This window comes from Eschscholzia californica, unplaced genomic scaffold (genome assembly GCF_041429995.1).
Source record: "Eschscholzia californica isolate CP2 unplaced genomic scaffold, dmEscCali1.0.p SCAF_1, whole genome shotgun sequence".
In the NCBI taxonomy this organism is placed as follows: domain Eukaryota; kingdom Viridiplantae; phylum Streptophyta; class Magnoliopsida; order Ranunculales; family Papaveraceae; genus Eschscholzia; species Eschscholzia californica.
In genome coordinates this window covers 61,466,901-61,527,848 of record NW_028238198.1, presented here as the reverse complement: position 1 = coordinate 61,527,848, position 60,948 = coordinate 61,466,901, and the positions used below count along the sequence as shown (strand labels likewise).

At 35.6% G+C, this 60,948-nt stretch overlaps 3 protein-coding genes and 2 long non-coding RNA genes across 5 annotated transcripts; 3 read left to right on the top strand and 2 right to left on the bottom strand.

Annotated features, from left to right (window-relative positions):
- Positions 1 to 1,402: 1,402 nt before the first annotated feature.
- LOC147568021 (AP-2 complex subunit alpha-1-like) lies at positions 1,403 to 15,208 on the top strand. Its single transcript, XM_086654476.1, has 27 exons — positions 1,403 to 2,169; positions 3,745 to 3,876; positions 4,371 to 4,496; positions 5,099 to 5,161; positions 5,282 to 5,379; positions 5,466 to 5,673; positions 6,181 to 6,252; positions 6,354 to 6,446; positions 8,771 to 8,872; positions 9,022 to 9,119; positions 9,699 to 9,780; positions 9,911 to 9,999; positions 10,239 to 10,344; positions 10,434 to 10,499; positions 10,918 to 11,024; positions 11,116 to 11,220; positions 11,313 to 11,433; positions 11,585 to 11,764; positions 11,839 to 12,072; positions 12,730 to 12,810; positions 12,981 to 13,145; positions 13,235 to 13,321; positions 13,413 to 13,538; positions 13,973 to 14,053; positions 14,129 to 14,200; positions 14,402 to 14,481; positions 14,562 to 15,208. The coding sequence occupies exons 1-27, from the start codon at positions 2,038 to 2,040 to the stop codon at positions 14,713 to 14,715; spliced, it is 3,060 nt and encodes a 1,019-aa protein (XP_086510602.1). The 5' UTR covers positions 1,403 to 2,037; the 3' UTR covers positions 14,716 to 15,208.
- A 2,246-nt stretch (positions 15,209 to 17,454) lies between these two features.
- On the top strand, positions 17,455 to 21,035 carry LOC147568020 (AT-hook motif nuclear-localized protein 1-like). Its single transcript, XM_086654474.1, has 5 exons — positions 17,455 to 18,269; positions 19,462 to 19,529; positions 19,669 to 19,800; positions 20,064 to 20,225; positions 20,590 to 21,035. Exons 1-5 carry the CDS (start codon positions 17,978 to 17,980, stop codon positions 20,917 to 20,919), a joined length of 984 nt encoding a protein of 327 aa, XP_086510600.1. The 5' UTR covers positions 17,455 to 17,977; the 3' UTR covers positions 20,920 to 21,035.
- Positions 21,036 to 21,702: 667 nt separating this feature from the next.
- On the bottom strand, positions 21,703 to 23,773 carry LOC147568019 (uncharacterized). The gene is made up of 3 exons (XR_015238046.1): positions 23,600 to 23,773; positions 22,355 to 22,428; positions 21,703 to 22,117 (listed from the first exon to the last, which is right to left on the bottom strand). It is a non-coding gene; the product is annotated as an uncharacterized LOC147568019 (long non-coding RNA).
- A 451-nt stretch (positions 23,774 to 24,224) lies between these two features.
- LOC147568018 (uncharacterized) lies at positions 24,225 to 25,277 on the top strand. Its single transcript, XR_015238043.1, has 2 exons — positions 24,225 to 24,809; positions 24,890 to 25,277. It is a non-coding gene; the product is annotated as an uncharacterized LOC147568018 (long non-coding RNA).
- A 26,812-nt stretch (positions 25,278 to 52,089) lies between these two features.
- Positions 52,090 to 52,581, bottom strand: LOC147568017 (uncharacterized). Its single transcript, XM_086658880.1, has one exon. It carries the CDS (start codon positions 52,579 to 52,581, stop codon positions 52,090 to 52,092), a length of 492 nt encoding a protein of 163 aa, XP_086515006.1.
- Between the last annotated feature and the right edge of the window lie 8,367 nt (positions 52,582 to 60,948).

Genomic DNA, 60,948 nt, shown 5'->3' with positions numbered 1-60,948 from the left:
ATCTTAAACAAAATAGTTCGTGCCTTCGGCACGAGTTATGCCTAGTTCAATACAATAGAGGAACCTTAAAAACCAAAGAATATGATTCATTGAAAACTTACAACAAAAACCTATGATTTTGATTTTAGTTTAAATAGTTCAGCTATTAGTTTCAGGTTTGGGATTTTACAATCTAAGTTATTTACAATCTAAGTTATTTACAGGGACTTTGGTTTAATTTAAAACTTGTACTTCTAAATACAAAATAATCTGGTCTATAACTAAAAGATCTATATAATATAAAAAATATGTTATCAAAATAATCAACACTCTAAATTACTCTCAATTCATGTGTAATTTGTAGGGGTGGGAATCGGACGGGCATGGGCATCCACGAGCACTTGAAGCATCGGGTTGGACGGGTTGGGCACCATAATTTAATGCCTATTAGGGTAAGTGGGTTAACTAGGCGGGCAATTTTGAAATTCACCTTGCCCATTGCCCGCCCAAGCCCATTAAGTAGCTCGGGTAATTCGGGTATAGACGGGCGGGTAGCGGGTAATCACATGACTCGAAAAAGCTCACTTCTTCCTCTCCATCTATAAATTCTCCAATACTCTTGAAAACTAATAAAAAATTCTCATGGGATAGTGATAAAATAAACTTATCCCACTATTTGCTCCCTCTATGCCCGCTAACCCACTAAAATTCTCTTTGGCCATTGCAAAGCAATGCATTGGGTTCTTGTGATTGCCCTACATATTGTTTACCATCTTAACTAGGCCTAGCTACATGGACTGTTGAGCTTCATTAACCCAAAAAGTTAATTAATTTGGTTGGTTATCATTTGGTGAAGCTAAGTGGGTTCGGGCATGGGTGGGTGTGCAGGTAGAGGTTTTAACCCACGCCCGCCCACCCAAAACTTGGTGGTTGCTGGGCAGGTTGTGCCCGAGAAGGGCGCGCGCGTCTATGGTCCTCGCTGGCCTCAAGTTATCCCACGGGCGGGTTCCCGCCCATGGACACAATTCCCACCCCTAGTAATTTGTAAAAGGAACGGCTAAATGCGCCCATTAAAATTGTTATATGCCCATTTCTCTGTAGGTAATCCATATTTACTTTATTTTCTTCCACTGGCGTTCGAACATTCTCCAACTTTTTTTCCTCTTCTTCTTCTTCCATATTCATTTTGTTTTTTTTTCCAAATCTTCATCGAAACTCTTAGATTTTTCCGAGTTCTTTTGATGGGTATCATACTTAGTTCGATAATTGAAGAGACGAAGTATAGACTTCAAAAGATTTTCATTTCTTATTACGCACCAGTTTTAAGTCCTAATTTCTTTTTCTATGATTTTATCTTTTAATCAAGTGTTTAAAGTCTTGAAAGTGGGTAAATCCTTGAAAATTGCTTGTCCTCGATTGTAGGTTAACATCGAGTGATTTATAGTAGGAATCGATTCCCTCAATTAATTTTCTTTTCAAGAGTGGTCTCCGACTTGAACCAGTCCGACACCCTTAAACTGGATCGAGTCTGAGATTACGCTTACTTTTGCAGACCCACCAGTCCAAAAGAAAGAGCACCCGTGGGTCAGAGTCAATTCCTTTCCTAGGGCGCGAAGAGCAGTTTTAAGGGGCGCCTTTAACCACTCCCATTTGTAAATACGAACTGCACACAAAAAACCCAAAGGGTGGGTGTGGGACGTTTAATGATTTAATGGTGTGTAAATAGTAAAAGTCTTCCCTCCTGACCCCAAGTCTCCAAATTTCTCACTTCGTCGTCTATCCCCCTCTCCCTCTCTCTCTCTCTTTCTACACCTCGATCATTCTCTCTCTACTTTTCTTCATCTTCTCTCTCTCTCTATATACAATCGCTAGGCTGTTTCTCTCTCTCTCTCGCTCATCGCCATAGGTTGCTCGTTTCTGAAATTCGATTTTAGGGTTTGCAATCTTGAATTCAACAAGTCATTTTGAAAGATCTTGAATTATTTAACTGGATCTGAGAGGTCAAGTTTTCAGGTTAAAAGGTTTCAGGTTTAGATCTTTGCCTGGATCTGTGAGGAGATGGCCTTGTCTGGTATGAGAGGTCTCTCCGTTTTCATAAGCGATGTTCGTAACTGCCAGAATAAAGAACAAGAAAGGCTTAGGGTTGATAAGGAGCTTGGTAATATCAGACTTCGTTTCAAGAATGAAAAGGTTAGGGTTTATGATCTCAATTTTTTTCTATCTGTTGTTTATATTTCCCATTTATATTACTCTTCATCGTTTCCGTCTTTGTTCTAAGTTTCCATTTTTAGTTAGCATAGTTCGTAAATGAACATGTAAATTAGATAGTTGCACGGTGGTTTTGTGATACTCATGTCAGCAATTAGAGAAATGAAGATAGTTAGGGTGTCTACGAAAATTTGAGGAAACTCCTATGTATTAAGCACTGGTTATTTTGCCAGAAAACTTTCCTCAGCAAGATTTAACTCATGGGCAGGAAGTGATGTGGGAAATTGCTGAGTAAGAGTACTCAGGATGTGTATCAAACCATATTCGCAAAATACGTGTATTTGAGTGATGATGATATCTTATTGTAAGAACCCAACTTAAAACTCAGTGACCCATATATCATTACCACTGCTTGTTAAGCTTCCAATGGATGAGATGAAACTAAACGGAGACAAGGTAGATTTCTTGATAATGTCTGGTGAAGTTCATTGTGGTGATACTTTGCAACAGAAGACTTTTAACGCGTGACAAGATCTAAAGTCTACAGAAGTATAGGTGGTTTGTCGCAGTCCATAATAAGTCTCTTTACTTTAGTAATATCTTTCTATGTAGGCTGCCATAGGCCCGATACGAGTATTGTGTCTGACTTTTTCCTATCCGATTCTCCAGACACCGGGTACTTCATTTTGTTGGTGTTAGTCCCACATTTGTTGCGGGAAGGGGTGGTAGTCACTTTATAAGCGTGAAGGAAAACTTCACCTCTTGAGCTAGCTTTGGGGTAAGATAGGCCCAAAGCCACACTGGGGACAAGTAAGGCCCATGGACCACACTCACAAATGGTATTAGAGCACAGGTTTATCGAAGTATTTCAAGTTCATTGTAGGGGCAAAATAGTCTTCTAGGTCCATTATGTGAAGGGAAAGATTGTTGGTGTTAGTCCCACATTGGTTGTGGGAATGGGTGGTCCGTGCGGTGGTAGCTTTGTAAGTGTGAGGGAAAGCCTCATCTCTTGAACTAGTTGTTGGGAGTGAGATCAGACCAAGACCACCTACACGTTTGATGGCAAAAAAAAATATTTGGTTCCTTTATCTTAACCTTTTCTTTTGCTCCTTATGCTCCAACTATATACTTTATATATATATACCCTGCAAGCTCATGTCCTTAGAAAACACAAATTAGTGTTTGGTGCAGTGTGCATGTTACATAGATCTACCTACGTACCTGATGACTACATCGGTTTTATAATCTTTTTATTGTTTGCTCATCAATTCAAGATGCATCTTGTTGCACTGATACATTTGAAACTATTAATATTAAGTGAGTCCATAATTGTCTCAAACGATTAGCAGTTGTAAGCTCATGCTCCATGTTGTATTTATTTAATTTCTGGAAAAGAATAAAAGAAGTTATATTTATCAATATTGGCATGAAATATTAACTATGAATCCAGTTGAGACACCTATTAACGCTGCTTTCCATTTGTATTACAAACTTATCCACTAATTTTGCTTGGGGCGTGAAGCAGTTAGTTATTGTGTTGTTGGTTTCCTTTATCAGGGTTTGACACCTTATGAAAAGAAAAAGTACGTGTGGAAAATGCTTTACATCTATATGCTGGGTTATGATGTGGATTTTGGTCACATGGAGACTGTTTCCTTGATATCTGCACCAAAATATCCTGAAAAACAGGTAAAAATTATCGATCTCGCCGTATAATTTAATTGATTATCCAGCTTTTTCTCAAACAAGTGATGAACCATGGTCTTCGCGGCTCTTTGTGTACCTAATCACACGAGTGCCCCCTCTCGGACGTGATTTAGAAATTTAAGAGTTTTATTTATATGGTGGCCGTCCGATACTCTCCTTGTGTTGCTTCCTTCTCCTAGTGATACTTCGGTTCTTTCACTGCAATCAATAGGAGAGAAAATTAAAATTATGTTTTTTCTTCTTTAAGGAACAAAAAAGATAGGAGTTTCATAACAAGATCCACATTTGATTTTTCTTTTTGAAATTTAAACAGCCCAGCCTTGGTGATCTGTCTATATGTTATTACGAACTCATATCAGCGTTTTCCCCTTTCCATTCATTAAAATAATATATATTTTTCCCCATGCGATGACTAGTATTTGTACATTGTGGGTGCATGATTCTTTTACCATCTAATCAATTTAATTGAGCTGCAGGTTGGGTACATAGTGACATCGTGTTTGCTTAACGAGAACCACGATTTTTTGAGATTGGTCATAAATTCTGTACGTAGCGATATTATTGGTCGCAATGAAACGTTCCAATGCTTGGCATTAACAATGGTACGTATTATTACATGTTCTGTACTTCTCAGTTTAAGCCTTAATCAACTTAATGTTACCTGCATAAATACATATAATTTTCTTTATTGTTAAATATGCATATGTATGCTCTCTTATAAACAAGCACAAGAATATTTCCCCTTCTCCATGGTTTTCGATGGAGGGAGAAGATAATCTCTGAAAAGAAAATCTTCTTTACTAAGCTGTAGCAGAAAGGGCATTCACATGGCAAAGACATCACAGACATTTATAATTTTGGTGGTTGAGAGGAGACAGAGGACACAAATCTCAATGATAATTTCACACTTCAGTGGATCACTTCTGAGTGGAATTGGCATGATTACACTTCAGTGTTAGTTAATTTGAAAAAGATTAAGATATAATAAAAATTTAAAGTTCTATTAATTTGTTCACTCTGGGTTATTTTTTGGCAATATGGCTGATTGTTCTCTAATTTCATGTATTTTCTTGTGAACGGTAATTGATATTTATAAGATCATCATGTAATAATTCCAAACGAAGAATTAGTAGTTGTGATCTAAGTTTTCATTTTGATTCTTTTTAAAGACCTCATTCCTGTTTCTTTTATTTTGTCTTTGCAGGTCGGGAATATAGGAGGAAGAGAGTTTGCCGAATCCTTGGCACCTGACGTTCAAAAGTTACTTGTAAGAGATGCCCACAATATTTCTGTTGTAAATAATGTCCTATCTAATGGCGTTATAAATAAGATCTATATTGCAGTTTCAAAAGAAATAATAATAACAGGATCTATATTGTTTTTTCAGATTTCCAGTAGCTGTAGACCACTGGTTAGAAAGAAGGCTGCGCTTTGCCTTCTCCGGTTGTACAGAAAGAACCCTGATGTTGTCAATGTTGATGGGTGGTAAGCTTTTATCTTATTGTATACTACATGATGGGCCATTTAGGTCTCTATATTTAGCTTATATTCCTGTGGTATAAAATTTTCAGGTCTGATCGCATGACCCAGCTTCTAGATGAGCGGGATCTGGGGGTTCTGACATCTGTTATGAGCCTTCTCGTTTCATTAGTCTCAAATAACCATGAAGCATATTGGAGTTGCCTCCCGAAATGTGTTAAGATTTTGGAAAGGCTTGCAAGAAACCAAGATGTCCCCCAAGAGTACACCTACTATGGGATCCCATCTCCATGGCTCCAGGTTTGTGTATTTTTTTTCCTTCTCCTTGTTTGTCTTAAAATTGAGTACGTTAGCGACGAAATGGGAAGGGACTCCATAAGACTACCTTGTCATGAATAGTCGTACTGCAATTTGATATCGAAGATCATGTTGTATCCTTTACACTATATTGCGCTATACTCTGGCCTAGGTCTTTGTTTGTCGAAAGTCATGACGGATGACTTTGCATGATAACCTCCGCATTGGACTTGTATGTTCAACAAGAATGGCTTTTCTCTCTACCCTATGCAACTGGAACAGTGACATAACACTCTGCTACTTGAAAACAGTGATTTCAGTTGACATGACATGATGTCATAATACAGATCGCATGAAGTCATTGACTTGCAATTTAATGGTTGCTTTATTGAGGAGATTAGAAAGTCAGTCTCCAATTAAGCTCTCATATTGAGGATATTGAGGTGATTAGAAAGTCAGTCTCCAATTAAACTCTCATATTGAGGACTTTCAGGAATTTTTTTTGTGCAGGTTAAGACAATGAGGGCCCTTCAGTACTTTCCAACAGTTGAAGATCCCAATACGCGAAAATCATTGTTTGAGGTAGTCTACTATGGAGTACATTTCTTGAAAAAATAATTCAAATTGCAAAGTGCAGTTTTTAATAATCCTTGAGCCTAATGATGCTCACTTGAAAATTTTAGGTGCTACAACGTATTTTGATGGGGACTGATGTTGTGAAAAACGTCAACAAAAATAATGCATCACATGCTGTTCTTTTTGAAGCCCTTGCTTTGGTAAGTTGTTCTCTCGAAGTTATATGCCTAGTGGTTGCTGCAATTTAAGATATCTAGAAGTGAAACATAACTTATTTAATTTTGATTACGGAAAAATGAGTTCCTGTAAGGCTCTAAGCTATTTACTAAAGAATTAGCTCAGTGTATAGATAGTTTAGAGCAAGGAATGAAATTTCGGTTTCGGTGGACATTTCGGTCGGTCCAAAAGTGGAAACGTTTCGTAGAAATGTTTCGGTCAGTGTGGAAATCTTACAAATCTACAGAAATGATTAAAATAGAGTTAATTCCTATATGGCCCCCTACTTTGTGACCAGCTTCCTTTATGGCCCCCTTTTTTTCGTAAATTCAAATTTGGCCCCCTATTTTCATAGAAATGTCCTAACTACCCTTCCTTTAAATCTTTTTTCAAAATAAAATCAAAAAAACAAATATAATTCCACCTCACTTCCCTCTCCACCACTTATCTCTCTCCACCTCACCTCTCTTCCCTTCGCCGGAGTTTTTAGAGAGATGAGAGTAAAAAAAGATCTGGTCTGTTCTTCAACAGACCCGTACTCCGGCGAAGGGAACCCCCTTCGCCGGAGTTTTTAGAGAGAGGGAGATGAGAGTAAAAAAAAAAAAAAAAATTTTCTTTTTTTTTTTTTAGGTTGAAGGTTGCCGGCCGGAAAATTTTCCGGCCGGCGACCTTCATCGGAGAAGATAGAGTGAGGTGGAGAGAGAGAGAGGTGAGTTGGAGAGAGAGAAAGATGATTTGGGAAGAGAGGTGAGGTGGAGAGAGATAAGTGGTGGAGAGGGAAGTGAGGTGGAATTATGTTTGTTTTTTTTATTTTATTTTGAAAAAAGATTTAAAGGAAGGGTAGTTAGACATTTCCATGAAAATAGAGGGCTATATTTGAATTTACGAAAAAAAGGGGGCCATAAAAGAAGCTGGTCACAAAGTAGGGGGCCATATAGGAATTAACTCATTAAAATATGATGCAATTATGTATAACAAGATTATTAAACCATAATGATGCATAAAAATGATGTTTAACATTATCTATGAGTTGGAGGGAGTATTAACAATTACACAGTTACTTCCGGGGGTAAATTGAATAATTTTTTGGCTATAACACCCAAAAGATAACATTCTTACTGATAATAATTAACAAACTATGTTAGTTTGAGAAGGTATCGTCAATTACGCAGTTATATTAGAGGTGTTACTAAGATAAAATCAATTTAGGCAGAATTGAAGACGTTAAGGGAACTATTTTCTCATGGGTTAGGAGAATTGATAAGTTTAAGAATGTATCCTATCTAGATGTTGTAGTTCATTGGGAGGCTTGGATGTCGTGAGATATCCGCTTTAAGCCACCCCTCTCTCTGTATATAGCTTTTTCTCCTTTAATATATTCATTCTAAGTTTCAAAAAAAAAAAAATCAATTTAGGCAGTTAAGTCAAGGCGTAAATCATTCAAATAGATTTAAAAACCATGGAAAACATAACATAAAAATCAAGAGAGATCTAAGAGAAATGAAGATGAAAAAGACGAAGAAATGGATATGTTTCTAGTATTAGTTTCTCCCGTTTTTTTTGCTAGATTTCTACTATGTCCGTCGAAATTTCCATCATGTCGGTGGAAACTATGCAGGAAATAGTTGTAAGTGTTATTTCGTGCACCTAATCTCATTTTAGGAAACGTTTCGCGAAATTTCGGTGAAATTTCGGGAAGTTTCATTCCTTGGTTTAGAGGAGGCAGTCACAATTTATTTTGGTGTAATGAACACAAATAACGTAGTCTGGTTTAGTCAGTTACCATATTTCTTTATGTAGAGGAGTTCTTATCTTAGGTGATCCAATGCAACGGTTAACTTAGATCCACAGGCACATTCAGTACCGAAATTTGACAATTGGTTACAACTATTCAATTACCTACGGTGACTAAATGAATGAAATGGACAGCGGGCAGTGCTCAACTCTAATAAAGCACACTGCTCATATCCATGGTTTCTGTTTACTTCTTGCATTTGGAGTTTGTAATCATGTTCTGCCAGATCATCAATCTTAATGCAGTTTCTCAATTATTTCTATTTGTTTTTCCTGACTCAAGCATGCAGTGTCTCTCTCTCTCTCTCCTTCTATTTTTTTTTTTCCTTTTCCCTTTTAATTGCTTGGTCCATAACTTGATAACATAGGGCTAAAGAAAAATCTAGGTATTCGAGGAGATTTCCTGTACCAAAATCACCTCACATCATTTTTAACAAAATAGGAGTATGCTGGCCCGTTATTTTTAGTTTGTCAAACTTGGACCATCAGCTAACTGGTTAACTGGGCATCACAGGTCATGCATCTTGATGCTGAAAAGGAAATGATGTCTCAGTGTGTTGCATTGCTTGGCAAATTCATTGCTGTTCGGGAGCCAAATATTCGGTATCTGGGTCTGGTAAGTATTTGTGACTGAAATTTTAGTAGGAGCATCTGCGATCACTTTATTTGGAACATAAATGTAGTCGAATTGGAAAGTTTCTTTAAGGTCTGTAAGCTGAGTCTGATTCTGTATTGCCATGATGTGTATTTGCTGCTCATGTGCAGGAAAACATGACTAGGATGTTGATGGTAACAGATATGCAGGATATTATTAAGAGACACCAAGCCCAGGTTATCACCTCATTGAAGGATCCTGATATCAGGTAATACATGAAATCATAATGTGTTATAGTATCAAGTATTTTGATGTCTGTACTTTCTTTCGAAGTTTTTGGGTCTACGCAATCTTTGAGCTGTGGTTAAGTCACCGCAACCAACTTAACAAATCTTGTCATCTAATGAGGTTTGTTTGTCTAGATGTAATGATTAATGTGTTGCAGTATCAGGTATTTTGATGGTTTTATTCTCTTTCACAACTTTTGGGTCTACGAAACCCTTATGCAGTGCTTATGTCACTATCTCACGTTAAATCTCTGGCATCAACGCGGTTTGTATGTTTAGATAATTGTACACGGAAGGCTTTCAATTATCCTTTTCCAGAATCCATTAGTTTTGGGGTATTATTTTTCTCATCGCATTTCACAATGATATCTGAAACTTTCTTATAAAAACTTATTGACCATTATTGTTTGTTCCGCATGTACTGGAAAGAATTCAGCTTCCTTGTTTCTAAAAAATTGTCTCAGTTTGGCTGGAGTTCTTTTAGTTTTGGAAGTCTTACTTCAGTGTATTTTGTATAATAACATAATGATTCTAACATAGTTATAATTATTTAATCACAGTATCAGAAGACGCGCTCTTGATTTGCTCTATGGCATGTGCGATGTTTCAAATGCAAAGGACATAGTTGAAGAGTTATTGCAGGTCATCTGACAGATAACTCGAACCACAAGCTTGTTATCCCAACATTAAGAGGCATTACTGAAACTAGGGTATATAAACTTTAGTTTAATATATTGGGACATGCGACTTACACTCTCTGTTTTTTTCTCAGTATCTCAGCTCTGCAGACTTTGCAATGCGCGAGGAATTGGCATTGAAGGCCGCAATTCTTGCAGAGAAGTTTGCTCCAGATTTATCTTGGTAAGACTGGATTCTGTATATGCATTCGTCTTGGTTGGTGATATTATTTTTTCTTTATGTTCTAGCTCCTATGATAATCTCAAGTTCTTCTTAGAACACCTAGACTGTGCTTACCTATCCATTCATTTTCTTTTCTCGTAGTCATTATTGCATCTAAATGCACCATGTGTTTACATGGATATTTCGCTCATTCAATATAATTTTTTCTACAATGTGGTCTCTTGTTCATTTGTTCACAGGTATATAGATGTGATTCTTCAGTTAATCGACAAAGCAGGAGATTTTGTCAGTGATGATATATGGTATCGTGTTGTGCAGTTTGTTACAAATAATGAAGATTTACAGGTGTTCTTCCACGTGCTGAACCCGTTTCGTCTTTTTCCTTTTCATGGTTATTAATTTTTATATATGTGCCTGATATTATATCTTTTCAGCCTTATGCAGCAGCTAAGGCCAGAGAGTATCTCGATAAGCCTGCTATTCATGAGACAATGGTCAAGGTGTTTATCTGATTACGGACTTTTGATTTTGAGATTCCAATTATTTCAATCTTTTGTTGATGCTACAGTTCTTGTGTTGGATATCTTGACTGGTTGGAGATTTGGGTTTAATGGATTCTGAATTTGTGGAAGCTACTCGAACTTATGTGTCATTCAGTGATATGAACTGTCCTCTAAAGCTGTTGGCCATAGTCATTATTCCTATTCAAATATCACTATCTGCTGGTTTTAAATCAGGGATTAGCTATTCAAGATCCACTTCGACCATTCTCTAATAAGTTTATTTTCACTTAGAGATTTGGTGATATAATCTGTAAATGACTAGGGAACTCGACGGTTGACTGGAGCATGAAAACGTGGATGTATTGATAATTGACAACCACTTCGCATTATTTTAAAAACTGGCTGTTTGCAACAGGTCAGTGCTTATCTTCTTGGGGAGTATGGTCACCTTCTAGCAAGAAGGCCTGGTTGCAGTCCTAAGGAACTCTTCGGCATCATTCACGAGAAGTTGCCTACTGTATCGTAAGATGGACCTAACCTGTGCATTTATTACTTCTGCTCTTGCTCATTAATTGCTCCAATTCCCAGTAACCTAACAATGATTTGTTTTTAGGACGCCTACCATTTCTATTCTGCTTTCAACATATGCAAAGATCTTGATGCACACTCAGCCATGGGATCCGGAGTTAAAGGATCACATTTGGGCAGTATTCAATAAGTACGATTGATCCTATTTTGTCTATCTGATTGGTGTTTGTTTTAAGAATTAGTGTTCTAAATTGTGTTCCTCCCCTCTTCTTGTCTCCCTAGGTATGAGAGTTGCATCGACGTTGAAATACAACAGAGAGCTGTTGAATATTTTGCATTATGTAAAAAAGGTGTAGCTTTAGCTGATATATTAGCAGAAATGCCCAAGTTTCCTGAGCGGGAGGTATGTGAATCTCCTCAATATTACCTAAACGGGCACATCTTCTTTGATTTTTCTCAATGTACAAGGGTAGAAAAAAGTCATTATTATCATGGGTGTTTAGCAGTATGTAGGATGTTTTTGGACTAACTTTGTCTCTCTTATAAAAAACTAGTCTGCATTGCTCAAAAAGGCTGAAGATACAGAAATTGACACTGCGGAACAAAGCGCTATCAAGTTGCGCACTCAACAAAATAGTTCAAATGCATTGGTTGTGAGTGAACAACGCTATGCTGATGGATCTCCCCCTGTTGGTCAGCTCGGCCTTGTGAAGATGCCTAGCATGAACAACGCAGTAAGAGCTTTCTCTGGGCTGCAGATAATTTACTTTTTTGCTTCATTGGTTTCTAAAATTGAGGAAAACTGCAGGAACCTAACTTGGCAGACCAAGCATTAACCCACACAAATGGGACCTTGACCAGAGTAGATTCTCAACCAACTACATCTCCTGATCTCCTTGGTGATCTTTTGGGCCCACTGGCTATTGAAGGTCCTCCTGGTGCTCCAGCTGAGCAAAACGTGGCGTCGGGGTTGCAGGATGTTCCCGATGCAGTACATGCCCTAGCACTTGCTCCTGTAGGAGAAGAGTCGAGTTCAGTTCAGGTAGGCTGTTAGATATTATTCTTGCAGAATGTAAACTAAAATGTTCTTTCGTTTCCACCATGTTCATATCCTCCTTGAGCAAACACACGACAAGACACAGTTTAATCATAAATAGTTTGGACGGAAATATATATATATATATATATATATATATACCCACGGCGCTTGAAAACTTGTACCTTCAAGATTGAGAACTTGAAATGTATATAATTTAGTATTTAGATGCATTTAAACTCTTTTTAAAAAACTTCACACGTCCGTTATCATTTATCTTGAAATTGGATATTTTGGTTGACGAACCACTCAAAAATATCTTCTTTTCTAGTAAATATGTTTCTATTTTTTAGCTTACCATATCTTATTAGGTTCTGCTCTGTACTGCTGTGGCGATGGATTGGGCCCAAATAGTTTTTTAGGAGTACGACTTGCTGGAAAATATTTTATTAAATTGTAGGAGATGAATATTTGATTATTAGATACCTTTTTATGTGTATCCTCGTTGATTCTTTTCGATGAATTGCAAATTTAGCTCGACTTTGAACTGTATTAATTGATTCTCAGTTGCTAATGGGTTCTACCATGCTTTTCGAGAGTACGACTGAGGTTTCCATCTCGCCGAATCATGTAACCATTAACTAATCCATCACATGTTTGCAGCCAATTGGAAATATTGCTGAAAGGTTTAATGCTTTATGCCTCAAGGACAGTGGTGTACTGTACGAAGATCCTTATATTCAGGTCTGCTGTTTCTTTCGAATTTAATTACCAGTTTTACCTGATCTGAACTTGTTTTTTGGTTCTTGTGTTTTACTAGAAATCATTTGTACCTATGGAATCTTTTTGTACTCTTTCAATACTTAGAACTTGGACGAACATGTCGTGGCTTTATCTATATTAATTTTGAGCAGATTGGAGTAAAAGCTGAATGGAGAGCTCATCATGGACGTCTTGTCCTTTTCTTAGGAAACAAAAACACGACTCCTCTTGTTTCGGTTCAGGCTGTTATATTGCCCCCCACCCATTTACGGACAGAGCTCGCATTAGTACCTGAAACTATTCCACCAAGGGCACAGGTAAATACATTTTTGTGTCAGTACTTGGTATACTCCTTTTCTATCCGATTTGATGATGCATATGTACTCTTCTTTCCCCTGCTATGCAGGTGCAATGCCCGCTTGAAATTGTTAATCTTCGTCCAAGCAGGGATGTTGCCGTTCTAGATTTCTCTTACAAGTTTGGATCCACAATGGTATGTCTACGATCTGGTACATATGGATACCAAGGGACCCAAATATAGGCAGTCGTTTACCTCCTGATTTGCGTAATTTTCCTGTGAACAGGTCAAAGCTAGTCTTCGACTTCCAGCTGTTTTAAATAAATTTCTACAACATATACCAGTAACCGCTGAAGAATTCTTTCCTCAGTGGAGATCACTTTCAGGACCTCCTTTGAAACTTCAAGAAGTGGTATTTACTTTTTGCTTCTCGGTTTATTAAAGTAAATGGTATCTTTATGATCATGGTTTCAAGCTGATATGAGTAGCATCCCCATCAATAGAAAACTAATTTTGACAAATGGGTTAGATGGCAAACTCCCTTATTCAACCTTATTTAGTGGCCTTAGATATAAGCCTGATATCTCATATTTGGTTGGTGCTGGTACTGCTGAACTGTGAATAACCTACAAGTTTTATTAGATAGTTACAAAATTCACATTCTAATCTATTGGTGACTAGTATATTTTTATTCTAGAGAGAATTGAGCATGCCATGGAATAATGGTAATGACCATTTTTCGACTAGAATCTTCTCCCAAAATGGGGACTTATTTATTTTCAACGAATGTGAGCAGGTTAGAGGCTTAAAATTCCACCTAATCTAACTTTTGACAAATGCGAGCAGGTTAGAGGCGTAAAACCGTTATCTCTCCCTGAAATGGCAAACTTGTTCAACAGCTTTCAGTTGACGGTTTCTCCCGGACTTGTAAGTTAGCGTTTTCTTTTACTATTCTATGTTATTATCTCTTTCAGTTGTTAACGGTTTTATTCTATGTTTCAGGATCCAAATCCAAATAATCTGGTTGCAAGTACAACATTCTACTCAGAGAGCACCAAAGCCATGCTTTGTTTGGTATGAAAATTTTCATTCCCTTGTTATTTTTCCAATCTCTTGTGCGGCTAGTTCCCTGACCTTTCTTCTCCACAGTATCTCGTTTTCCCCGTCTGGGTTGTTTTAGAGTTCTAAGACTAACTTGTTGGAAAACTCGAGTCACCACTGCCTCACGTAAATAACAGTAGTTTTTTCACTTGCAATTTTGTTTATGTATTTCAGGTTAGAGTAGAAACGGATCCATCAGATAGAACACAGCTGAGAATGACTGTTGCTTCCGGTGATCCAACGTTGACACTCGAGTGAGTTTATTATCTCTTAAAACCTAAGTTCTATTTATATATATGTAGGTTATTCATTTTTGCTGACTATTTCCACACAGGTTGAAGGAGTTCATTAAGGAACAGTTGGTCAGCATTCCATCGGCTACCCCTGCTCATCCTCTGGCAGCACCAGCACAACCATCACAGTTGCAGCCAGTTAGTCCAGCTGCAGCACTGACGGATCCTGGTGCCCTGCTTGCTGGTTTGCTTTGAGGGGAAGTGCAGTGATGAAAATGAAAATGTGCAGATAATTTTACTAAGATTGTACCTGATTTACGAATCCTTTCCCCCCACTATTGGTGTACTTCAAATTAGCAAAGCTCTGGGGGAACGGAGAATATGGTACAATGCTAGGGCTGGCGGATTATTGGTGAGTTAATTTGTGACCGGCGTACTATTTGATTTTAACTTGATTCTTTGTTCTCGCCCTTCGTTCTCTTTCTCTTCTTCTTTTAGTTCGGGTTTATGTTCTTTGTAGCATTAAATATAATATTAAATTCTTGGGTGGTTTTGGGGGTAAAAATTGTGTCGAGTGATGTTTTTCTTTCTCTTTATGGGTGTTTTTCTCGGGTAGCTTCTTTGTATTTTCTAATTGGGAGTGACAGGAAGAAAAACAATAATGCTTGAATAGTGGTTACTTTTACGGCTTGCATTTGTGGTAGTCCGTTATATATGTTATTATTCAAATAAAGAGGATGGTTATTTTCGTTTTTCTTTTTACAAGATTAGAATGAAGAAGAGGGTTCCCGAAGGACATGCCTGTTGAATCAGTTATAGACAATAGTGAAGATTTGAAACAACAGAACAGATGGGGCTTCATGGTTTATTGTTGTAGTTAAGGTTCTCTCAGTTGATCTTTAGGGCTTTTATGATGTTTATTAACACAGTTAAATAATTCTATACGGGTGTGGATAACCTGGCGATATTTTATAGTGTTAGGATGTACAAAGAATAAAACTGGGATTAGGGTTTAAGTGGTTCCAAAAGAAAATTAGGGCAGTCAACTGTATTTTTTACCGACCGTTTTTAAACGTCATCTTACTTCTTCTTTAATTTTCTTTATATATGTATTTAAATAGGTATTCAGTCTAGACCCTAGTACTACATAAAAAGATTAAGGACTAATGGTAGGCACATGGTGGTCCCTTCTATTCTTTTAAGCTTTTTGTTTTCTCTAGGCACCATCCGGATTAACAACTCAAAGACTTCTTTCTCCTTTCACTTTCTATAAAGTCATAGTAAGAAGCCCTGATTTGAATATGCTGCACAATGGTGTTGTATTTACCATTATGGAATATATGAAAGGAGACACTTTTACGCCTAATTGTTCCAGTCTCCCCAACAATTTGGTAGTCCAGTTAGACTTTAAGACTGTGGTTAGTTTTTAAGAATATATGTGTATAGTCATTAAAGGATCAAATTGGGCGATTATATGTTTATACTATTCACGAATTTTGATGTATCTTTGTATTATATTTACAATTAAATGATTACTCTTGTAGTCCATTTCCAAAGAATAACATGAAATTGTTCCCATCTCTCAATATGACAATTTGAAATGTTTGGATTTAACGACATAGACATCTGGGGGTATCACAAGTATTGTGATTTTGGATGTTGATAAATGTTAAGTTCCTGCCCTACTAGGAATATCTTCCCTTAGTATACAATTAGTAACGTTAATTGCATTTCTAGAGGAATCATCATCTGTGACATATTTTGGTTGGTCCAAATTGGTCAATACTTTTGAATAAGATACCATCTTTATATTCGAATCTTCCCTATAACATCTCAATAGTGATCATCTTTGGATAAACGTATCTCAAGAATGAGTCAACAACTTAGAGTATAATATTAGAACAATCATGATAAGGATCAAAACCACATTATGGTTCTCATCATTTACACTAATTATTTACTATGTTTCCCCTGATTTAGTAATTTACGGAGTAGTATATTTTCTTTTTTTGAGAAATGAGATTTTGAGAATTGAGATTCAAATTATAATATTGGGTGGTCTTTAAGGATGACGGATGCCCCAGAAAAGTTGGTCTAAAAAATCAACTAATTTACTATGAATTTGAATCTCAATTAACTAAAACATTAGGAATATCGGTGGTACAAGTTATTTTTTTGAGAATACGATTACAATCTACGTAAAACATTAGGAATATCGGTGGTACAAGTTATTTTTTTTTTGAGAACACGACTACAATCTACGTAAGTCGTGATATTTGGCATTTGATACATCATAGATGTGATAAGTTCGATAACTGCCCACTCAAACACTAATAAGACCGGGTCTATAGTCCAACAAGTCAATGGCCTGAAGCCTAACATTATTTATACCGTAATAATCTCAATTCAAATAACCAAAGATTTCATCTTGGCTGAGATTCGAATGTGGGTCTCCATGCCTGCCTGGAGTTGATGTCAACACCTTGGAACTACTTGGGCTATCTCTATCAACGGTTGACTGTGGGACAAGTTATTATTCAAGAATACAGATCGTTAATTATAATTTGGGTTGATGGATTTATAAGTGGGCAATTTCATATTTTTCATATTGTTATATACTCTATACATATTCATGGTGGTTTGATATTTATTTAATTAGTACTGTATATTTCAGGTAATCTTATCTACTTGAATAATTAATGCATGATTATTTTAAGTATATTTCAATAAATATAAAATAAATGTAAATTGACTATGTTCTTGGATAAGAAGTTAGACTCACTCTATTCAAATTCTCACCAATGAGCTTGAGATGAAACATATTATGAGAAAGATCCAACTTTACCGTTATTTAAAGTGATGCCCTAATTTCAAAAAAAGAAAAGGCCATGCCTTGAGGTTAAAAATAAACAAAATCAAAATAAAAGGACTTCAAAAAACAAATCAAAATAGAAGATGATTTATAGCTTTTGCAGTAATGCTTGAGTTGATTGGAATGAGGGTTTTGGACTTCCTAAAACCGCTTTCAAAACCCACTTTAAGTAGTTTGGTTTTGGAAAGCCAAAAGCTCCAAGACAGATAATGAAAGATTTTCATAGTTTTATAATTACATTTATACCCCTTCTTAGTTCTGAAAACAAAGAATAAAGGAAAGACTTTGTAATGTGTCATTTTTGGATATAAATGGGTATTTCAGACATTTTTCATAAACGGTATCAATTTGTCCTTTCCTCATAGACCTGGATTCCCAAAAGACAAGCTAATTTTCTCCATTGAAGAGAGAGAAACTAGAGAGAGAGAGAGAGAGAGAGCTCTGTTCACAAGTGTCTGATTTAGTAGAAAATGTCTCACATCTGGTGCCATTAGAAGCAAAACTGAAACTTCCCCATTTTCAATCTTCTTCTTCTCTTTCTTCATTAGAAAGAGAAACAATCTAATCTGTTTGTTTCTCTCTCTAGAACTTCTGTCTTCTGAAACTTAACAAAGAGTCAGAGAGAACATTTTTATTTTTATATGCATGGAAGGGAGAGAGAGTACAGATTCTGATTCACCAAACAACATGAACTCTGATGAGTACCCAGAGAATGAAGTGATGATGAAAATGGAAAGTGAAAAAAACCCAGAAACTGAAAAGTTAGATACTTTGGATAAGAACAAGAAGAGAGAGAAACCTAGTGATGAATCAGAAGGTCCTTCAATGGAGATGACTCTCTCACCTGTTTTTAGTTCCTCTTCTCCTCATTTCTCTCATAAACGCAGTAGAGGTCGGCCTAAGGGTAGTGGCAATAGACAACTCCTTGCTTCTTTGGGTAAGTTCATTTCAATCTATAAACACAAGGAAATAAATCTAAAATCTTTTTGAAGTTTATCAGATGGATTCTTACTTGTTAGTGATTTAGGTTTGATTGATTTTGATTTTATGCTTTTTTGTCACTAATTCTAAGCTTGTACAAGTAAAGACTATTATTTTGTTTTTGTTGTGACCCAAAATCAACTTCTCTTTTTTTTTTTTTTTTTTTGAAAACCCAAAAATCAACCTGATTCAGTCACATCACATATTAAGATTGTAGTACACATTATATTAACTCGAGTCAATTCAGATCTCGAATCAGATGACACACATAAATAACTTAGAGAAACACAAATAATACCTTATATAGGACATGGGTATAACCAGACCAGTTCTATAATCTTAACCCTTGGAGATAAAGTTTAAGAATGTGTAATCTTAAGTTTGGGAGGTCCAATCTCAATCATTTGAGATAAGTTTGGGAGATATAATCTCAACCCTTCAAGATACGTTCGGGAGTGTAATTTTAGCCTTGAAGAGGAAGGTATACTCTAGATACACTCATCCCTTATTATGTAAGTAGACCACAATGATTTATATTTTGGAATTTAGGCTTTGTTAAAATTTGTAAATGTAGTTCTTTCCTAATGAAGTCATTTTTTTTGTCTCGTCAAACTATTCTCATTCGCCCCCTTCTGACATATTATTTGAGCCTAATGTCTTTTTGTTGTGTGGGTAGAGTACTTATCACCATTGAACTTATAACTTGTTTGGCTGGGTCTGTCATCGTTTTGAGTTTATGGGTAATTGGTATCCAACTGAAAAGGCAATGACAGATGGTCCTACGATATTATTTACTTAGTTATGAGATTTCTCTTTGTCCACGTGAAACTGAGAGAAACAAAGAAACCAATATGAGTAAACCCTATGGAGACAAAGAAAGTAAGAAGTGATTGTTTGGTCATTCTAGCCCAAAAGAATAACACATCTATGTTGCGTTGTAGTTTGCTTTTGAGAAAACAGCTAAACAGGACGATATTGGTTGAACGTCGAGAGAGTATCTTGAATGTGGCCAACCACAAAACCAATTTTGACCCAAAGAATTTGATCCATGATTGTCTAAATGTGTAAATTGGATATCATACTTTATTTTGGAATCACACTCACATTGTTTTATAGAGAAATAATAACTTTTATCTCACATTATGAAGGCGAGATGATTGCTAATACAGCGGGAGGGAAGTTCTTGCCTCACGTCGTGACTATAAATTCGGGCGAGGTGGTGCACTCAACATGAAAGTCAATATCATTTATCATTTGGCGGTGTTTTCTTATTTCGGATTTTTCATTGTTAACCTCACGTTCTTAAGAGAATTTTTCGAAATGATTTGATACCCTTCACTTTATGTTATCTGTAGGATGTTGCTACAAAGATAACATCATTCTCCAAAAAGGGTCCTCGAGCTGTTTGCATTCTTTCAGCTAACGGGGCTGTTTCTAATGTTACTATTCGACAACCGGGTTCTGATGGTGGTATTTTGACATATGAGGTATGTTTTCGATTTTCTTTAAGCACAAACATATTTTCTAAAAAAAATTCCAATGCGGTGAAGGTAAACGAGGTCCTTGGTGTTATCGAATTTCGTGTTTCTTCGTGAAATTTCTTAATCTACTTGTAATTTGAATACTGTACGTCGATTTGTCAGTAGTATATTGATGTACGATTAGAGCTCACCGTTTTGAAGTGGATATATTTTTCAATTGGCGGAAAAATCTCATGGAATTGGGTTGTGTTTAATCTTTGTTCACGCAGGGGAGCTTTGAGATATTGTCTTTAACGGGTTCTTTCACAATAACTAGTTCAGGCGGAGTGCGAAGCAGAACTGGTGGGTTAAGCGTCTCATTGGCTGGCCCTGATGGTCGTGTGGTTGGTGGAGCTGTTGCTGGGTTATTATTGGCTTCTAGCAAAATCCAGGTATGCTTTATGATGTTATCTATACCCTTATCATTTCTACGCTGGTTAAACACAGTTTTAACTATTATGGTTTTTTTCTTACCCTAATCCATACCTCTTCCGAAATCACTTGCCATGTAACATGTTTCTCCCTAGTCTCAATGTAGTAAAACTTGTGAACTGGTTGGGTTCTTACTTGCTATAAACGAAAGCTTAAAAATCGGGCATGATTGTGGATTCTGTCTCTCTGGTGGGACGGAACGATTGGTTTGGTAGGGAATAATGCACGATGCAAGTTTAGAGTTTGTATTGATTATCAAATTGATATGATCATATATTTTGGAGTCTTACATAATATTCATCTAAACTCTGATTGATTATCTAGGTCATAGTTGGGAGTTTCATGCCAAATGCGGCTCACAAGTTGCAGAAAAAGAAGCCTGATATGGATTTCTCGAACAATCACTCAGAAGATGTATTCAGGGCAGGATCACCTGTAGCCCAGGCAAAACCAGATGCTGAAACCACTCCAATGCCCACATTGCCTGAACAACCCCAAGGAGAACAACCGGAGGGTACGGCTTTTTCCAACCCGAGTGGAGAAGCCGAGAAAGCCGTCATGAACCAGAACGGAATCTCTAATTCTTCTTTTAGAGTCTTACCGCCTGAACATATACATTCATCTGGTGTTAATGGGTTTGTGCCTGGTGACTGAAACATGAAACTAGTCATGTATTTCTTTTAGCTCTAACACTAGTTTACTTTTTAAAAGCTTCTAATTATATGAATTTTCAATGATGAGACTAGACCCACATTCCTGATGTTCTAAAATTGTTTAAAACTTTTTTCTTTACCGATGTTCTTTGGAATCGATCAAATACGTCTGGTAGTTGTAACTCTGATGGTCTAGTATGGGTGGATAAGGTTGCAACTATCCTTGCAGGTGTTTGTTAAGACTTGCGTGAGACTTTAAGTAATCGTGGAATTTCTTGATAATTTGATTAACACGACTAACTAGCTCTTCTATGGGCAACACATTAGAATTGTTGTAAGGGCGTTTTACAATCGTTTACACAAAACGACCCTTTTGAGGGCCTAATCAATTGTATTTGGGAAAGGGGTAATTTCTAGAAAGGTCAAAATAATATTGAAAATGATTAAAAAAACACAAAACGTTTGAAAATTATTATTCAGGTCAAAAAGTGTGCAAATACTAACATACCCATTTTTTGTCATTTTGTGTAACTAAATTTTTTTATTTTTCTTTAAATTTTAAATCGATATAACTTTTGTTTGAGATGTCGGATTTCTATAAAAATTATATATTTAGAAATGATTTTTCATTAGCTTTCTAACAAGATCCACTTTCAATACCTTTTTTCCAAAAAAAAAACCCAGAAAAAAATGACGTTTTTTTCCTTTACGTTGTTTCGGCAAGTGTTTGCAACAATCTATTACACAAACGTGTTTTGATGATTCGACAAAATAACGAGAAATATACTGATAAAATAAATTCTTACAGACAAAAGTACCATTCTTCGAATCAGAACAATACAATAAAAACTAGATATGCTATTGCGAAATGTTTTCAAAACCTTAAAAAGAAGTAAGCGAGATACGAAACAAATGAAAAATGCATAAGATACTGAAGTTGCTTACTTGTGACATTTTTTCTTCCACAAGTCGCCGAACATTCGAATTCCAGAGCCTTTCTTTTTTCCACTGTCAAATCCATCTTCAAAATCATCGTGCGTTAATGGTAAAGGGTGGACACCAGAATATCCAACATCAAAGAGTTGTTTTTCCATTGACCCACATCTCTCAGCAACTCTCCATTTCATATCTACTCCGGATAGTACAGTTGATGCTGCATCAGCAGCTTTCCTCCATTGTTCAGTTTGCACTGTGATTTTCTGCATCAGCATACTCAAAGACTTTACATATTGCTGAATTAGAATAGACGCGACTAAGATAGACGCATAAACAATTACCTTTGTAGTCATATTGGACACTACTCATCAATAATAAAAGAATATTTTTTTTAGAAGTAGCTAGGATATTTAGTTAATCATTTCAATTTACAATTACTAGCGCATTCATGAACAATAACAAAAATCAACAATGGGACTGAATAATGATTCAATACTCACTTGATTGAAGCTCGTGTTTCATTTTGAGAAGGCTCGAAGGTTAGCTCATAGCTTTATATTTGTCGGCATACTTCCTGCAAAATAAACCTGAACCCTAAGAATGTATAAAAATAGAGATGGAATTACCGTGAAACGACCAACAGTAGTTACATAAATCTCATTCTAACCTAAAAATGGAGCTGCCACAGAACAAGAAAACTTGGGTTAAGATCACCTATAAATGATAACTATTTGCTGAGAAAACTGTATGAAATCCTCTCATTTTAACCTAAAACAGGGAATCAATTTAGAAGATTTTTGCTTTACTGAAATCCAAATGGGGTACTTTACTAGCATGTAATCTTTGATACCAACATAAAACCACTTCATTCAAATACATTTGTAAATTCATGCTGAATGTGAAACTGCGATAAACAAAATGCCAATAAAAAATAAACCCAAAATTTATCAAAATCTGATTGCAACAAACCCACATTCCCAATCAAACTATCTCTATATCCATTTCTAGCACTAGAATTCACTCCTTCGGTATCGACATTGTTGATGTTGACAAGAATCGACGAAAATGGTTTGATCCAAAGTAATGATGTAAATAGACCAATTATGAGATTAACGTAAAGGAGCAATCTTGCACACCACCCACAAGAAATTATCGATAAATTCCATCGAAGTTGATCAGTTCCCATCCAAAATGATCTAGCTATTTTTGTAGCAGGCATAAACAGAAATCCAACAAGAAAACCAGCTAAACTAGAAATAATAAACTTCCCAACCCCATCAATTGAATCAAAATTGAAATCAATAATTGAAGGAACAATAACATGAAGATCGAAAACCCTAAAAGAAACCCTAACCCACCAAAAGTCACACTAAGTTGTTTCTGTGTCCTCTTAGATGCAGATCTTTCAAATGATAACTTACCAATCACTACAAAAACCTTAAGAAGAGCAAACAACCCTGAAAAAACTGGAACCAGAGATCCATTAAATTAAACTCCAGAAGATTTCTCATGTACTACTGATAAGAATTGTTGAACAAGAATACATGAAATTCTAACAAAAGAATAAGTAAAAATATCTTGATAATCAGAATAATATACTCTTGATACTAAATGACTATCAACTAATTGTAGTCTAAAAATTTGTGCATTATTCTCATCAAATTCAAATTTCTCTTTTGATTTTTTGTTTCTAGGTTGTTCATTAATCGAAGAAGAAGAAGAAAAAGAAGAGAGATTTTGGTAACCTTGAGGAGTTGAATGAAGGTTCATTATAACTACTTTAATGGCGGAAGCTCTACGTTGACGAGGTTGTTTCCATTTACGACCAGAGACTTTACCGGGGATTACACCATCGATTGTAGGTTTTCCGACTGATCGTTTTCCGGAAATAGAAGTGCGGACGGAGAAGAACAACAAACCCTAGAATGGTTCTCTGACTTTTTTTTTAGGGAGGAAGAGTGATTTCAAGGGTATTTTGGAAAGTAAAAAAATAGAAAATGACCTGATTGATAATTACTCATATTATTTTAAACCTTATGTATCATTACCACTAATATTATGACAGTTTTTGGTTAATAGGAAAATATGATGGCTTTTTTGGTTATTATGATAATTTGTTGAACCCAACTGGTCATTTTCCATTTGGGAAAATGATTGTATAGGTCAAAAAATTATGGCCGCGGCTTTGGGGAATAAAAAAATTCTCCGAGGAATAAAGACTTTCTTTAAAACTGGTCAAATAAGATTGACTTTTTTGTTTCTGTTTGTTGCTAAGGGGCTTTTAATTTTAGGAGTTAAAAAAACAAATTTTGGAAGATAGCCATAAAAAGTTTAGAAGTCTCTCTCTCATGTCTCTCCCTCCCCCTCCCTCTCTCTCTCTCTCTACCTTTTTCTTCTCTCTCGAGATCTCTCTTGATCTAAAAATTTACCAGAGAGAATTATTCCTAAAGAAACAGTAGATTGTATTGTGATTGGGGCTGGAATAGTGGGAATATCAATTGGTAGAGAGTTTGCTTTGAGAGGTAGAGAGGTTTTGGTGATTGAATCTGCTTCAACTTTTGGTACCGGAACCAGTTCTAGAAACAGTGAAGTCATCCATGGAGGAATTTATTACCCACTCAATTCTCTCAAGGTTATGAAATTTTTAAGTTTTTTCAATGGTTATCCCCAAATTCATAAACCCTAACACTAACCCTAATCCTTACCGTCGTGTTCATCATCATTCATCTGTAATTAAATTTAGTGAATTATCCAAATTTGGGTAGTTGAGACTTGAGATTGATTAAGATTCATCTCCATTTCACAATTGAATCTTAGGTCTAGGCATGGATTTATCGTCATCTGTTCAAATTAACTTAATTTTATGAAAATCGAATGAATTTGTTTTACTTCTAGATAATACTTTGGTTTGCATGCTCAATTGAAGGAAAAGGCGAACTAATTGAGCGTTCTGGGGTTCGTTTCTAACTTTCTCATTTCTATTTCCTTCTTTTGATTAGGTTTGTTTTAACCTTTTGCCTATTCTTGGTTCGTAGTCTGAAGCAAGTCTAAATGCTCAAGCTTTAACCAAAATCGTTGAGGAGAATCAGAAATTGGCATCTGAATGTTCAAATCTTCTTAGTCAATTTTCAAGATGGGAAAGGGAATGTTTCATCATGACCGAGAAGCTTTAAGGAATTTGGAAATGAAGCAGATGAACGGGCTGAGGACGCTGAAATTCATGTGTATCAAGTTGAGAATGATTTGAGCAAAATTTCAGAAGAACGACAGAGAGATAGAGATCTAGAGTGAGAATGAGAGAAAGATAGTCAGTGAGAAAGAGAGAGATAGTGAGAGAGAGAGAGTAAAAGTGAGTGAGAGAGAGGTGAAGAGAGGATAGAAGAAGAAAGAAGGAAGGATTTAAAATAAATTTTATTAATTTCTAACGTATTCTTTGTTCCCCATAAGAATTTATTCCCCGGAGAACTTTCAAAAAAATCTGGATTCCCTCGAGAATTTATTCCCCGGAGAATTTTCTTTATTCCCCAAAGCCGCGTAATAACTAAAAAAGCGAGTATCTTTTTCTATTAATCAAAATGTGTCACAATATTATAAGTGATGAGACATAGAGTTCAAAATAACATGACTAATTATCAATCAGGTCATTTTCTATTTTTTTTCTTTCCCTAAATACCCTTTCCTACATAAAGTAATTGTCTCTCTCTTAAAAACGTGATATTTTTTAGGTTTTTTTGTTCTTCTTCATCTCCGTTCTTCTTCATCGTTCACATAAAAAAATCAATCAAAACCTAATATAGATCAACATCTTCGAAATCAACATCTTCATGATGAAGTTGTGATTATATAGAAAATCTTGCACTGTGCATCTCCAAGATTACCAAATTTTAACGAGTAAAAGATTACTCTGCCTGATTCGAATTTCGCTGAAGTCGAAGAAGATGCCATCACCGAAGCCATTACCGTAAACATGGGCTATGTTCATGCAAGGCCCATTCGCCAATTTTCATGAACAAGGCCCATTAGTATGTCCCATACAATAAGACCATGTATACACTTGTTGGTCTAAAGGTTTTTTTGGGCTCATAAAACTCATTCATGTATTGAATCTATGGATTCTAACTATGTGTTGACAACAAGGCCCATCTATAAGCATGAGGTGTATAGACTAATGAGGTGTGTTGTCTTGTCTTGTGTCTTGACACTTAACGGTCTAGTTGTTTGACACATAAGGGACACTTGTCTTGTGTATTGACACCTAATGGTCTTGTGGCTTGACACATAAGGGACACTTGTCTTGTTTCATGACACCTAATGACACCTGATGGACTTGTTGCTTGACACATAAGGGGACACATGACACCCATGTAGTAACTTGTACAAACTCTATGATGGATTAGAGACTTGTATAAATAGAGATGGAGAATAAGATGGAAAGCTATGCTCTTGTTCATTAATTCAAGCTAGTCTCTCCATCACTAGTGCTTGAAGAATAGAAGAGAAAAGAGTATACAAGTTCATCTTCTAGTAAGTAGAGAATTAAGGGGTTAAGTTTATTGAAGTAAAGAGCTTATATTGGTTATAAGGAGCTTATATTGGTTATAAGGAGCTTATATTGGTTCTAGTAAGACGTTTCTAATCTCTACAATGGAGAAAGGTATGTAATTATGTCATGTTAATAATTACCTAATGTTCATATTTCCATATTGATTTTGTGACAAACATGAGTCCCTAGATTCTTGTGTGTTCATGAGAATTAATGAATCATGAGAATTTTTGAATTGCTAACTTGTCTCATAAACACTACTTATAGAATGTATAACATGTGGTATCAGAGCTATGGGTGTGGACTTCATGTTTGTTCAAAATCGTTTTGGCAAATTATCGAATTTTAATCTATGTTTAGTTGCCACATTGGAAATAAGTTTTAAGAAGCTATATGAGTTGATTGTGAAATTTAAAATCCTTTTGTATTAAAGAACTCATTTAGCTTCATAAAAGCTTCTTTTGTGCTGGTTCAAAGTTATTAAAACCACTAATGAATTTTGGTTTTGATTTAAGAAGAACCTTCTTTATGTGTTTTTATCGCCTTTCGAGTTTTCGATAAAACGAGCCAAAGGTTAATTTTAGAACTTGTAAGAAGACAATATTAAAGTTCATTATGTTGGCTAATTAAAGTTCTGTTATAGTCAAATAATTGAAGTATATGAAAATTGTCTTTTATAAAAGTTTTAAATGAAAATTTGACATAAGAATAAAAGTTTAACCATGATATGTATAATTAGTGAAAAGGTTGCCAAAGTGACTTTTGAACTAATCTTACATATCTAAGAAGGTTAATTAACGTTCAAACTTATGTCGAGTAATTTGCATTAAACTACTCCGATAATGTGTAATTTTTCCAAAGAAGAATTATAAGTTGATTGAATATTATTGTTAATGCTTTGTACCATCTAATCAACTTGGTTCTATTGCCCAAAGGTGATGAACCCTTTTGTGGTTAGACGATACACTAATGGACTCATTTATGTATGGTATTTAAATGATGAATGGTATGGTATATATCTTAATTTAGACCCAAAGGATAAATTTTGATATAGTTAACTTGCTTATAGTATATTGTCTAAATGTTTGCAGTATCTGCGCCGATATCCCTACATTCGCAAGCTGCGTATGTTCCGTTGCTTACTGGCTCAAAATTTTCAGAATGGAGCGAACATGTCAAGTTCACTTTAAGTGTTCTTGATATGGATCGAGCCCTTATGTCTGATAGACCTGCTACTCTAAATGTATCAAGTAGCACTGATGAGAAAAATTTGTTTGACGCTTGGGAAAAATCAAACAGACTAAGCATGATGTTTATGTGAATGACTATTGCAAGCAATATAAAGTCATCCCTTCCTCAAACTGATAATGCTAAAGACTTCATTAATGCGGTTGAGGAGAGATTTCGTGCAACCGATAAGTCTCTAGCTGGCACGCTAATGGCTCAACTCACTACCATAAAGTATGACAATGTGAGAGGTATGCAAGAGCACTTAATTGAAATGACTGACATTGCGGCGAGACTTTATGGACTTGGTATGAATGTAGAGGAGTCTTTTCTTGTGCATTTTATTATGAATTCCTTGCCTCCTCAGTATGGACCATTCCAGATGAATTATAATTCACTTAAGGAACAATGGAATGTGAATGAACTATCTAGTATGTTAGTTCAAGAGGAGACAAGGTTAAGACAACAAGAAAATTTCTCTACTAATCTTGTTACTCAAGAAGTTAAAAGAAAGTTGGAAGCCCAAGAAAGGTAAGAAAGTTGTCACACCAAAGAATCATGAACCTGCTTTAGCTCCTCAGGTTCATATTAAGAAGAAGGAATTCAGATGCAATTTTTGTAGAAAGATTGGACACTTTCAGGCAGATTGTCCAAAGCGTAAGGCTTGGTTCGAAAAGAAAGGTGAGCAGTTAGTTCTTGTATGTTTCGAATCAAATCTTGTTGAAATTCCTTCTAATACTTGGTGGCTCGACACGGGCGCTAATGTTCATGTTTCTAAAACGATGCAGGGCTTTGTTTCAAGCCGAAACCCAAGTCAGACTGAACGTTTCATTTTTATGGCAAACCAGATTTCCTCTGAAGTTTTATCTGTTGGAACCTATCGTTTAAAACTTGATACTGGTTGTTTTTTGGATGTGTATAATACCCTTTTTGTTCCAACCGTATCCCGTAATCTAGTTTTTTTATGTTTCAACTAGGTCTTTTGGGTTATAAACTGTCTTTAGGAAATCAACGTTTTGACTTGTATAAAAATAAATGTGTTATAGGTTCTGGCGTTTTATATGATAAACTTTATAAAATCAGTCTTGATAATCAGTTTGCTGAATCTATTTTAAGCCTGCATCCTAATGTAAGTTTTGGAATTGAGCATAAAATAAATGAGAACTCTAGCAACTTGTGGCATAAAAGATTGGGGCATGTCTCCAAAGAAAGAATGATGAGATTAGTGAAGGATGGGATTTTTGAAGGAGTTGAAGGAGATGTCCTTCGACCAAGGTGACAATGCGAACAATTTGTCGGATAGGACAATTGATGTGGAAGATCATCAAGTCCGATTGATTTAGGGATCGTAGAGTTGTAGCTAGAGACCAACTACGATCGTCTAATTACGAAGTAATTCGCGGCTAACTTCGATCGGATCCTACAACAGGTTACACATAAGAGTGACAAATTGATCTAGGATATGACTAGTGGGAGTGAGATATAATCATGGGAGTGTCCCATAAACATATCTCATAGGCCTAAAAAAGGAATTAGGCAAAGATAGTACAAAAAGGCCAAAAACAGGGTTTTTGGGCCTAGACCGGTTCGGGTACTTCTAGGACTCGGATTGGGCTGAATTTTGGAGGGTTAGTTACTGATATAATAAACATTATATCTGCCAATTTTCGTGGTGTTTGGGCACCTCCTCCTTAGGGAATTGAGAAAATACCAATAGTTGCTATTTTCGACTATTTCCCTAAATCTTATTCTAAAGGGTGTTTTAGGAAACCTAAAATGAGGTGGATTCTTATTAGGATTCTATATAAACACTCTTAGGGCAGAGAATAAGGTGTGAAATTTCTCTCTAAGCTTTCTTACTCTACCACATCAAGTAGAGAGGAGAAATTGAGCTAATTCCCATTAACTATCTATCTAGTCAAAGAAGAAGGTGTTCTTCTTTTCCAACCACCATTGGTGTGCTAGCTATACAACAAGGTGGGAGATCAAATTGATTGCTCGTGTCCCAAGTAGAGGAGCTACACTTGAAGCTCTTGGTCTTCTTCAATCAATTCAACTAGTTCGAGGGAAAAGCGATTAAGGTAATCTACTATCTCCATTAGATTAATTACTAGTTTTGCATGTGATCCTGGGAATACTAGTGTAGACATTAGATGTCATATTTCCGCTATAAACACTAGTAGAAGGGTGTAAATCCCTACAGTGGCGTCAGAGGCTCTTGCTATTAACTAGTTTTTGCTAAGAATCGAACTAATTCATATGCTTGATAGTTTGAAAATTGAGTTTATAAAAGTATTTTAAAAGGTGTTTTAAAAGGTATTTTTAACTCATAATTTGATAGGATTCAATAAATTTTCAAATTGAGAATCACATTGATGATTAAAAGTGTTTTAAAAGTCTCAATTTGATTGAATTTCAAACTAATCCATGCTTGATTAAATTGATAGTTATGTTTAAAAGGATTTTAAAACATAAAATTTGATTAATTTTGAATTGGATTCAAAGATTTTTCAAAATTGATTTCAAAATTGTTCTTTGAAAAAATTTCAAAAACCTAGATTTTGATCCAAAATTGGTTTGATTAAGAGTTGTTTTTAAGTTTTGGAAACTTTTGAAAAACAAAATTTTGGAATTTTAGAAGTGTTCTAAAAAGAGTAGTTTTGACTTTAGGAAGCTCTCAAAACAAATTTGGAAAAATTTAAAAGTTTCTAAAAGTTTTAAAAAATTTTTTTAGAAGTGTTCTAAAAGGAATTTCAAAAATTTAAGAAAAGTTTTAAAATTGGAAAATAGCAACTTAGAGTTGCATAAGAAAAAAAAAAAAAAAAAAAAATTTTCTTTTTGGAAACTAGGGTTTTGAAAAACCCTAGTGTCCGGCCAGGAAGCTTCCTGGTCGGACCAGAAGCTCCTGGATGCGTCCAGAGCAGCTGCTGAGACGCGTCTTGAAGACGCGACCAGCAGCTGCGACAGAAGCTTCTGGACGCGTCTTTGAGACGCGTCCAGAGCAGCTACTAAGGACGCGTCTAAGACGCGACCAGCAGCTGCGAAGGAGCTTCCGGGACGCGTCCAGAGCACTCGACCAGACGCGTCTTGCAGACGCGTCTGGGAGGTTCTGGGTGTCTCGGACTAGTCCGAGACACCTAGTTCTGGTCCGGTCCAGTACCAGACACGTCTAGGACGCGTCTGGTACATGGACTAGCGTCCTGGCTCCGGCCAGGACGAGACCAGGCCTTGATAGGCCTCGGCCAGGACATGCCGGCCCTATGGGCCGTGCTATGTCCGGACCTTGTCCGAGCCCTTTTTGGGCTTGGGCCGGGACTTGTCTAGGACTTGTCCCGGGCTTTTTCGAGGCTTTTCGGACCACGAAAAGGGACCATCATTCGAGTGGGAGTTTTTGCCAAAATTTTTTCCGATTCCAACCAAATAATTCCAAAATCAATCCGGGCCATCCAATAGCCCAAAACGGATTTCTCTTTAAATTGATTTATGAAATCATTAAGAATCGAACCAATATTTTTTCCGAAATTGACCCGGGCTTTCTCGAGCCCAAAACGGAGTTTTTCTTAAAGATGATTTTAGAAATCATAAAAGATAAAATCGAAAAGCACCACTAGTAGAATTCTTCGAATTTAGACTTAAGGTCCGTAATGTGACATGTGATGTCAACAAAAGTATCTCCCAAGATAATCATGCATATATAATTCTTAGCCTTGATATATTATATGATTGCATGTGATGTGAATGCGGGAAACTAGTATGGCCATAGATTTATTTCTTTATTCTTGTTTTAAGCATGGATGGGTGCATGCTTTGTAATTAATTTTAATTTCAAGTTTATAAGATCTGCGAATCGTTAGAGTCTTGTAATTAGAGTTTAGGGTCTATGAGTCCATTGAAGAAACTCGAGGATGAAATCCAAAGGCGAGTGGGAGAAATCAATGGAGGTTCAAAGATGGCGATCTAAGACGAACCAAAAGGCGAAAGAAGAAGAAAACCAAGGGTGATTAGATCTTCTAGGTTAGGGGCCATACTAGGATCCATGTCTGCTTGATTTACTTTCTCGCGCGCATTTACTTACTTATTTACGCTTTATGTCGTGGATGTTAGTTAGGCTAAATAGTTCACTATAACAAACGCCAGACTAGCGTAAAAGTCCCCAAAAGTAATCTTGAGTAATCGCCTATCCAGATTAAGACACTCGTTGCGCCCTTGTTCGAGGAAGGTGGGTCGGCCTTCGCAGAGTACCTCCTCTACCTTGGGACAATGCGGGTAGGTCTACAGAAGAGGCCTACACGTCTAAATGGTTCTACTCAACGAGATCAGCAAGAGAGTCTTGGATACTCGAGGCAAAAGGATAGATTAGTCATTCATTAATGAAATCTATTAACCAAGAGTCATAAGGTATGATCAGTGAAGGAATTCACTCACCCGGAACGACGGAGTCAAAGGGTAGGGCCTTCGTCCGCTTTACTTCGAAGAACTGGGGTCTTGGAATCACTTATTCAATCGGGGACGATTTTTATTGAATAATGTGGGAAAACTAATGTTTTTCAAAAACGATAACGAGTTTTAAAACTTTGCCATTTCTTTATGTAGTTTTAAGATGACACAAACGATTTCAACATTGAATCACACCTAAGGGAGGTGCTGATCCACTTCCTAGAATGGAAGAATGAATCCGAGAATAATTCTCAGATTCAAAAAGGAAGGTCACTAGAATACCCAATCCCAATGTTGACTCATACAAGAGAAGGTCAAAAGCCATTTGCAAGCAATCGTATAACATTCTCTTTGGAAGAATAATGAATGCTAGCATAACCATTAAGACAAACTGAGGAAGAATTTCCCACAGAAGTCATAAATGGAGAGGTACGAGACCTCCAAGGCAATCTGAAAGTCATCCTAACGGAAGACAACAGAATACATCTATCACCCAATTCAATATTGATTGAACAAAGATAGATAAGACCTTAGATGAGTCACTCAGGTTGTTACAAACAAACTGAGCAGAACATACGGGAATATCCAGTCTAAGAAAGGTTCTTGAGATTTGGTACAAAGAATCTAAGAAATAGATTCAAAAGGGCAAAAGGATCAGTCAAGTGAGACAAACATTTGATCAAAGAAAAGCAGCTACCGAGTACATGATCAAGAGTATTTCTCATTACTGTGAATGTTTCTGAACAATGGCTAGACCATTTAAAAGGAAACTACCTTTAGCACCTGGAGGACAAAAGGAATGGAATTATGAATTCCGATTCCGTATCCTTGTTAACAAAGTTAAAAACAAGTATCGTAAAATTCCTTCATCAGGTATTTAAGACCAGATGAGCGGCTCAGTGGGAGCTCAAGGAAATCACATACTTGACTAAAAGAAGTAAAGATCCAAGAGGGAGCAGAAGCAGTAATGCTAGGGATGCTGAAAGGGATCGAAGTCTTCTTTTAGACACTGATCTAGCTTAGAACTTAATAGTGATTATTTTGTTCTTCTAGAAACGTCTGATGTTTTAAACCAGTGATAAAATTAACTGAAGGTTAACATTGATAATGGCTAAAATCAAGAGATTCAAACTCATTAAACTTCAGCATTGTCAATTGGGTCTTAAGGACTAATTGACAAAGTCACCCTTTTCAAAAGGCATAAAGACTAGTAATCTATTAGGACTCATACGGTGCTATGCAGACCTATAAGTTTACTTGCAGAAGCTAACGAGAGAAACTTCAAATACGTACTCTGACAACTTCATGAAGTATAGAAACGTACAAATCATAAAGTATAAGTCAGAATGTTTGAAAGGTTCAAACAAAGTACAAACCGAAGTAAAGAATCACTTTGACAAGATAGTGAAAACTTGAGTCAAACACTTGATAACCATCAAAGGAGTTGAGAAACAATTTCCCAACTCTGCTCCATGGAACACATCCGACGGATGGTGGATTCAGTGGGAGCAATCGAACATTGCTATGCATAATTCGATCAAAGATGGGTTTAAGCCAGTCTTCCGAATATTTTGGGACATATTCTATAAACGATTGTTTTCACACTTACCAAAATTCCGTCTAAAGCTAAATTTGTAAAAGCATTACAAAACTAGCTAATATCTGACGCAATTTCTTTTTTAAAAAGAAATTTGGGCTTCTTCCATAACCAATCAAGAGAACAAAGTGTTTGTTGCTCATGATAGTATTCTTCTAATAATTAGCACACCTAGTAGTCTGGGAGAAAACACTAATTATTACAAGAATAAGTGGGAGAAAAGTACAAGTCGATTTAATTCGATCATGAGAAAAATCATGGAGGGTCATGAAGAACAATCATGAAACTTGTACAAGTCGATTAAATTCGACCAAGAGCAACAAACTGCGACTCCTTGGAAAAGGAAAGGTTAAAGATATAATCTTATAAACCCACCGCACAAAAGCGAATGTCATTCGCCGGAGAACTCTCAAAACAAGTGAAAGTGTCTCTAAAGGAATATCTCAAAGTAGTTGAGAAAATTCCAAATTGTTGTTCAAAAGCCCTAAAAGGTCAAATCTCAAAGACACAGAAAATAAAGGTTTTTTCTAAAGAGATAAAAGACCTGCGCAGAAACGGAAACTGACTCTAGATTTTGGCTAGAACCCAAAATCATCGTGGAATCCATATCTGGTCAAGACATGAAGCTTGATAATTTAAGTCAACAGAAGACCTAAATTGGTTTTCCAAAGTAGAAAACTGAGAAGGATGGAAACATTCATGTTTCCCGAAACTAGACAAGAAGAATAAGATTCTTTCAATCAAGTTATGTCCACAAGCATGCTTCAGAAATCTATCGACGGATTAAAAGCACGCAAAAGTTAGAATCTTCGATTGAAAAGGCAATCAGAGAAATTTGATTCCTGGAGAATGAAGAAAATCTTGAATCACGAGTTTCAAGAAGGTAAGTGGGAGTAAACAAACCTTCCGGATCCGTATGCAGAGTACATACAAAAGATTGAGTACGACATAAGGTGTTGTATAACAGTATCGAACTGACTCAATAAAGGACCACACACAAAAGGATAAAATGCCATTTTGGGCATCTGAAGATCTATAAGCATAGATCAAAAGGATGATAGGATTAGAGAGACTCAGTACGCTGAGATGCTTGAGATCCGAAACAGAAAATCTAAGACTCGGAAAGTCTAAAAGAATTTCGACCCAAAAACTCATGACAGAGGGCGTTGCAAAACTCGGAGTCTAAAAGACACCGATGAGCTAGCACGCATGAGAGAGACATTTATGTTCGAAAACATAAAGTCAATCATGTTGGACATGATTAACATTTAAACATCCGAATTCGGATTGGAAAACCGAAACACTACTTAGTACATCCTAAAAGGCTAAAGGATGAAGTAGTACAAAGTTGAACATGTCATCGTAGCAAACTTCCAGACATGGAAGGAAAGTAGGCTAAAAGTGTTTTAAGCCGGGAACTGTTGCAAATACTACACAAAGAATTAAAGGCCTTAACTCTAGTAAAGATTACTAGATATTATCAAGGTTGAAGATAGTAATCTTCAAATTAATTGATAATAAGCAAAGTTTAAAACCGACTACCACGGTAGTCAAACTAAACTGTCACCTAAGACATAGTATGAGATTCATACACAGTCTAAGGCATGAGGTATAAATTTTAAACCTCGACAAGTAAAACTGAGTGGGTAAAAGGAGTTTTACGGAAGAGGCTCAGACTTACAACTCTCGTTATCAGAAATAATAAGAATTATTTCACCAGTCGTCTAAACTTGGTTTAGTGTTTAAACGACAGTCCATCGATAATAAAACGTTCCGAATAGGTTTGTCAGATACGTGATCTGATGAATGAAACCCTATTAAGTGAACTTGGAATAATTATTATCAAAAATCCCTGGTCCAGGTCATTGCATGGACAACAATGACTCACGAAGACTAGCACGGGAGTCGATGGGATAGCGCAGTTTCATGGGCTATATGAATAGTATATTCTATTCGACTACGTGGGTGTGTAAAAGGTTTATACACTGGATAACCCTCAAATGAGAAGTACATCATTTGTGATGAACGTCAATACTTCTCATAAAGACAATTGGAGAGATTCCTCAAAACATGAGTGCTCCACTCATCTTATGTAAGGAATGCCCGACTTTGGTTCCGTTAAACGCCGCGCCGTAAAAGGAGGTTATAAAGACGGATACTGGGAAGGACAGGATAGACATGAAGTTAAGTGGGAGCGCAAGAATGGATTGTGTCACCCTAATCACATTAGGTACAAAGTGTCTCAAGGCCACTTGATGAGTAGCAACTGAAAATGCGTGGCCGCGCTCAAACGGATTAAAAGTTAATCGTTTGTCTTTTACAGTTGTACTCGGATATCAAGAAAGTCTGAATGATGTGACGTATCAGATGGGATACTAAATTGACACGGGAATCGAGGCATTGCACTTGTTCTAAGTCCAAGTGGGAGTCTGAAGGAGTTGAAGGAGATGTCCTTCGACCAAGGTGACAATGCAAACAATTTGTCGGATAGGACAATTGATGTGGAAGATCATCAAGTCCGATTGATTTAGGGATCGTAGAGTTGTAGCTAGAGACCAACTACGATCGTCGAATTACGAAGTAATTCGCGGCTAACTTCGATCGGATCCTACAACGGGTTACACATAAGAGTGAAAAATTGATCTAGGATATGACTAGTGGGAGTGAGATATAATCATGGGAGTGTCCCATAAACATATCTCATAGGCCTAAAAAGGAATTAGGCAAAGATTGTACAAAAAGGCCAAAAACAGGGTTTTTGGGCCTAGACTGGTTCGGGTACTTCTAGGACTCGGATTGGGCTGAATTTTGGAGGGTTAGTTTCTGATATAATAAACATTATATCTGCCAATTTTCGTGGTGTTTGGGCACCTCCTCCTTAGGGAATTGAGAAAATACCAATAGTTGCTATTTTCGACTATTTCCCTAAATCTTATTCTAAAGGGTGTTTTAGGAAACCTAAAAGGAGGTGGATTCTTATTAGGGTTCTATATAAACACTCTTAGGGCAGAGAATAAGGTGTGGAATTTCTCTCTAAGCTTTCTTACTCTACCACATCAAGTAGAGAGGAGAAAGTGAGCTAATTCCCATTAACTATCTATCTAGTCAAAGAAGAAGGTGTTCTTCTTTTCCAACCACCATTGGTGTGCTAGCTATACAACAAGGTGGGAGATCAAATTGATTTCTCGTGTCCCAAGTAGAGGAGCTACACTTGAAGCTCTTGGTCTTCTACAATCAATTCAACTAGTTCGAGGGAAAAGCGATTAAGGTAATCTACTATCTCCATTAGATTAATTACTAGTTTTGCATGTGATCCTGGGAATACTAGTGTAGACATTAGATGTCATATTTCCGATATAAACACTAGTAGAAGGGTGTAAATCCCTACAATTTTGTCAAACCTAGACTTCACCGATTTCGGGATGTGCGTTGATTGTATAAAAGCAAAGACAACAACACACACCAAGAAAGGAGCCACAAAGAGCAGAGAACTTCTTGAGATCATCCATGCTGATATTTGTGGACCTCTCTCCATTGCATGTATTGGTGGAGAGAAATATTTCATCACATTTATAGATGATTTTTCACGTTATGGGTATATCTATTTGTTACATGATAAATCTCAGGCAGTTACTGTTGTTGAGATTTTTATCACTGAGGTTGAAAGACAATTAGATAAAAAGGTGAAAATCATCAGGTCAGACAGAGGTGGTGAATATTATGGAAGGTATGACGAATCGGGACAACATCCTGGTCCGTTTGCTAAACTCCTAGAAAAGCTTGGCATTTGTGCACAGTATACAATGCCAGGAACGCCTCAGCAGAACGGTGTTTCCGAAAGGCGTAATAGAACTCTAATGGATATGGTTAGGAGCATGATGAGCAACTCTACTTTACCCATTATGTTATGGGGTGAAGCTCTTAAAACTGCTGCATATGTCTTAAACCGAGTTCCTAGTAAGTCAGTTCCTAAAACTCCTTTTGAGTTATGGACTAGAAGGAAACCCAGTTTAAGGCACTTTCTTGTTTGGGGTTGCGCAGCAGAAGCTAGAATCTATAACCCACAAGAAAAACAATTGGACTCAAGAACTATCAGTGGGTTCTTTATTGGATACCTTGATAAATCCAAAGGGTATAGATTTTATTGTCCTAACCATACCACTAGAATTGTTGAAACTTGTAATGCAAGATTCCTTGAGAACCATGAGAATAATGGGAGTACTGAACCACGAAATGTGGTTATTAAAGAAGTAAGGGTAACTGTTCCCATACCCTTACCTATTGAAAATATTGGTGTTCCTCATGAAAACTATCCAACTGTTGATAGTGAACAACAATTGATGGACCCACAATCTCATGATCCAGTAGAGTTACGCAGATCTCAGAGAATAAGAAAGTCTGCGATCTCTTCTGATTATTTAGTATATCTTCAGGAACCTGAATATGACATTGAGACAAGTAAGGAAGATCCAGTTTCATTTCCACAAGAAGTAAATAGCAATAATTCTTCTAAATGGATTGATGCAATGAATGAAGAGTTGAAATCTATGAAACAGAACAAAATCTGGGGTCTGGTTCAATTGCCTGAAGGGTGTAAGAAAATCGGGTGTAAATGGGTCTTCAAGACCAAACTCGACTCTAAAGGCAAAGTTGAACGATATAAAACCAGACTTGTTGCAAAAGGTTTCACTCAGAAAGAAGGCATTGATTATCATGATACATTTTCGCCTGTATCAAGAAAAGACTCATTTAGAACTATTATGACTTTAGTGGCTCATTATGATCTAGAGCTTCACCAAATGGATGTGAAAACAACTTTTCTAAATGGGAGTTTAGAGGAAGAGGTCTACATGGAGCAACCAGAAGGTTACTCAGAAATAAGTATGGAACATATGGTGTGTAAATTGAATAAGTCAATATATGGACTTAAGCAAGCCTCCAGATAATGGTTTCTTAAGTTTAATGATACCATTGTGACCTTCGGATTTAAAGAAAACATTGTTGATCAATGTATATATTAGAAGGTCAGTGGGAGTAAGTTCATATTTTTGATCTTATATGTGGATGACATACTCCTAGCCACTAATGATTTTGGTCTATTGTATGAAACAAAGAAGTTTATCTCTAAGAACTTTGAAATGAAAGATATGAATGAGGCAAAATTTGTGATCAGGATCGAAATTTTTCGAGATCGAAAACAAGGTTTACTTGGTTTGTCTCAGAAGAGCTATATCGAAAAGTTTTAGAGAGATTTGGCATGAAGGATTGTGCACCGACTGATAGACCAATACAGAAAGGAGATAAGTTAAGTCTTATGCAATGTCCTAAGAATGACTTTGAAAGAAAAGGAATGGAAAGTATTCCTTATGCTTCTGCAGTAAGAAGTCTTATGTATGCGCAAGTTTGTACCCGTCCAGACATTAGCTTCGCAGTAGGAATGCTTGGTCGTTACCAAAGTAACCCAGAGATGACTCACCAGAAAGCAGCAAAGAAGGTGATGCGGTACTTACAAGGAACGAAAGACTATAAGCTTACTTTCAGAAGAAAAGGTAACCTGGAAGGAATAGGTTACTCAGACTCCGACTTTGTTGGATATACTGATAGTAGAAAATCCACTTCTGGATATTTGTTCCTATTAGCTAGAGGAACGATATCATGGAGAAGCATTAAGCAAAGTATTTATGCATCTTGCACAATGGAGGTTGAGTTTGTGGCATGTTATGAAGCCACAATTCATGCTTTATGGCTGCAAAATTTTATCTCAAGACTTGGACTTGTCGACTCTATTGCCAAGCCGTTGAGAATTTATTGTGATAATACTGCCGCAGTATACTTCTCTAAAAATGATAAGTATTCGAACTCACGAGGAAGCAACCACCTTGAGCTCAAATATCTTATTGTAAAAGAGGAGGTTCGGAAACATACAATAATTGTAGAACATATTAGTACCATGTGTATGGTAGCTGATCCACTAACTAAGGGTTTGGTGTCTAAGACCTTTAAGGAACATGTTGCAACGATGGGTCTTAGTAATCCTTGTATCGTAGTGGATTGATATGTATGTAAGTTTCTATAAATACTAATTGAGATCTCATGAATGTTATGTTTCCAAATTCTTGTTTACTCATATGTGCATAATCGAAATGAGTGAAAGTGACAAGAATAGTCTTGATTAGACAAGAATAGTCTTAATCAGACATAGCTGAATTGAAACAAAACCACTTATGTACTTGGTTTTGTATCTAATCTCCAATGAATGGTAATGTCAGGAAGTTGCTAATGTCGTGGTACATGGAAGGAAATATGTCGCTTTAAGACATGTAACCGCTACGACTCGCATTAGTAGCCTACCTGTTAATGAGATTGTGTTCACTAGATATGAATGGAGTTATTTTTTTAATTGCGCGCATGTATGTTTTGAGCCTAAACCTCAACCAATACATTTACTAAAAGTTTTAAATGATCTTTGAAAACCTAAAATTTTATTTTCAATTGTATGGTCCAAGTGGGAGAATGTAAACATGGGCTATGTTCATGAAAGGCCCATTCGCCAATTTTCATGAACAAGGCCCATTAGTATGTCCCATACAATAAGACCATGTATACACTTGTTGGTCTAAAGGTTTTTTTGGGCTCATAAAACTCATTCATGTATTGAATCTATGGACACTAACTATGTGTTGACAACAAGGCCCGTCTATAAGCATGAGGTGTATAGACTAATGAGGTGTGTTGTCTTGTCTTATGTCTTGACACTTAATGGTCTAGTTGTTTGACACATAAGGGACACTTGTCTTGTGTCTTGACACCTAATGGTCTTGTGGCTTGACACATAAGGGACATTTGTCTTGTTTCATGACACCTAATGACACCTAATGGACTTGTTGCTTGACACATAAGGGGACACATGACACACATATAGTAACTTGTACAAACTCTATGATGGATTAGAGACTTGTATAAATAGAGATGGAGAATAAGATGGAAAGCTATGCTTTTGCTCATTAATTCAAGCTAGTATCTCCATCACTAGTGCTTGAAGAATAGAATAGAAAAGAGTATACAAGTTCATCTTCTAGTAAGTAGAGAATTAAGGAGTTAAGCTTATTGAAGTAAAAAGCTTATATTGGTTATAAGAAGCTTATATTGGTTCTAGTAAGAAGGAGCTTATATTGGTTCTAGTAAGAAGTTGTTTCTAATCTCTACAATGGAGAAAGGTATGTAATTGTTTCATGTTAATAATTACCTAATGTTCATATTTCCATATTGATTTTGTGACAAACATGAGTCCCTAGATTCTTGTGTGTTCATGAGAATTTTTGAATCATGAGAATTTTTGAATTGCTAACTTGTCTCATAAACACTACTTATAGAATGTATAACAATTACTTCTCATCACTAGTATCCCCGATACTTTCACCTGTTATCTCCGATCTAAAATTGCCGAAGTCGAACAAAATAGTTCTGTAATTAGCTCTTTTCGAACAAATTTGATTCATCAACCCCACTTTAATATCAAAAAGTCAATTGGATTTTTAAGTTCCATTCGAGGGTTCGTCTATATTTTTTTTTGTTTTCTATGCCCAACTTCTGAATTTTTAATATGATTTTTTGCTACTATTTGTGTGTATTATGAGTAAGATTTTACTCTTTTAATTTTAGGTTAGTTGAAGAGCAGGATTTTCGTTTTGAAGATATGGATTTATTTTTATTGGAATAATGAATCTACGTTTCTGTTTCTATTTAGTACAAGATACATGTTTGTTAAATTTTTCTAAGAGAATTGACTTAGAACATCACTTCAAATTCGCTTGGGTCGAATGATACATCTATATATATATATATACACGTGTGTGTATATATATGTTTACGAGTGATTTAGGAATTCGAGTATGTGTCATAGATTTTTAAACAAACACAGTAATGTGCATGTTATATAGTTTTTGTATGACATGATACGAAAGGGTGTCGTAGAGGACCTCGACAAATTCCTTCATCGCCCTACTGATTCTATTTACAGTTATAATTTAGTCCTGATAAGGAGATAACAAAGGAATGCTCGTCAATGGCTAGTGTGCAGTCCATCTAAAAAACCAGCCGATATTACATTCCTAATAAATGGCAAGATCTTCCCTTCGAGACGTCTTTCGATCTATAAAATTTTCTTCCTTGCCTTGTTCAAGGATCCCATATGATTTTACCAAAAAAGTCATCTCTCCTCTTTTTCCTTAGAACCTCAGGGCATAAATTTCGTCCTCCAAACATGTCGAAGCATGACTCAACTGTTCCAAATACAAGGCCCATCTTGTCACGTCTGGTTTCTTTCAAAATCTTATCCTTGCCAGTCAAATTTTGAAATGGGTCCGTGGGTATATAGCCCAAAATAATGTTCAAAAAGGGTTTATGATCCAATCTTAATAAAACATGGATTTTTAGTCCTTTTACTCTTCGGTCAAAAAACCCTTACCATCTCTATTTTATTTCCAGTTATGTCCCAATTCTATTTACACGGGATTTCTAAATGTGGGGACGAGCGAATCTTGGTAACGGTTAAATGAAGCGTGATTTATGGATTATTTCCGTTTACAACAAAATCTCTTAATCGACTTTCTCTCTCATCAGTTGTACTGTTTAGGCAAAAACCACAACCTTCCCAAATTGAAACGCTCCAAAATCCTAACGAGAAAATTGAATCGCCATCTTCCAAAAGGTAAGAAACCGGCTTTAATCTCTCAAGATTCCGATTCAGTTGAAGAGGTATCATCGCCAATAAAACGAAAAGGTTTCTCGATTCGTTTGGGTTTCGAACCATCATCACTTTGAAATGAAAATCTATATAAAATCGAGCTTGCATGGTTATTTTTCATCATAAAGAAGTTTGTTTCAACGTTATGGTAAGATTTTGGGTTGATTTTTAAGGCTTTTTCTGTTGTGACATAGTTTCTGATGTTCAAAGCTTCGTCATAAATCAATTTTTAGAGATCTGTTTGATAAATTATGTTAATTTCTGTCTGGTATAACTTAAACTACTGTAAAGTATGTATAATTTATTCACAAGTATCCGTGATTTACCACAGGATTCGGTAATTTATGATAAATAACCAATGATAACAGCAAAAATTTAAAAGTTTTTAATTGATCAAACCTTGTAATTTCTGATAGTGGTCATTTATATGAAGGAATTTATATTGTATACTGATATACAATAAGTATGTTTTACAATGGAATTTAATGATGTACAACAAGTTATGATATACTAATGATAAAGTATAATTTTAAACGTTATATACCTAAACTGTAGATACGGTAGTATGTATAATTTATAATAAATTATGAAAACTTTATGAAAAATAATGAGACATTTATCACAAATAATGAAATCATGTTTCATTTCCATGTCTTTCAATATGAACATAGAATCGCGTTTCAATGGGCCCATCCATGCACTGTCCATTTTCAATCTTCAACGTGACACACAACAGTAACACGCTTAGAATCATTCTTTATGAATTTGAAATGATGACCGGTGTTGATGCTATATTGCCTAAGAGCATATCGAAAAGCTTTTGCACCCCCAGGAAATAATTGTCCTGGTTCTGTAAATATCTTATTCCAACCATCTGATTTCAGTTTGATTTCCTTATTTTGATTTGATGATTCTACCTGGATCTCCATCTGTGATAACAAAGTGAGATAGATTAATTCAAATAAATTATATATACAAGTATATTATTTACAGTAAATTATATGAACATTTGAATAAATTACATGTACTTTACAGAAACGTACACAGGATTTACATATGTAAATCAAAGATGTTCTAATAATGAAACGAGAACTGTTTTGATATTAAATTATACATAATGTTCCATAAATTACGTATGATTTACATAAAATAATATAATGTTATTCGTGAAAAAGTATATATAATTTACAGAACCAGAACATATATCATGTTCTCAATTTGATAAACATCGTAGGGAGAAGTTTATATAATTTACTTTACATTATGGTAATTTATTCTAAAGTATATATAATGTTGATTCTGTTATGAGTAACCGTGCAAAAAAATCACGTTTCATCAATCTGTACGGAAAAAAATCACATCTGAAGAAAATTTGAATATCATACTTTGCATAAACTCCAAATCTATTGATAACTGATATGACGATTGATCTGAAACTGAATCATCAAATAAGAAAATTTAGAAATGAAGTATTAATCTCATCAAGATCGTGATCATTAATACAATCTTTAGAGAGACAAAGACAATAATAATTTTCTTGATCTGAAACAGAATCATCAAATAAGAAAATTGTTTACCTGATTAACAATTAAGATGATGATTTGGAATAGCTCTAATGATAATGAAACAAGTTAATGGAAGATTTTTAATCGAAACATAATCAAAAAACATAAAATTTGGTTTGAGTTTTACCTTAACTTAGAAACTCAGTTTTCTGTTTTAATAGAGGATAGTTTGAGAAGATGAAGGTGTAGAGAGAGAAAGATAGGACGAGAAGGTTTCGGTTACAAATTTAAGGAAGATAACGATTTCTTTCTACCTTTAGAGCCGGTAATTGGAGAGAGAAACAAGGAGATAAAAAAGGGAAACGAATATTGGTTGATTTGAGCTTAAATTAGATCTTATATATATGGAAGGTTAGTTTAGGTATTATAAATTATTTGGTATTCTAGGGATTTGTGTTTTCTCTCTAGATGACACCAAATGGACTACATATCCATTTGTATTATTTTTTGGTTTTGAAACTCTTTATAGGATTAGAGAGGACTAAATGTCTTATTAGGGCCCGTTTTTTGGGCTATAAACCCAAAAATTCTTTCGAAATTCTCAGATTTTGGCGACATTGATTACACCATTATACTTTTCCAGCACATAGACTCGCCTGATACATTTTGTGTAAACACAGACATCAAGGCTTACTCTAGTAACTCTAATTCAGAGCAAGTTGTGCTTTTCTATTTCGACATGCTACAGAAAGGGTTCATCCCCAACAACTATACCTTTCCCCCACTTGTGAAGTCTTGTGAGAACATGAATGATTCTTCTAAGAAAGCTACTGGAGAAAAATGCTATGGCCAGGCTATTAAAAATGTCGTTGCTGATGTTTTACCTTTACAGAATTCTTTGATCGATATGTATGCTAGTTTTGTATAACTAATGTTGCACACGATGAGTATGGTGAAATCTTAAGAGAGATGATAATGGTTGTTAGAACTTTGTAGATGATTATAGTACTCGTGTCATGGGGAGAGGTTTGTATAAAGAAGCATAGATTGAAGAAGTTAAGAAGTTGATTGGGATGAGGGTTATAGGGTTTATTTGAAACTGGTGGGAAAAGTGATTATGGTTGAATGATCAAATGTTTTGTGCTTCTTGTTGCATTATGTATATGATTCATTGATCAAGTTTCTCTCCCTCTTTCCCTCCCTCTTTCCCTCTCTACATTACGTATTAAAGGTTTAATCTTAAAGTAGAAAACAATAAGAATTTTGAAGGTTTGGTCTTAAAGTCGACCACACAATCTTTCATGTGTTTTATAGGATGAATGACGAAATCAATTCCAAACTCAAGATTTCGTAGACACACACTTAGTTTATATTCTCGATTGGCAAATCGCGTTTGCAAGAAATGCAACTCAAGATTTTATTCAACAAAGCTTGCAAATCATGTTTGCAGTCTATATTTTGCAAACACAGTTTGCAGTTTACATTATGCAAACACATGTTTGCAAAACAGATTGTTGCAAACACATGTTTGCAGAAAAACGTAAGAGAAAAAACGTCGTTTTTTTTCTTTTTTTTTTAAACATAAAGTATTGAAGTTGGATCTTGTTAGAAAGCTAATGAAAAATCATTTCTAACTATATAACTTTTATAGAAATCCGACATCTCAAACAAATGTTATATCGATTTAAAGTTTAAAGAAAAATAAAAGAATTTAGTTACACAAAATGACAAAAAGGATTATTTTAGTATTTGTACTTTTTGACCTGAATAATAATTTTGAAATGTTGTATGATTTTTTACTTATTTTCTATATTATTTTGACCTATATAGTTGATACCCCTTGAATTTGGCTCTAAAGTTGGGCAGCCCCTGATATAAGGAATCTTGATTAAAATGCTGTTTTGCACCAGTGCTCTCAATTTTGCGTGATTCCGATATCGGCAACTTTTTTTTTTGCTGGAGTCGCTTTCATTCACTTATGAACAAAGACTATAAGTCTCCCAGTTAAGGTTGTGTTTTATTTGGCAGACATTTTTTCGATAACAGGTTTAAGCTTTTGATAATCCCCCATCTTTTGGCAGCCATTTTTCCGACTTTGAGTTCCTTCCGATTCTGAAATGTGATTTATGTTCTTCATTTATGCGGTTCCTTTCGTGGTTTTCCAAGTTCTTCCACTCCCAGTAACAAGTTTAGACTATTGATAAACTCCGATCTTTTTGGCAAACATTTTTGCGGTTCGAGTTCCTTCTGATACTGAAAGGTGATTTAAGTAGTTTAGAATTCTCATATTTGAATGTACTTGAGTACTTCCATATTGTCAAAATCACTAAACCCCTTCCTATGCAAATCTTTTATTTGGACTATATTTTATTGATTTTAATAGCTAGAAAACTTTCAGATGTTCGAGACACGCTGACCATTCAAAAAAAAACTTTCAGATGTTGTATATAATCAAGTTCTAAAGACGAAAATTTGAGTTTTGAAAGTAATAACTTGGAAATAAACACAGTTTAAGGGATTATAAAATTTTGAATATGAAGCTTACTTTCTGATCAATTGAGAGAAATGACCCAACATTCTTATTTCTTACTATTTTTTGTTCCTACAAAGCTGACCTATTACTCTCTAGCTTTGCAAGATGAATCATATATAAGAGATATAAATACACTTATGGCTATCGAAGCTTCTTCCTTTGAGGTCGACAAAGGTGCGCAAATTTGAAAATTTATTTTTCTTCTCTTATCGAGTTAGTTGAGAATGTTAAATTCATGGTTATATAATAATCGGAGATATGAAAATAAAGTAAAGACACGATAGTTGAACGTGGTTCGGTCGGATACTCATGACCTACAGCCACGAAGAATAACTTCTTTATTGATTATCACCACATATACAATTGTGGGGTTGATCGGTTACATTGGTCAGACATAACTCGATAATTTAATCCCTAGAACCCCCTCCTATTTATAGATAACTTCGGGTTTAGGTTTCCTAGTTTCTCCTAACTAAACTAGGACATAATATAAAATCTATCTAATATTACCATTAGATAGTTACAAGAGACACTCTGAATATACGAAAGTAAAATATTATGGATCTTCACATATCTTCAAATATCTTGGATTATATTCTGAATACTTCTTATCGTCGGATCTCGTCTTCTCGATCCATCATGTACATACACGTGCTACACACGTATATTATTTCTGGAACTCATCTTGAACACCGGATCTCTTATTTTCGATCGTCTTATCTCACGTATCCTATTACCCCCCCAACTTCCCCCCCCCCCCCCGCCCCCGCAAGTTGGAACACGTAAATTTTGAAGTGCCAGACTTGGAGAGAAAAAATACTTGTTGATTCTTCTTATTTGTTTACTTGCAACTCTCAGATTTTGGATGGTTGATGAATATGAGTGAAGAATGATTAAGTCACAACAAAAAATGTCGAAAATGCGATCACAGATTGAACGAAAATTAATGACAACGAAAGTAAAGTTATTGTTGTCATGTATGAGAAGATGGTCATTGTTTGAACAATGTGAAAGAAATTTCAACAACTAAAAAGTTGTGATTATTAATGTCGACAAGAAAGTTATTGTATTAACTTAATGAGTCACAACAAAATAAAAGTGTTGTATTTAAAATTGACAAGGAAATCATTGTCAAGTGAGTGGCAACAAAATAATATTGTTGCGTTGAAAATTGACAAGAAATTATTGTCAGATTGCCAAAAATATTGGAAAAGTAACAAACAAAAAAAGGTGGTGTTATGAAAATTGTCGACAAAAGATTTCTTGTTGTGAAAATGTCAAAGTCGCGGGTACAATGCCGGAAGGAAACCCAAAATAGATGAAACAAGTCTAATTTAGTGAAAAATAAAATGATTATAATGTATGATCCTGAAAATGTCACAGTTGAATCCGAAAAGAAAAATAAATAACTAATCTATTTAGTGTCACATATCGAACTAGAAAAGGTGACAAAAGAATTGTTTCACAGAAGGATATAAGTGACAGTAGAAAATGTCGTAAGAAAATATAATATTGCTAACAACAAAAGGTTGTGGTAAAAGTCAGTAAAAGTGGCAACAGTGACGTTCGTTGCAAAAACTACTGTAACAAGTAGGTCAACATTTAAGTGACGGAACAGTGTTCCTGTTAACCAACTGTTGGAAAAGAAACCATCACAAATAAAATTTGGGGAAATTGAACTTTCTAACAAAGTTAGGGGTTTTCCAAAATTGGGATTTTCTCAAAATTAGGGTTTCCCAAAATCAGAATTTAATTGAAAATTAAACAAGAGAAATCATCTGTGATGTGTATAAGACTCCAAATCAAACTCGGCTAAGAATCAATTGGTGGTGATCGGTGTAGAGAGATTAAATTCGACTAAGCTAAACCCAGACTAAGTGTAGCCGGTCGTGGATCGATGAGAAGTTCAACCCGAAAAAACCAAACAATGGTCGTGAAGAGCTACTGAAGCCACAAAGTCGTCATGATTGGTCGATGGTGGTCTCGGATCGTGAAGAATCTAGAGAGAGAAAGGGTTGTTGGAGAACCAAAAAAGCAACTCCTTTCTGTCGTTGCAATAAAAATGGTCTGTTGCAAGGAGGGGCACCAGTTAGATGATTTGAAGTCACCGGTGAGTAAGGTGAGCAGCGGAATGGAGGGTCGGTGGGCGGCGCCGATGAGAAAAGAACCCTTAGGGCTTTGCTCGGGAGAAAAAAATCTCTCGGGAAGAAGATGAAGCAGGTCAGCGAATGTGAAGGATTTGCAAGTCAAAGGCTGCTGACTTAGTCAGCGTGTTAAGAAATTCTCGGGTCAAAGTGAGTTGACTCAGTCTCTTCATCTCAGTCAGTTTGGTCGCGGGTTAGGGAAAACCGGGATATGGTTGGGCGGTTGGAACGGGAATAGACCATATCTGGTCGTTTTTTGTTCCAGAAGTGTTCTCTTTAAATTGCACACCTATTTTAGGTCTAAAAATATCGATTTTTTTTTCAAAAAATCGAAAGTAAAAGTTGAACTGACCTTTGTAGAAGAGGAAGCCTTTTGGTGCATCGTTGAAGAGTAGAACCAAAAAATAAAGTCTTCTCTAAACGATGTTGAAGGAAATAGCGGAAGCAAAATAATTTCGATGATACAGGATTTGATAAACCAGCTCATAAGAATCACAGGAATAACTTAGAAAAAAGTATATCAACAAAGTGATTTATCGATTATGTAATCACAACGACTATAAAACATCGTCGGAAATTTGGGGAAGCATAAAGCACGAACAAATAACCTGCTTATGAAACCATGTTAAATTCATGATTGTATAATAATCGGAGATATGAACATAAAGTAAAGACATGATAGTTTAACGTGGTTCAGTCGGATACTCATGACCTACATCAACGGAGAATAACTTCTTTATTGATAATCACCACATATACAATTGTGGGGTTGATCGGTTACATTGGTCAGACAAAACTCGATGATTTAATCCCTAGAACCCTCTCCTACTTATATATAACTTAAGATTTAGGGTTTCCTAGTTTCTCCTAACTAAACTAGGAAATAATATAAAATCTATCTAATATTACTATTAGCTAGTTACAAAAGATATTATGAATATAAGAAAGTAAATATCATAGATCTTCACATATCTTCAAATATCTTGGATTATATTCTGAATTCTTCTTAATCGTCGGATCTCGGCTTCTCGATCCGTCACGTAAATACATGTGTTACACACGTTTATTATTTCTGGAAATCATCTTGACCGCCGAATCTCGTATTTTCGATCGGTCTCATATCATGTATCTTATTAGATAATCTAATTGGATTTTGTGATATCTTCCATTGATCCATGTACCAATGAAATTTTGTACCTTATCATCTCATGTTCGTTATTGGATTTTGTGATATCTTAGATAATCTAATTGCTCATTACGCTCTTAAAAAGTATATGATCTTGATTGAGTTCATTATGAAAGTGGACTTTACAACACTCTCTAAGATGTTTTGTTTATTAAGTTGTTATGGTTGATATGAATTTAGAACTCTTGGTTAACTCCGATTTCGTTTTTCTTCACTATTCAGTTATTCTTTTATGTCCGGTCGATCCCCATCTATGATGGAATATGTGTTGTAGAGAAGAAAAAGATGTTTGAAGACAGTAGTGGTGGTGGAGGAAACAAGACGAACATAAAGCTAAAAACCAATGCTCAGTTAGAGCTTTTAGAGAACATGTATGCAGGTTATTTTAACTTTTCAAAATCTTTGTTTTTTAATCAATTTTTTTCTTTTTGTTTTCTAAGGTTGAATTTGGTTTTTACCTTATGTCTTGCGTCATTAGCGGAGACACATCCATGCAAAGCTGTATGTCAAGTGCTTTCTGTAAAGTTAGAGCTTAAAGATCGGAAACTACAGCTAGGGGAGCCATTGAAACATGATGTGCAAAATCTTTGGATGGAGTTTTATAAGTTGTTGCCTGGTGCCCTTTGAACCCCAATAGGTAGTATGTATGGACATCACGAATGTCCTTCAAACCAAATTGAAATCTTGTTAGGTCATCCTTAATCTCTAATCTAACGTAATCGAGATTGGCCAAGCGACCAGCATTACCCACCAACTAAGCGGCCTTATTTGGATTATATGTGTTTCATTTCCCTTTTGAAACCAACCTCTCCTCCTCACCTTCTGCATCGGCGTTGCCTATGGGTTTAATGCTTTCGTAGCATTACCTTCTTCTAAATAAATAATGGTCTTAAAATCTTGGAGCTAAAAATGAGGACAAACATCAAAATATATTCATCAGTAAAATTAGAGTTTTTCTACCCATGGAAACTCAAATGTTTTAGGAGATTTAACTTCGATTGAGAGCAAAATTGATTTTATTATGTCAACCACAAATTCATCCACTTACAATTCTAATTTTTTTTCTTCTCAAATGGGCGTTGTTATAGCTTCTCCTGCAATAGTCATCAACGATGGCACCAGGTAAAAAGGCTTCCTTGCCCACAGTTCGACTAAAATATCGCTGTTGAATTCTTATATTCTCCTGAATTTTAGGTACTCTACGATGGGGTTAACTGCGGACATTAAAATATGCTTCACAGTTTCAACGATTATCGTTGTTAATGAATTGTTCTTTGCTATTCCGATCATAGAAGATTGGCCAGTTGGTTAAATTTGTGATATAGTAATTTAAAGGCACCCAAATCATGACATTGTGTTTCTTCTAATATTTAGTTGGTAAATTTTGGATGTTTTTCTACTGAATGAGTTTCTTGATGAATTTGCCACAAAACGAGGTCAATTGCTTTTGATTTAAATTGATCTTGTTAACGGAATAGGATCTGTTATGTGTTGGGAATTGGTGGTGTCTACTAATGTTGTTAGCGGAATCTCGGACATCACACGTCTAACATTAGTATCCCAGGAGCACATGCATAAACTAATGATCAACTAAGAGTGTAGAAGATTACCTTAATCGCTAGTTTTCGCTCGAACCTTTCCAATCGCTTTAGAAGACCAAGAGCTCCAATTGTAGCTCCTCTACTTGGGACACCGAATGATCTACTTAATCTCCCACCTTGAAAGCTAGCTGGAACTCCAATGGTAGTTTGATAATAAGAAGAACTTCTTCTTAATTTGACTAGTTAATAGCTTTTGGGAATTAGCTCACTTTCACCTCTCTAGTTGATGTTGTAGAGTAATAAAGCTCTTCGATCTTATATCCTTTAGCTAAATACTCAGTTCTCAGCTGCTCTTGTACATTTACAATGATAGGGCATTTTAGGTATCTTATACCAAAATTTGAGAATTTTCAGTATTTGAGAAATTAACTGTTAATACCTGAACCGGAAACTACTATTATGTTTTCTTGTCCTCCAAGAACTTAGGGCAGTTTCTCTTTCAGTGGCCTTTGCCATCGCAGTAGAAACACTTGGTGTCAAGAGGAGTCCCTTTGTCTTTGGGTTTGGTAGCCCGTTTGCCTTTTCCTTTTGACGCAGGTTTCTTCTTCTGCTTTTCACCTTTCTTAAACCCTTTGTCCTTTTGTATCATAAGAGCATCCTTCTTATGTTCCACTATTGCTACGTCCTGTTCGGCTGTCTGAAGCATCGCATGAAGTTCCTCCAACATTTTATCCCATCCATTCATGTTGTAGTTCATCTTAAACTGATTGAAACCACTATGGAGGGAGTGAAGGATCGTGTCGGTAGCCGCCTTGTTGGCTATAAGGAAAACCCAGTTTAGCCAGTTTGCCAATGAGCCAGATCATCTGACGCACATGAGGCCCAACTGGTTTTTCTTTCTCGAGGCGCATGTCCAAAAGTTCTCTAGAGGTTTCAAACATCTCCAATCTCGACTGTATCTGGAACATTTCCCGAAATTGTCGAATCATGGAGTAAGCATCCATGTCTATGAACTGCCCTTGAAGAGTAGGTTCCATGGTTGCCAACATCAAGCACGTAACTGGCTCTACCCTCTTCCGAACATTCTTTTCATGCTCATTTTCTTCATGAGTCGAAGTAGCATCCAATATTGGAATTGGAGTTTCTAGCACATTCAGCTTGCCTTCCATCCTGAGAACTATTCCCAGGTTCCTCTCCCATTCGACGAAGTTGGGCTCATTCAGCTTCTCCTTGTCGGGAAGTGAGCGGAAGTTGAAATTCACTTTCATCATCTTAAAACTACATAAAATAATTACAAAATTTTAAACTCGTTATCGTTTTTGGAAAATTTAGTTTTCCCACATTATTCAATATAAAACCGTCCCCGATTAATAACGTGATTCCAAAATCCCAATTCTTCTGAGTTAAGCGGACTAGGGCCCTGCCGTCGACTCCGTCGTTCTAGGTGACCGAACTACTTCACTGATCATACCCTTATGACTCTCGGTTGATAGTTTTCATTGATGAATGACTAATCTATCCTTTTGCCTCGAGTATACAAAACTCTTTTGTTGATCTCGTTGAGTGGAACCATTTAGACATGTAGGCCTCTGCCATAAGCCTACCCGCATTATCCCGAGGTAGAGATGGTACTCTGCGAAGGCCCACCCACCATCACGAACAAGGACGCAACGAGTGTCTTAATCTGGGTAGGCACTTTACTCAAAATTACTTTTGGGGACTTTTACGCTAGTCTGGCGTGTGTTATAGTGAACTACTTAGCCTAACTAACATCCACGACATGAAGCGTAAATAGGTAAGTAAATGCGCGCGAGAAAGTAAATCAAGCAGACATAGATTCTAGTATGACCCCTAACCTAGAAGATCTAATCTCCTTTGGTTTCTTCTTGTTTCATCTTCGGTTCGCCTTAGATCGCCATCTTTGAACCTTCATTAATTTCTCTCACTCGCATTTGGATCTCATCCTCGAGCTTCTTCAATGGGCTCATAGGCCCTAAACTTTAATTACAAGACTCTAGCGATACGCAGATCGTATAAACTTGAAATTAAAATTAATTACAAATTTGCACCCATCCGTGCTTAAAACAAGAATAAAAGAAACAATTTCTATGACCATACCAGTTTCCCGCATTCACATCACATGCATTCATATAATATTTAAAGGCTAAAAATTATATATGCATGATAATCCGAGAGATACTTTTGTTGACATCCCATGTCACATTACGGACTTTAAGTCTAAATTCAAAGAACTCGACTAATGATGCATTCCGGTTTTATCTTTTATGATTATTAAAATCAATTTTGAGAAAAACTCCGTTTTGGGTTTTTGAAACCCGGGTCAATTTTGGAAAAATTGGTTTAATCCTTAATGATTTCCCAAATTAATTTTAAGAAAACCGTTTGTGCCTTAGGGTGGCTCGAGACTATTTCGGTAAAATTTGGGTGGAATCGGGAGAAAATTTTGACTTTGGTCGGAAAAACTCCCACTCGGGTCAAGACCCATAAAATTCCGGCCCGTGGTCCAAGGTCAAACTCGGAAAGGCCCGGGACAATCCTTGGTCCGGGCCAAAGAGCCCTAGGGTGTGTGCATAGGTCCAGCCCATGCACCATTCGGCACAAGGCCAGGTGCTCGGGCCGTGCCTAGCACGGTCTGGCCGAGACTAGGTGCATCTTGGCCCGGGCCAGATGCATCTTAGGTCTCGACCCAAGCATAGGACACGTCCTTGCACCTGGCCAGGACGTCGGCCCATGCTCAGAGGCGTCCTAGACGCGTCTGGCCTAAGGTCGGGCCTTAGTGTATGTCTCGGACGAAGTCCGAGACCCCTAAGCTGTCCCAGACGCATCCATATGTGTCTGGCCTTGGCTGCAGCTGCTGGGCCATCTCGGACTTAGTCCGAGACACGATCGGATGCTTGGGGCGCGCCCTAGATGAGCCCCTAGCAGTCGTGGACGTGACCGACTCGGATATGCAATCCGAGTCGGTCTCGATCAAAAGCCCGAGACGCGTCTGCGTCTGCATAGGGACGCGTCCAGCCAGCAGCATCCATGCTGCTTCAACTTTTTAGAAACTTCCAATTTTTTTTTCTTTTGCTTCTCAAGCTTAAAATTCCAATTTTCAGAAACTACTAAAAAAACCCAATTTCTTGAGTATCATCTAACTAATCAAAATCAATGAAAACCAAAGTTTTGAAAACACATTTCAATACCAAAATCAATCAAAATTGATTCTTTTGAAACACTTTCAATCATCAATCTTTGCTTATCAATTTGAAAACTATTGAATCACATTCAAAACAATCAAATTGAATATCTAAAACACTTTTAGACATAACTATCAAGCTAATCAATCATGGATTAGTCCGAAACTTAGTAAAAATTAGTTATATGCAAGAGGCTCTGGCGCCACTGTTGGGAATTGGTGGTGTCTACTAATGTTGTTAGCGGAATCTCGGACATCACATGTCTAACATTAGTATCCCAGGAGCACATGCATAAACTAATGATTAACTAAGAGTGTAGAAGATTACCTTAATCGCTAGTTTTCGCTCGAACCTTTCCAATCGCTTTAGAAGACCAAGAGCTCCAATTGTAGCTCCTCTACTTGGGACACCGAATGGTCTACTTAATCTCCCACCTTGAAAGCTAGCTAGAACTCCAATGGTAGTTTGATAATAAGAAGAATTGATTCTTCTTAATTTGACTAGTTGATAGCTTTTGGGAATTAGCTCACTTTCTCCTCTCTACTTGATGTTGTAGAGTAAGAAAGCTCTTAGAAAAATTCCACACCTTATTCACTGCCCTAAGGGTCATTATGTAGAACCCTAATGAAAGTCCACCTCTAATTTGGTTTCCTAAAAGACCCTTTTGAATAAGATTAAGGAAATTGTCGAAAATAGAAACTAGTTGCTATTTTCTCAATTCCTTGAGGAGGTGACGTCCAAACCCAGCCAAAATTTGCAGATTTGATCTTCCCTATTAGGGGAACCGACCCTCCAATTTTCAACCCAATCCGAGCCCAAAAAGTCCCTTTTGGCTCTAGGCCCAAAACCCCTTTTCGGGCCCTTTTTGCTATCTTTGCCTAAACTTGTTTTTAGATCTATGAGACGTATTTATGGGACTCTCCCATGATTATATATCCCACTCCCACTAGGCATATCATCCGATTAAATAGCCATTCTTATGTGTAACCCGTTGTAGGATCCAGTCGAAGTTAGCCGCGAATTACTTCGTAATTCGACGATCGTAATTGGTTTCTAGCTAAACACTACAACCCCTAAATCAACCGAACTTGATGATCTTCTTCATCAATTGTCCTATCCGACAAATTTCTCGCATTGCCTCTATGGTCGAAGGACACCTCCTTCATTTTTTTGCTTTAATTTGCCCGTTTCTTTCTAATGGCATTGAGTGAAATGTCCATTATGATAATGGAGAGAATTATTCATCTACGTTTTGAGATTCATCATATTATATGTACTAAACTTTGCAAACTTGTGTGAAGTTTTGTACATTTACTTTTGATGTTGAAGAATGTAACTTCCTTATTAGATGACACAGTTATTGCCAAGCTGGAAACTAAAGCTATTTTAGAGGAGCTGATAACTCGGCCTATTGTTCCAAATATATTGTGAAGTTTTTCTATCGTTTACTAACTTATCTCTTGCTTGTATCAATGTTTTTTTTTGTATCTGTGTATATGCTCCAAGAGGTAAAATGTTCTCCATAAAAAATAGGCATGTCATAAGGTGAAAGGATGAAGTTGTAATTTGATGTTATTGTTGTTGTTGTTGTTGTTGTTGTTGTTGTTGTTGTTGTCATTTCATTATATGCATAAGAGGGAATGATTTCTTTTATTTTTGGAACTCCGAGTTATTTATTCTGAAAATTAACCTCTATGGATCTTCATACGTCTCTCTTTATCTTGATGGCAGATAACAAAAAGAAAATGTTGTGAAAATTGGTCAAGTTTAAGATTGACAATGATGAGCTAAGTATCAGAAACTGAGGATTTCGAGGTGCATCTCCAAGAGCTATGGTTGTGGGAGGTGTCGGTAGTGGGAGTAAATTGAACGATTGGAGCAATAATCCAATGGAATCCTATCGCGAATACTCTTACATGTTACCGACCTTACCACTATCATGGTTTCTGGTGTTTGTAGTGGATGGACATATGTTCTCTGTTTTGAGCTGTCTATTTAGTTTCGTCTCTTTCGTGGTAAAGCTAATTTTATCTCTTTTTTTCCATTCATTCGTACATGCAATTTAGTTGGGAGTAGTAGTTACATATCTAATAATTGTAAAAACAAATCCTCCCTTTATTAATATTAGATCAGATTTCTGCCGCGTCCTACGAACGCGACAAATCCCTCTTGGCTAATGCCAGAGATGACACTAAAATCAAAATTCTTAAGAAGAATCTTCTAGAGATGAAAAAACAGAGAACAATTAGTAATAAAGATAATGTCGATTTGGGAAAGAAAATAAATAAGATAAAGGAGAATAAATGGGGAAGGGATATTAAAGAACTCATAAATAAGTTGCAAAATGGTGAGTAGGGATTTTATTACCCTTCTATATTGATTTCATCAAAAACTCAATTTTACAAAGTTCTGCTCAAAATTTTTGAAAACTATATCGGATGGGTAACAATGCTCTTCGCCAAAGACATATCTTATCTACAAAGAAATGCATCGGCTAAGAAAAAAAATACTAAAGTAATTATTTATATTAGTATATATGCTATTTCTATACACAGGGGCGGAGGTACATGAAGACCAACCCAGGCTATAGCCTGGGTCGGTCTTCGTAAATTTCTCAAGAGGGTAGAGGTAATTTAGGAATTTAGCGTGGTGTAAATTTTTTTTTTTGTTTCTGACGGGAAAGAGAAAGGAACTTCCCCCAAATCGACAGGAAGGAGGAGCCGAGAGTTCTAGGGTTTATGACTTACGAGTGATCGAGTTCAACTTTAATCTACACTTTCTCTCTCAACTCTCAAGGATTTCTAGTGAGTTCTAGTTCACGAGTTCTTCTTTAATCTTCACTTTCTCTCTCAAGGATTTCTGGTGATTGTTTTTCTTCAATCTAAGACAGCAAGGAGCCGTTCTTCTGACTTTTTGAGCAACTAGGGTTTTATAACTTCATCTTAAATCTTAACTTAATCTCTCAAGGATTAGGTTAGTAACTTGAACTTATTACAAATTTGCTCATATTTTTGATATTTCTAAAATCTGAATGTTCTGTATTCTTAGTTCTTACTCATGGAGGTTATTTACTTATTTAGTTCATTAGTTGTGAAATTGATGAAAATCATTGTCCATAGTCCATTGATTAAACTTATTTGGGTTTTAAGATTTAATTTTAATTGTGAAATCTAAAACTGATTTCAATTTCATCATAGGTTTTAAGATTTCACGCTGGAATTGAAAAATTGGAATTACCTATCTAAGATTTCAATAGATTTTAGAAACATCAGATTCACAACTAATGAACTAATTTTTTTTTTTTTTTTTTTTTTTTTTTTTTTTTTTTTTTTTTGTTAAAGATGAACTAAATAACCTATCTAAGATTTCAATACGTTTTAGATTTAATTGTCCATTGTCTTTATATAGATTTAACTTTGACTTGTTCAGTTATTTGGGTTTAAGATTTAACTGTCCATTTTCCATTGATTAATTGATTCATATTTAGATTATTTGATTTTTGATTGACATTAGTTGATGTATGATTCATGTTTAGTGGAAATCTGTCTGATATTGATTTATGTTTAGGATAAAATGTCAGAAGCTCCTAAATTGCTGAGGCGAAGAAATACAATAGATTCTTTTTTTAAACCAAAAGAGGGAAAGAAAACAAAAACATACGTACCTTCTGCATCTAATGTTGGTGAACAACCTCCTCCAAATTCTTTAAGAACCGACGAAGAAAGAGTTGAAGATGAAGGAGCGTGTACGCGACAAGTTGAACCTCCACAAGAGTTTGATTCGACTTCTTTTGAACGAGATCCGGGATTACGTCTGCAAATATGGCAACATCCTATTAATAGACAAGATGAGATTCGGCGTGCATATCTCAATGCCGGACCTTATCAACCAATCCTTCAAGAATATCCACAAATTAAATGGGGAAAGCAATTCCGTAGGTTCCAGGCTTCTTGGTATACTCTATTTAATTGGCTAGAGTATTCCCCTGCAAAAGACGCAGCCTTTTGTCTTCCATGTTTCATTTTTGAAACAAATCCACCAAACCGTACGTCATTCACGGTCCAGGGTTTCAAAAGCATGGAAAAGAGTTAATGATGGGAGCAGGTGTGCATTCTTAACACATATATTGTTACTATATATAAAATAGACTAATACTATTTATATTCGAGACATATATATATTCTATTAACATATGAAAATTTTCGTATTATTATTATTTGTATATACTAATAATAACAATATATATTCTTAAAGTTTGATTAATAATATAAGTATTAATATAATATGTTTATTTTAAATTTAAATAATAACGTTATTATTATTGTTACATATATCTTAAAAATAAATCTTAATACTATATTAGTAATAACAAGGAGATCTGAAATCTGAATGGACCAACATTTCAGATATAAGATGTTTGTTTTTTTATTTTTAAGAAATTTAATTTTGGTTGAATACACATGAGAACTGAATTGGTTGAATAAATTCTAATATTGTTCAGACTTCATAACAAGTCTGAAATGATAGACCTACTATTTGAAATGCACCAAGTGAAACTTTACCCCTGTCAGAACCTTAATGTATCATGCTAAGAAATCTAATATTGGCTGAATACACATGAGATCTGAATTGGTTGACTAAAGTCTAATATTGTTCATACTTGAAAACAAGTGTGAAATAATATACCTACAATTGAAATGCACAGTGATAATTTATTCTCTGTAAGAACCTTAATGTATCATACTAAGAAATCTAATTTTGGCTGAATACACATGAGATCTAAATTGGTTGAATAAAGTCTAATATTGTTTACACTTCAAAACAAGTCTGAAATGATAGATCCGCCATTTGAAATGCACCAACTGACATTTTACCCTTATTAGAACCTTAATCTATCATACGAACAATAATTATATATTCAACATTATTAAGCATTATTTATATTTAATAAATATTTAATAATACTTATATATATATATATATATCTTATTTTTATCAATAATAGTTAAATATAAGTAATATTAATATTTATTAATAATTACAGAATATATGTTAGTACTTATTAACATTGTTAATACAATATATGTTTTAAAAAAAAAGGTGTCTGAGCATGACAAACCTGTTTGTATTTTTATAGAGTAACTTGATAAACTGTACACCCTTAGTTTTTGGAGTTTGTAAAAAAAACAATCGAATTTCTATATAAAGAAGATATTATATTATCTTCTTTTTCAAAATAAAATTAAGTACTACTGACATATCATGGTAGTTTCAAGCGAAACTTATAGAGATCTCAATTAAACCAATAATTTTACAACAATAGCCCTTTTTCTTATTTGATGGACAATCTTAGGGTTTTACAACAATATTATGACACTGGAAGAAATTTAAGATGTCATCATCCCATTGCCATTAACAACAACAACTCTTCTTCCTGGATTAACATTCGTATGATAATAATCAACCATCAGCTAGCTTCTTCACATTCATGGGGTTTTCCTGAAAAATGCATATAACTGAGCGAGATTCATCGAAATTTAATGACTAACAATAAATTTTGATGACAATTAATTGAGTTTTCACAAGCTCATCCATTTATACTTATGATAAATATATTCAATGAATATGTAGATTGTGTATCAAACTTTATTAATATAAAAAAATTAAAACAATTGTATATCAAAATCTAATAATATATATAGATATTATTTTTATTAATATATAACATTAATGATATATTGTTATTATTATTAGAATATATGTATCTCACATTTAAATAATAATAATAATATAATAATAATAACAATATTAACTATTTTATTGATAATTTATATATATAAAGTATTATTAATACATCGTAATATTATTAATATAATGTATATATATAATGTATATTTGTATGTTGTCTATCAAAAGAGAGGGAACCTGAATAACCAGCTACTATAATAATAACAATATATTTATTATATTAACAATACTTATAAATGTTAAGCATTAGTAGTAGAATACTTATAAATGTTAAGCATTAGTAGTAGAATATATATATATATATATATTCTTCCTCTGTCCCATTTTGTTTGACCTTTTGGGAGATCCAAACTTATTAAGGATTTTCATTTATTGCTTCCTAACTAAATGTATCTCCCTAAATTACCCATATTTACTTTAAAATATTACAATGAAAACTACATTGGAAGTAGTGTATTACCAATAGAATTTTTTTATTAGTATTAAAAGTAAGGGTAGATTGGGAAACATCGATAAAACTAGTAATAAATTAGTCTTATTTAAAGTAAGTGGACAAACATTTTGGGACTTCCTTAAAAGGAATAACACCCAAACAAAACGAGACGGAGGGAGTAATTATAATAAGAATAACAATAATAAGCAAATAAGTGAAAATAATTATCATCGCCCGCGTTATGATGAATG

Coding starts and splice junctions, on each gene's coding strand:
- LOC147568021 (XM_086654476.1), top strand. CDS start 2,038: ATGGCCTTGTCTGGTATGAGAGGTCTCTCCGTTTTCATAAGCGATGTT. Junction 4,497..5,098: donor AATGCTTGGCATTAACAATG/GTACGTATTATT, acceptor TTGTCTTTGCAG/GTCGGGAATATAGGAGGAAG. Junction 5,380..5,465: donor GTTGTCAATGTTGATGGGTG/GTAAGCTTTTAT, acceptor TAAAATTTTCAG/GTCTGATCGCATGACCCAGC.
- LOC147568017 (XM_086658880.1), bottom strand. CDS start 52,581: ATGAAAGTGAATTTCAACTTCCGCTCACTTCCCGACAAGGAGAAGCTG.
- LOC147568020 (XM_086654474.1), top strand. CDS start 17,978: ATGGAAGGGAGAGAGAGTACAGATTCTGATTCACCAAACAACATGAAC. Junction 18,270..19,461: donor ACAACTCCTTGCTTCTTTGG/GTAAGTTCATTT, acceptor CACATTATGAAG/GCGAGATGATTGCTAATACA. Junction 20,226..20,589: donor TGGCTTCTAGCAAAATCCAG/GTATGCTTTATG, acceptor TTGATTATCTAG/GTCATAGTTGGGAGTTTCAT.